This window comes from Acipenser ruthenus, chromosome 12 (genome assembly GCF_902713425.1).
Source record: "Acipenser ruthenus chromosome 12, fAciRut3.2 maternal haplotype, whole genome shotgun sequence".
In the NCBI taxonomy this organism is placed as follows: Eukaryota; Metazoa; Chordata; class Actinopteri; order Acipenseriformes; family Acipenseridae; genus Acipenser; species Acipenser ruthenus.
In genome coordinates, this window is record NC_081200.1 from 21,085,816 (window position 1) to 21,157,904 (window position 72,089).

At 48.1% G+C, this 72,089-nt stretch overlaps 1 protein-coding gene and 1 long non-coding RNA gene across 2 annotated transcripts; one reads left to right on the forward strand and one right to left on the reverse strand.

The window, feature by feature from the left end:
• Positions 1-12,191: 12,191 nt before the first annotated feature.
• Positions 12,192-14,343, reverse strand: LOC117416905 (immediate early response gene 5 protein-like). The gene has a single exon (XM_034028384.3). The coding sequence runs from the start codon at positions 13,965-13,967 to the stop codon at positions 12,990-12,992; it is 978 nt and encodes a 325-aa protein (XP_033884275.3). The 5' UTR covers positions 13,968-14,343; the 3' UTR covers positions 12,192-12,989.
• A 933-nt stretch (positions 14,344-15,276) lies between these two features.
• On the forward strand, positions 15,277-39,263 carry LOC131740074 (uncharacterized). The gene is made up of 4 exons (XR_009330721.1): positions 15,277-16,346; positions 35,823-35,955; positions 36,485-36,564; positions 37,997-39,263. It is a non-coding gene; the product is annotated as an uncharacterized LOC131740074 (long non-coding RNA).
• Positions 39,264-72,089: the final 32,826 nt, after the last annotated feature.

The window sequence follows — 72,089 nt, forward strand, 5'->3', positions numbered from 1 at the left end:
TTCCAATTGTAGCAAGCACTATACTCACCTGCCTCCGCCCCGAGCACAAAGTGTTCAGCGTGCTAGATATCGACAATGGATTTTGGAGTCTGCCTCTGGACCCAGAGTCACAAGATCGATTTGCATTTACATTTGGTGACAGGCAACTGACTTGGAAGCGACTCCCGCAAGGGTTCCACAACGCCCCCTCCCTGTTCCACCAAGTAATGGCAAAAGTAGTAGCACATGTAGACATGACAGACACTGACAGTAGTAACAGTAGTAAAAGTAGTAGCATCAGCCTCAGCGAGGCAGCATGCACTGGTGCTAACCCGAGTATTAAACGTGTGAGAACAAAGCGGGCTCAAAGCCAGCCCTAAGAAGGCTCAAATCGGGCAACCACAGGTCACATACTTGGGTCACCTGATATCGCAAGTAAAAAGAGACATGGCAAGTGACCGCAGAGAATGCATACGGAACATGCCACGACCGTGTAACGTGCGGGGCGTGAGGCAAGCCTTAGGGCTGTTTAATTACTGCAGACAGTACATCCCAGAATACACCACCATTGTAGAACCACTGCAGAAACGCATCGCTGGGAGCCCCGGACCTCTTGACCCAATCGTCTGGGGCCCCGAACAGGAACACGCTTACACACAGATGAAACAAGCCCTAACCTGTGCGCCCGCATTGGGCATACCCTCCCCGAACAAACCCTTTAACCTGTATCATAGTATCAAGTTTGGGTGCTACAAATGCTACATTAATGCAGGAGCACGGGGGCAGGATGAGACCTATAGCTTATTACTCTACTAAACAGAACATGGTATCCGCTGGTATGCCCGCCTGCATGGCAGCCATCGATTGCGCCGCATGGGCAGTAGCGCAGACTGAGCCCCTAACCATGGGAGGCAGTATAATTGTACATACACTACACACTATAATCAGTCTACTGAACTCTGGCCAACTCAAACACGTGACCGATGCGTGGCGGGCCAAGTGGGAAACGTATTTGCTGCCCCCTTCAGTACAGGTGGTGCATGACACTGGCGTAAACCCCTCAGAGGGGATTTTAACAGAAGGTGAACCGCATCAGTGCGACCTGGAGGGGAGATAGAATTGGCTAGTGATATAAACACTGAACCGCTAGAAGAAGGGATGACGCTGTATGTGGACGGTTCTAGGAGCATTGAGAACGGGGAGTCACGTACGGGGTGGGCTGTAGTGACGTCAGATGAAGTGGTAGCCTCAGGGCCCCTCCCCGGACACCTGTCCGCCCAGGCAGCGGAGCTAAACGCATTAACTCAGGCCTGCATGTATGGCGCTAACTCAAGCGTGACCATATACACCGATAGCCGATACGCTTTTGGGGTGGTGCACGATTATTCAAGTAGCTGGGAAAGGTGCGGGTATGTAACAACAGGAGGGGGAGTAATAAAGAATTACGAATATGTGCAGCGTCTGGTAGCCGCAACTAAACTCCCCACTCGACTAGCCGTTGTAAAAATCAAAGCTCACCAGACAGGTGTAGACCCACATGTACTTGGCAACAGGAGGGCGGATGAGGCAGCCAAGGCAGCGGCCCGGCAGCCGGTGCCAAAGCCCCGCACCCCTATCTTCGCAGTAAGCCCGGACATGGTGGATATCCGGCAATTACACGCTCAGAGCGAGACAGCTTAAATAACTAAATGGCAGCAGGTAGAAGCCCGGCAGGAGGACGGGATCTGGCGGATCCCCTCCACCAGGCAGGTAATGGCTCCTGAGAGCATACAACACTCACTACTAGAGCTGTACCATGGGCCCTCTCATGTGGGGAGGGATGGTTTGATTAACACACTGAAGAGAGATTGGTTTTGGCCTGGTATGGGCAGGGATACAGCTAAACACTGCCAGAGATGCTTGATATGCGCAAAGGCAGGGGATAAGCCCCTGAGAGTGAAACTGGGTCATCAGCCCAGACCGAGGGGTCCCTGGCAAAATCTGCAGATAGATTGCACGGGACCCCTCCCCAAGGACCAAAGTAAATGCTATATACCAGTTCACAAGATGGGTAGAAGCATTTCCCACACGCAACTGCACCGCCACCACTGCAGCGCAGATCCTGGCCACCGAAATACTACCCCGCTGGGGGGTACCCGCGTAACTAGACTCTGACCAGGGAACTCACTTCACTGGGAAGGTAATGAAGGAAGCCTGTCTGATGCTGGGCTTCAAGCAGCGATTCCACATTCATTTCATCCCCAGAGCTCCGGGTTTGTGGAGCGGACCAATCGCTCACTAAAAGAAGCAGTGCACAAAGCGCTGCAGCACCTGGCCTGTACCAATAGCCAATGGACTAGGGCAGTGCCCATAGCTCTATGCGACTCTGTGCCACTCCAAACAGGGGAACAGGAATCTCTCCCTTCGAGCTAATGACTGGGAGAGCCATGACTCTCCCAGGTTTAGTGGTCAGCACCTCAGAGAGTAGTGCCCCCTATAGAGATGCCCTGATGCAATATGTGCGGCAGTTGGTCAACCAAGCCCAGAAGCTGCAAAACCATGCCCAGACATGGCAGGACACCAAAGATCTAATGAGCCGGGAGGAAGTGGTGTACGCCCTTCCCCAACCCGGCGACCAGGTTATTGTCAGGGAGGTAGGGCTCCGATCTGGCCTGCGAGACAAATGGCATGGGCCTTACCAGGTGCTGCTTACCACCGACACGAGTGTGAAACTGGAAGGGGTCACTGGTAGTCTGTGGAAACACTGGTCGCAAGTAAAACCATATCTAACTGCAACTGCTTCTGTTTCTTGTGTTCACAGGAAGGCCCGAGGACGAGATATTAACTACTTCTGTTCTAGCCCCTTCTCCTTTCTCCACCAGGCCGTCAATGACACGTGAGCTGCATGGAGGAATGCATCTCGGGAGGATACTGTTGCTCCTGTAGGTGAGCGGGGCCTGCGGAGGCCTCCCGTGTGAGGAGACGGACTGGCATTGGCAAACTAACCCTCCACCTCCTGGAGTGCTCCGCTTTAACTGCATAACCCAGCAACCGCTCAGCTTCTGCCGTCCAAAGAACGTCTCAAGAGAAGTACAGCCAATCATTCACTTACAAATAACCTTAGGACAGAACAGGGCAGTACTACACCTTCAAACTAAATTGAACACATATACCGACCACCACATACACCGTGAGCCCAACAAGGTACACATGCAAATCACTAGCTTCTGTCCGGTGCAACACTGGTGCCAGGTACTCCAAGTCAAAAGGTTCTACGGTAGCATGTGGGAGGAGAATTGGTCTTGTATAAGTGAAATGGCAGACAACCCAACTCCAGGTAACAACCTGGGGACATGTTGTCAACCTGTCCGCGGTGATGTAGAACGAATTAATGATACAATGATAAGGGTAAGGTACAACTCAAGCAGCCTACGTACCATTACTGAGAGTGACACACATAGAGCTGACCACGTAGAACCAGGAAGTTAAAAATTTCTAGGGGCATATAATTTCCAACACAATTACTTTGCCATTTGTAATGACAACACTAATACTCAAACAACGATAGTGATCTTTACCTGGGAGTACAAAGGGCAGGGGCCACAAACAGGGGAACCTACCAAATGCCACAATTACACCGACCGAGTCCCGGTTGACCTTGGGCCGGTGGATAGTGGGTGGGGCATACCATTAATGACAACCCAATTGGAAGGGGCAGCATGGTCGAATTGGACACGGTGTAACCCCACCCTCGTGTGCTCCGGACCCGAGACGATTGCGCGAGTGGCAAGGGAGAGAGTCGAGCCCCCAGATTGCGCGGTCTGTCCTTAGCAGCACATGGTCTCAGACTCAGGGTTGCTGGGGGTGGGGCCGCTCTCTCGGTGGTCACATCTGTTCCACACATACAAAGTAGAATTACAAGCATTGCAGGGTCCAATAACTCAATAGAGATCAACGGGAAGGTTTGCCCCTCTGTCGCACCATCAGTGTGCATGGAAGTGCACCGTCGTGCCATATGCACCGTTGGGGGGCACCGCCTCTACCGCACGCCCCCCCTCCGAGGTAATCTGACCTGGGACCCTTCGTGGCACCACGGCAAAGATGAACTGATTCAGGGGCTGACAGCATTAGAGGAAGAAATAAAGAAAATGGTGGTGGAAGCCAAACAACACATACACCATGCCCAAATGCAATACATCACCGACACACTTCAGCAAGCAGACCAAGGGTATCGAACAGCAGAAGTCCAGGCGGTGGTCGTCAAGAGCTCGATTTACGGACGAGGAGTGACTGGGGCAGGGGTCAATTGGGGGTGGATTTGGGTGGTGTTTTGTCAGATAATGTGGGGGGTGTCAATACTTGGTGCTAGTGCTATATAAGAAAGTCCGCTCTAAGCTTAGAACATTACGAATTTTGTACTTGACCATTCGGGCTCGGGAACCACTTGCAGGGGAAGGTCGTTGTTAACTAACTTGTATATATGTGTGTGTGTTATCTTCTTGTCGATTCAGGCACGTCCCGGGACAACAAACCAACTTCAGGTGTCCTGACCTCGGCTGCCCACCTTGGGAGGAGCACCAATGTAACTTGTAGTTTCTACCCGCTTCTGTGCTCATGTTGCCTTGCTGCTAGAATCTGTCCAGGGCCCTGGGAACTCCCAGCCCGTCGCTTCACTCCTCCCATGGGATGGACCATCAACAGGAGGGACCTGAGTCGAAATTTAAGTTTGTACGCTTTGCATATGTAAAGGAACTAGTAAGTAAATGGCCTCATGTATTCACATGAAGAGCTTTAAGTAATTCTGCTGTATTTTTGACATAAGGTATTGAAGTGTTTGAGATGTTTTGTAGTTATCCCCCTCGGCACTCGCCCATTAGGGCTGTAACTCAGGTCCAGGGTTCGGGCCCGACCTTCGACCGTAAGAAGTTTTATTCCCCCAAATAGGGTTGACACCTTTTGGAGGAATAACAGGAGGGACTGAAGTAGGGATTATAAGCTTAACAAACTAACAACTAACCAGGGTGTGTATATGGACATTACACCAGCTGCAGCCACTAGATAACATGTGATGGGACAAACACTAGGAGTCGAAACCAACCGTGGGCTGTGTACCTGATAAGCTGCATACAAGGACAGAGGGAGAACACCCCGGAGCCAAGAACAGAACTTTTACAAAGTTTGTCTTAGACAGCCCCTGCGGCAGAAGCAGCACCAATCACCAGGTGACAAATGGACTTACACACCTATGCAGCAAACTTTAACCAATAAGTGGTACTAATCGTGTATAATGAGGTATAAATAACGTTGCAAACTGTTGTTCTGAGAGTTTACCCTGTGAAATTTCACTTGTGTAACCTCCCAGGCTCGTGATTAAAGCAATACAAGGACAACGGACTGGTGTGAATTTATTTCCCCTACATCACATCAGTCTGGACATTCTATATCATTGCACTGCACCATTCATCCTGTCACAGTGTAATATTCCATTTGGTCAACTCAAACATCAGAAAATACACCTGAAACAAACAAGCTGCCTCCTCCCATAGGAAGCAAAACACAAACATGGATAGCAGCTGACAGGAAACACCTATTGAGCTGGTATCTTCAACTTGAGCCTAATAAGGCGACCATGTTCATAAATATGTAAAAGTTAGGTTATTTATATTTAAATGAAGATCTCAGGTAACAGACAAAGACAGTTGTTGTTTCAATAATGGCACCTGTATGCAGGTCACACTTTGGAGTTTTAATATAACCCGAATGTGATGAAACTTGGTTTGAAAGTTATTGAGAATGTACGAATCTGGGGATGTATAGAGGAACATTAATGTTGTGATGTTACATGTGAGAGTTGTGTGCAACTATTCAGCCACAACGACGAGAAAGCAGAAGGATCTCTGTGACTTCAAAAGGGGAATGATAGTGGGTGCTATCACCCCACAATACAGAGGCTGCATTCAGTACATGCAGTGTACCTCAGGACCACACACTGTGACAAGCGACACTGCTGTAGACACCCAGATCACAGAACCCTGGAAGCACCTCCAACACTGGACCCTACTTCACTAACACTGTGCTGGAAGCACCTCCAACACGGAACCCTACTTCACTAACACTGTGCTGGAAGCACCTCCAACACGGAACCCTACTTCACTAACACTGTGCTGGAAGCACCTCCAACACGGAACCCTACTTCACTAACACTGTGCTGGAAGCACCTCCAACACTGGACCCTACTTTACTAACACTGTGTTGGAAGCTATAGCAGCTACGTTTTTACAGAGGGTCATGATCTACTTTCTTTTTCATGATACTGGTAGATCTAATATTGCATAGGCAGGTGGCATACCTGTATGTCACTCACAGAACTGGTGTATTTGTCTATTGCTGCTGGATCTAAATTAGGTCATTATGTTGAGGAGTTAAGCTCTAGTTGGCTCTTGTAAGCAAACAGAAGAAATGGCCATGACAATCCCCTTTCCACTTTGCAGCTTTACAGGGCAGGGAGGGGGAGCAGAGGGAGGTGTTATAGTTGCTTCAGCGGCTGGTGACAGGGTGTGGCCGAGCTGTTACAATGATGACGTCATGGGCCAGGAAGAAGCAACACAAAAACAATGAATGGGCGGGTGAAACTGAGCGCTACGGCGATCAGCTGTTTTATTAATGAATAAAACAAAAGATTTAAACGAAACAAAAAGGTGAGTTGGCCAAACAAATAAACAAATAAGTATTGTGCTGCTGTAAACCAGCACGCTTAGCAGTTGTTTTTACCAGTTGTTTTTAGCTCTCCTCGCTCGCTCTCCCGTACTCTCCACTGTACACCCTTCCCGAGGGTAGAGAGCTGCAGGTTTATATACAGTGACCATCTCCCGATTAGCAACAATTAATCAATGAATTAACTCAGGAGATGGTCACCGTCTGCACGAGTTTAGTAAGGATGCGTGACTGTCAGCTAGTTAAATAATCAGTAGCTGATCAGTCACGCATCCTCACAAGATTTTTTAAATCTAAAACAATAACAAATACGCAGCGCTTTTATCCACGCTGCAAACAATAATAACAAAACAGTGCACATATATATATAGGGGCGGGACACTCCGCCACACAGGGTCACTGTGCTTTAACCAGGGCAGGGAGGGAGAGCAGAGGGAGGTGTTACAGTTGCTTCAGCGGCTGGTGACAGGGTCACTGTGCTTTAACCAGGGCAGGGAGGGAGAGCAGAGGGAGGTGTTACAGTTGCTTCAGCAGCTGGTGACAGGGTCACTGTGCTTTAACCAGGGCAGGGAGGGAGAGCAGAGGGAGGTGTTACAGTTGCTTCAGCAGCTGGTGACAGGGTCACTGTGCTTTAACCAGGGCAGGGAGGGAGAGCAGAGGGAGGTGTTACAGTTGCTTCAGCAGCTGGTGACAGGGTCACTGTGCTTTAACCAGGGAAGAGAGGGAGAGCAGAGGGAGGTGTTACAGTTGCTTCAGCAGCTGGTGACAGGGTCACTGTGCTTTAACCAGGGCAGGGAGGGGGAGCAGAGGGAGGTGTTACAGTTGCTTCAGTGGCTGGAGACAGGGTCACTGTCTTGTAGGCATTCTGTAGCAAGACACCCCTCTCTAGACACACAGCTGTTTGAAGACAGTTCAGGATGTGTGAGCTCTGTTTCATTATATCAAACTCCAGGCCTGACAAGTGCTCCTCTTTTGTTCTCTTCTTCTGGTTATTTCACCTAAATAGCCTGGAATGTTGGTAGAATGTTTATTTTTTCAGGTAATTAACAATGTGTGCAACATGACTGGACAGTCATTTATTTTGTAACAGAAGAACATGACCACCAATCTAGCACTTGTCTTCTTTACTCATCATGTGTTAAGCAGGTAGCAGAATGAACAGATGATTTCCATTGAAACACATTCACTATTTACGCCTACATCTACATTGTGTCTGCCTAATGATTATGGTATTTGCGTAAAATACGTGTTTTTATGTTTGATTTATTTTATCCAGAATTCTTTTTCTTCATAAGAAATCAAATCAAATTGAAAAATACAAATGGAAACAATATTTCAGTTATTTCCCCCGTATTACATTTTAAAAATGCTGAGTGTTTTGGTTTCGAACCTGGCTTTGAGATGGTCTATGTCTACGTTTTACTGATTTGCCACAAAAACTGCAGTGCAGTATAACAAAATATGCCGTACTAATGCTTACTACATTAAAAAGTTACTGAGTCCAAAAACACTGCATTATCTAAAAGTAATTGCTTTCTTAATATGTAATGCCTGCAATGGTTTTAACCCATGTACTGTTGTTTTACAAGATATAACCTCACGTATGAAACTCCAAAAGAGGGTTAGAATCAACTGGAATTTTACAGAGACTTAAAAATCAACTGCTTTCTTGAACCAGCTTAGTGTCTTTGTAATAGTTAAATAAATTGAGAATGTTTACACAAACGTTAAGTGTGACTGGAAGAGTAAGGCAATTTAACTGACAGAGGGCACAACACTTCAGAATGTGGCAGGGGAGTGAAACCGTAGCCCAGTGTAGGACACCAAAAACACTACACAGTATAAAACAGAGTGTAATGAGCGTACGTTCAAAACACTCTGCTCTACTTTGAATTCACGTTCAACACTCCCTTTCAAGACCAAAACACTATAGCTACGTACGCCGAAAACACTCCCCTCAAGCACAATCAAATCAATAAACAGTTTAATACTAATACGTACATATACCATCGTTTCTAATTACTGCTTAAATAAATAAAACCAGCTACATTTAGCCTTAGTTTTATTTTGTCAATGTGTTTTGTTGTTAGTAGCCTATATACCGTATTACTTCAATTTAGAGCTGCTGCGTTTATTTTAAATTGATAAAAATGACTGCGGCGATTATACGAGGGCGGCCTTTATTAATAATACTATGCTTTAAAAATGCTGCAATATTTTATTACAAGGCATTTCAGAAGCGGCGCCGTGAGAGGCTCCGATCTGCAGCACTATACTCTTCTGTGTTATTGTGAGCGGCGTTTATTCGAGGGTGGTGTCTATTAAAAAGCCGATATCCGAGTGAGGCGTTAATTCGAAGTAATACGGTATATTTTCTTCTAAACATGCATAAAACGTGTGTGTAATAGTGCTAACCTAAATGTGTCTAAACGAGACTAAATATTAACGTAATTCTGTATTTGACTAAAAGTGTTGAGCAAATACTCAACACTTTTAGAAAGGGAGATCGTGTCTAGCTAACCTGCTTGATTTATTTGAGGATGCAACATCGACAATGGATAATTGCAAAGCATAGGACATGGTTTATTTAGATTTCCAGAAAGCTTTTGACAAAGTCCCACATAAAAGATTAATTCTCAAACTGAATGCAGTAGGGATTCAAGGAAATGCATGCATATGGATTAAGGAGTGGTTAACATGTCGAAAACAGAAAATACTGATTAGAGGAGAAACCTCAAAATGGAGCGAGGTAACCAGTGGTGTACCACAGGGATCAGTATTAGGTCCTCTGCTATTCCTAATCTACATGATTTACATTCTGGTGTAGTAAGCAAACTTGTTAAATGTGCAGACGACACAAAAATAGGAGTGGCAAACACTGTTGCAGCAGCAAAGGTCATTCAAAATGATCCAGACAGCATTCAGAACTGGGCAAACACATGGCAAATGACATTTAATAGAGAAAAGTGTAAGGTACTGCACGCAGGCAATATAAATATGATATGGGAGATACTGAAATTGAAATGTCTTCATCTAGACAATATGGGGAAGGTATAAAAAGGCCAACAAGATGCTCGGATATATTGTGAGAAGTGTTGAATTTAAATCAAGGGAAGTAATGTTAGAATTTTACAATGCATTCGTAAGACCTCACCTAGAATACTGTGTTCAGTTCTGGTCACCTAGTTAAAAAAGGATATTGCTGCTCTAGAATGAGTGCAAAGAAGAGCAACCAGAATTATCCTGGGTTTAAAAGGCATGTCGTATGCAGACAGGCTAAAATAAATGAATCTGTTCAGTCTTGAACAAAGAAGACTACGCGGCGATCTGATTCAAACATTCAAAATCCTAAAAGGTATAGACAATGTCAAACCAGGGGACTTTTTCGACCTGAAAAAAGAAACAAGGACCAGGGGTCACAAATGGAGATTAGATAAAGGGGCATTCAGAACAGAAAATAGGAGGCACTTTTTTTACACAGAATTGTGAGGGTCTGGAACCAACTCCCCAGTAATGTTGTTGAAGCTGACACCCTGGGATCCTTCAAGAAGCTGCTTGATGAGATTCTGGGATCAATAAGCTACTAACAACCAAACGAGCAAGATGGGCCGAATGGCCTCCTCTCATTTGTAAACTTTCTTATGTACTATTTAGCTAACTAAACTATACATAAAAGAATGCAATTCTGTCTCAGGTTTGTTCTTTATGTGCAACATCACAATCCAACCACGTGCAGAGTTTCAACAAGATGGGTAGACCCATTAGAAAAAGAGAGCCCAACTTTCAAGAAATATTCAGTTATTTATCAAACGAGAAATATCCAGATACACTTAAAGGGAACAGTGGAGGAAAGGTTAATTTCCGGAAACAATGCCGCTGTTTTTTCATTACAGATGGCCAACTAATATACAAACACAAAGTACACAGAAAAAACTAAAAAAGTGGAACAGACACGTTCTATCAGTATGTACAGGAATTACACTTTAGTATGTTAATAACAACTGGTATTTGTTCTAATATTAAACATTTTTTTCATTTAAAAAAGTTGTATTAAACAAGATAACATATTCAAAACATGTTGTATAGTAATATATTTTGTAATCGCTCGAGAATTATTGTTGTTTTTGAAGCAAAACAGCTTAAACCAGTATGCTTGAAATAGTCACCCGTTAACCATAGATTCCAATTTACTGTATTCATGTGTGTGTGTGTGTGTGTGTGTGTATGGATGTAGTACTGTGTTTTTTTCTTTAATGTGTATATAGTTAATTTTGTTCATATTTTTTTTCTTTGTATTTCACCTTTCTATTTTGATATACAGTACATTTGTACAGTTACAGTTTATATTAGTAAATTGTTCTGTTGGTTAATTCAGTTAGCTACAGCTGAAAAACGTTTGGGGAAATACAAAGCAACATAACCGTAGAAATCTACCTAAATACTTTGAACTTGATGTACTGCTGGAGAGTGTTTTGAGCGTGAGGGTGTTTTGAAAGTAGGTAGGGTGGTGTTTTGAACATAGAAGTAGAGTGTTATGAACGTGAACCGAGTGTTTTGAACGTACACTAAAAACACGTACTACACCGGGGAACACAGCACTAACAACTCTTCTGCCTGACTTTCCCAACAGCTATTAAATATTTCACACGCATCTATCTCCTAATCAAAACACACGTGCCCTTATCTCGCTACACTGTATGACATGCGAAAAGACACAAGAGGCTGGCAGCAATCGCATTAAACATTCACCAGCCATTCATCAGCCTGCAGAAAGAGCTACACTAACTGGTTTTAATTGCGAGGGACTTTCTTTTGAATTAAAATCGCCTCTTTGCTGTTATGCATTTACTAGAGGTGTTTTGAATAGTAAGTGCTGCAAATTTTAGTACTGGGTGTACTATGCTTTTTTTTTTTTTTTTTTTTTACCATTTTAAACAAATATTGTATTAGAAAAAAAAATAATTAACCGACAATTGCATTGCGTGAGAAACTGAAGGACATACATACACACGAATTATATATATATATATATATATATATATATATATATAGTGTTGTTCAGGAGACTGGACAAAGCGATAATGTATGCATTGAAGAAACCGCAATATTAAAATATAAACCGTAAAAAGCGGGCCTCGTCTAGTGACTTGTTTAAATAACCTGCAGGCAATGCAACATCTCGTTCAAATAATTTGCGTTCACTAAAAAGTATTCAATTTCTAAATACGTATGTATTACATTTACCACCACGCATGTTGGAAGTATATCCACGCTTTCTTGCCCTTTATGGAAAAATAATTGTGTATCTGGTTTAAGAGATTACATAGCTCCGAATTAATTTTGACCTTTGCTCTCCCAGTAAAGCAGAAACATTTGGCACTCAAAAGGACTGTCCCGAGACAGCATGACCCTCCCCCACACCCACAGTATGTTCATTTCAGCCTCGTTACCGCCTCTCATTGTGCGCTGTCACTTGTTTCACTCAGCTAGAAAATAAAAACGAGACCAGGAAGCAAGTCTTCACTTTCAAAAACGTTTTTATTACGTGTGTGACACACGTAGCAATGTCACCATTAATCGCAAAATACATAACTGTACAAAAAAAACAAAAGACAACAACATGTGTAAAAACTCAAACAAGTCTTTATAAAAGACACGTTTACATATAAACCGGTATATACAGTTCAACGCAGCCACGTCTCAGAACGCACGAGACGCTGACTTCAACCGAGTTCAACACTAGCAGCACCGACTCTGCTCAAGAGCACATAAGGTAAATATTTTGTATTGGTAAATGCTGCTCACCGCTTTAACGTGAGTAGATCTACAAAATTACCAAGGGCTAGCTTTCTCCCCACAACCCTCACCACACTTTGGACAGGTTTATATGATCTTATTTTCCAAAGACAATGGTTCCCATAGTTTTGTGCAACATGTTTTTCGATGAGAGGAAAATGCGACTTTTTAAAACATAATTCAAAAGCTAGAACAAAACCATTTAACAGTGACCCCCTAAATTGTATCTGGATACAAAATGGCTTCATTTTTAAAATCACGTTTACCTCATTCCCGCTGTGTACAACGCATACATATAGTCCCTCACAGAATCCCTTGCTAAACATGCCCCGACACACCACGGCACGTCCCAAGGCTTGAAACTCCCCTAATGCTTAACCATGTTACATTTCTCGTCTATACGGGAAACCCCGTTTTGGTCCTCTCTCCACATGGTTCATCAAGCATTCCTGGGGGAGGGGGTGCAGCCATACCCGATACCTCCAATGGTGCGTTTACACCAATTCACTATAACATGTCCATTAAAAAGCCACTATCGCTGTAGTCCAAGGGTTGAGGTTTTTTAGAATTTGATCGCAGCATATCTGTGCCGCACCGGAGTCTCTCTCACTATCCTCCGCCTCCGCTTCAGCCTGCGTACTGTCTTTGCTCAAGAGTCCAGAGAAACTGGAGCCGAAGATGGTAATTAGGCTGGAGACGTTCGCGGTGTCCATTTCCTCCTCACCTGTGGGCGTTGAGGATGGGGCCCGCTTTGTTTTTTTAACCGGAGACTCTGGCGGTGGTGCTTTCTCGCTGCTTCTCCTCTTCCTACTACAGGAAGCCCCCAGTTGATTATCTAATTGTGTTTCTGTCACGGAGTCACCGTCACCACCTCTGACTGCATCTGCTTCCCCGCAACCGCCCTCGTCTTGCGGGGGTTTCGCTTCCTCCCCCTCAGGCCCGATCTGGTTATCGGGCACTAGGTGTTCAGCCATAGGAATAGCAGTTGGACTAGAGGCCGGAGCCGCGTCGTCTCCTTTCAGTTCTGAGGGCCTCTGTCTGCTGCAGTCCGAGCCGGAGCTCTTGTCTTCTTTGCTGTCTGTGCAGTCTGCCTCAGCCGCCGCCTCTTCCTCCTCCTCTGTAGGTGCTGCGGCGTGGTTTTCGGTGAAACTTTCAACGTCGATGGTCAGCTCTGGCGGCGTGTTCTCCGCAGGTAGCCCGGGTTCGCTGACGGCAGTTGCTGCAGGAGCAGCAGGGGTTGTTGCCGTGTACCCCGCAGGTTCAGAGGCACTCTTTGGCTGGTCAGAGTCCATGACTTCCTCATGCGTGCCCCAGTGCTGCTGCGCGTTGAGACACACACTCTGGTAGTAATCGTTGAGGTATACCTGCCGGGCGCTCCGGAGAACGAGGGAGACGAGAAGGTTCTTGTGGAGCTTGATCCCCCCTCTCTGGACTCTCGAATTGTAGATTTTCCCCAGCGAGATACTCATAATCCGATGAGCCTCCACTTTAAACTCCATTTTCTTATTTTTGTCTTCAGTAAATTTCGTTGAAAACTTTAGTTACAACAGAACAAAGTACCCACTGTAACCACTGGATTTCAACACGTTTTCCGTACACACATCTACAATATTGTAAAATCCAAGCCTGTTTTAAAATCCCGAAGTTTTAAGCCTTCATTAGTCTTTAGGTCCTCTTAATACATTTCCGCATGCGGAATCACAGCCTGATTATTTAAAAAAAGAAACTGCTTAAACAACGCCAAATTCTATGCGTTGTTGAGTGATATAAAACTACAGCGATTAGAAGCGGAATTAACGTATTTTTTATAAACAAATAACATACAAGACACCTTAGTCACAGTTTGTCCTGAGAAAATGAGGCTGTATTTATATTTAGTATGTATATATACCCCGGCGTGACCAACACGACATCCAATAAACGATCAGACGTTGAATTACAAACTCTTCCAATCCCACCCGCCAAGTCGGGATAGACCAATGGGAGTCCGGGTAGGAAGCAAGCTATATTTAAATAGTAACGTGGAGCCTGGCTTTAAGCGGCGATACGTTTAGAACCGGGCGCTAATTATTATTATTATTATTATTATTATTATTATTATTATTATTATTATTATATAAGAACACAATTACAAGAATATACAAACAACGAACCATACTATTAAAATACATACAGATAGTGCCAGTAGCCTGTGTTCTTCGACCAATGTTTTTTCGCACTTATTTTGTGTGAATTTATTTTCCACATTGTGCATGTATTAATTGTAATACTAGTTTAAAAAACAGTGTACAAACAACGAACCATACTATTAAAATACATACAGATAGTGCCAGTAGCCTGTGTTCTTCCACCTTTTTTTTTTGCACTTATTTTGTGTGAATTTATTTTCCACATTGTGCATGCATTAAATGTAATACTATTTAAAAAAAGAGTACAAACAACGGACCATACTATTAAAATACATACAGATAGTGCCAGGATAGTGCCAGTAGCCTGTGTTCTTCGACCAATGTGTTTTCGCACTTATTTTGTGTGAATTTATTTTCCACATTGTGCATGCATTAATTGTAATACTATTTAAAAAATAGTGTATTGTTATATACAGTTTTGCACAAATTCTACATTTGGCGTTGTTTTAACCCTTTTCCGAAAAACCCACAACACAAAGTTCTACATTTTGACGTTGCCCTTTTAAGAGTAGTATTATTTTGGTGGCTGGCTATTGGGCTGATGTCATGGTTAGTCAGTGTCAGGCAGTCACATGATGCTTCTATGCAATTAGACCCACATCTCGAGGCACATCTCAGTGTCTGGTATGTTGGTGAATGTAGTCGTAAGGTGGGGGTAGGGAGTGTTTTTTTTTTTTACACTAAACTCGGGGGGTGGGAAACGACATTCAAAAACACTTAATACGTGAGAATATTAAGCACAACATAGAAATGACTAACCCAAAATAACCCAGAGGCAGGAGGCGCGGCCTGCGAAAGTGTTGGTACTCGGGAACAGGATAGAAACTAATGTTCGGATAACAAAATAACAATACGTTGTGAAGGGGAAGGGGCGTTATATCCTGTTTCCACTAGCCACGCTTGAGTGCATCTCGGCAAGTCCGTCTGAATCCGAGGCGTTTCCACCAGGCTCCGGTACACCTCCGCGTGGACCCAAACTGGTTTCAGGAGGTACAGTTTCGTATGTCGCACCCGCTGAGTCCCAAACTAGTTTGTGCGGAAGTACCCTTACGTTCCCTTACCTACCCGCAGCACACAGGAATATCCACTAGAAAGTGTCCTGACGGCATCAGCTGATTGTTAATGGTTAGGTATTGGGTTTGAGGTTAGGTTTTAGGGCAGTAGTTGGGTTCGGGACAGTGTGGCTTGATTTCGTAGAGTTGCCGAGCTCTGGAAGCGAAAGGTGGGACTAAATGGCAAATGCCCTAGACTCATCTGATGCCCTCAGCCAGGACACTTTCTCGAGGATATGTCTTTACGCTGCTACGTACCCAGACGCAACGTCACTGCTTTTTTAAATTTTCACTCCAACAATGGCTGACGCAATCGATGCGAGAGGTGATGAAATTAGAGCACTTATTAATGTATGGTCGGAAAGTGCCATACAGGAACAATTGAGCAATAAGAAATTTTAAAGTGTTTGAAAAGATCGCGAAAATACTGCTGGAGAAATGACTGCATCGGACTGCAATACAGTGCCGTGACAAAATAAAGAAACTAAAAATACAGTACAAACATTTTAAAGACCCCAACAACAAAAGTGGCGACTGTAGAAATACTTTCATGTACTTTGAGGCGATGGACAACATTACTGGGCTGCCGTCCGGTACTCTGGAAGGTATTGTTTGTTCCAGTCCGGCGTAGGACAAGGTATGTGGACTTTGCAGTTGCTATTATACAGATTTTTGTTGTGTAACCTTAAACAAAAGTACATTTTTAAATCTAAGCTGCTGCGTATGTCAGCTGTGTTTCAGTACACGGCATGGTTTACCCTTCTGAAAAAGACTACTAGATTACTAGTACATGTTTACTTCTGATTACCTTCTTAATTACCACACAATTACGTCTGCATACATCAGTAAATAAGTAGTAATTTTGGTAGTAAAATGTGTAGTAATAAGTAGAGTTTTGGGTCGTTTCACTGTAGTAAATACTACACATTTCCTACTGAAATTACAACTGAATACCTGCTTTTCTTACTAGTCTGACTGCTTACTTACACTACATAGTTACCACACAAATACTACTCGTTTCCTAAAGGCACTACATGGTTACTACATGATTACTACTGATTTACTTCTGTATGTAGTAGTAATTGTGTAAACATAGTAGTAATCTAGTAGTTTCTTTTCATATGGGAGATACTGAAATTGAAGAAGGGAACTATGAAAAAGACCTAGGAGTTTATGTTGACTCAGAAATGTCTTCATCTAGACAATGTGGGGAAGATATAAAAAAATGGCCAACAAGATGCTCGGATATGTTGTGAGAAGTGTTGAATTTAAATCAAGGGAAGTAATGTTAAAACTTTACAATGCATTAGTAAGACCTCACCTAGAATATTGTGTTCAGTTCTGGTCACCTCGTTACAAAAAGGATATTGCTGCTCTAGAAAGAGTGCAAAGAAGAGCAACCAGAATTATCCCAGGTTTAAAAGGCATGCAGACCTACATGCAGACAGGCTAAAATAATTGAATCTGTTCAGTCTTGAACAAAGAAGACTACGCGTTGATCTTATTCAAGCATTCAAAATCCTAAAAGGTATTGACAATGTCGACCCAGGGGACTTTTTTCACCTGAAAAAAGAAACAAGGACCAGGGGTCACAAATGGAGATTAGATAAAGGGGCATTCAGAACAGAAAATAGGAGGCACTTTTTAACACAGAGAATTGTGAGGGTCTGGAACCAACTCCTCAGTAATGTTGTTGAAGCTGACACCCTGGGATCCTTCAAGAAGCTGCTTGATGAGATTCTGGGATCAATAAGCTACTAACAGCCAAACGAGCAAAATGGGCTGAATGGCCTCCTCTCATTTGTAAACTTTCTTATGTTCTTATGTTCTTATAAAAACACTAGCATTAAAACCGAATAATTACAAAACAAAAAAAAAAGTACATCCACGCCAATGCTAAACTAATGCCCTGCTGCAAAGCATAATGCCAAAACATGTCCGCTGTCCATGTCCAACGTATCTAGGTTCCCTTTCAATTCGAAGATGACCACCAAGACATTATGTATGGGATATGCCTGTCCATTGGGTAGGTATCGCTGAGCTCTCTATATCAGAGCTGCCAATAGGCCCCTTCCTTGGATGATGCACTCGGTCCCGCCCACGAGGGTATAAAACTACAATACCAAGGAAGCCATTTCTCTTTTTTCTTCTCAAGACGGTAAGGTAAGACCTCTGTATTTAGCTGAGCGTATTTATAAGAAAAGAGCTTCTCGAGTCAAATGAAGTCGATTGTATTTCCCTTGCATTCATGCTGAAAGCTGGCTTGCCGCTTTCCCGGAATCAACGACTTTGAAAAGACCAAGCCCTTTTGTCTTTCTGTCTTTCAGCGGCCTTGCTTGCGTGGTAGGTCGCCTTTTGTATCTGTCTGTCGTGGTGTGAGTGACTGCCTGTGCAGTCATCCACAAATGGTTGTCTTCCGGAGAGTACACAGTTCCTCCTCGGGGCTAGGCCTTGCCGTATCCCCGCTGTTGAGTGACTATTCCAGCTGCGTCACCTCCACGGGGCTAGGCCTTGCTGAATCCCCGCAAGTAGACCCTCTTGGCTGTGTAGGCCCACCCACTGCGGTGTATCGGGCCCCCCAAAAAAAAGTGTGCTCTCCTTTTTACTATCTTTCCACGTGTTGCTGTCTGCTTCAACTTGCCCACCACGGCTTCAGCCTTGTGTCCCCCGGTACAAGCTATGCGCTGACCAGGTGTGTAGACCACGCGGTTAGGGTAGGCACTCTGCGTAGCGGCCTCTGGTGCTGCGGTACCGCGGCACATGGGGTGCCCTTGATACTCAGGTATCTCGGTGCACGGGTGCTTAGTGCATACGGCTCATGATGCCCAGGGTCTCAGCGTCAGTGCTTAGTCACTGCTCTGCATACGCAGTACTCTGTGCATGCGGCACTCGGGCTGCGTACAAGGTGCACGTGGTGTTGCGGTACTCAGTGCGTGCACAGGCTCAGCACACGCGGTGCACGGGTTGAGTGGTGCTTGATTCTACACTGCTGCATGGGCATAGTGTCCAGTGTTAGGTACTGTTAGCGCTAGTGCTTGAGCGCAGTGTGAGTGGTGCTTTCTGCACAGCATGCTGAACACCAGGCCCATGTCAAGTCGGGGTTCCACCCGTGCACGGCCTGCAACGCCAACATCCTGCAGGAGGACAAGCATTCCCTCTGCGTGCAATGCTTGGGCGTGCAACATGCCACCTCGGCCCTCGAGAAGGAGGTGGCTGTAACATCTGCGAGGCTTTCCAGCCCCCAGTGAAGGAAGCTCGTCTGGGGAGTGCCACGAGGACGAGCTCCACGGCCTCTATGGCCAGACCATCAGTGTTTCTTGGAGCCCCAGAGCCCCTCCTCCATGACCTGTCCCAGGACCCCCTGCTAGACATCCCCGATGCACAGGCTGCCCGCAGTCGCTCCCCATCTCCGCAAGCAAGAAGGGTGAAGCGCTCCAAGCAGGCAAGGGATATTATGTACCTGAAGGCCCAGGTGGCCCAGGTCTTAGAGCTTCTGGCTAAACAGGCGCCAGCGGCTCAGGCCCAGGCCCCGTTGCAGCCCCATTTGCCATACCCCCCCCTCCCTTAGGGGAGTTCAGGGGGGATGGGGAGAGGCGTCTCAGCCAGTGCTAGAGGACGCACTTTCCATAGCGGCCTCTGGGGACGAGGCCTCCTTCTCCTCTGACATGCAGGTGGGCGAGACCCCTGCTGAGGAAGAACCGGGCTTCGAGGTTGCCTCGGAAGCCAGTGCCCCCCCATGTCCAGCTCGGTAACGGCACTTATGGGACACACTGCAGCTTTCTTGCAGGTCCCCTGGACGCCAGCGGCGGAACCACGCTGGTCCGTGTTCTGGACGCAGGCGAAGGCTCCTCGCCCTCAGCAGTTCCCGGCCTTCCCAGACTTCATGGAGGTGGTACGCTCCTCCTGGGATCGTACGGCCTCGGGTCCTAGTGTGCTGAAACATGTTGCACCAACAGTCCCCATGGCACCACTGGGTGACCTAAGGCATCGCCTACAGGGCACATCAGCGGCAAGCAACCGGGCCCATCCGGCAGGGAACGCAGGTCGTGACCAGTCCACACACCAGCGTCACAGGAGGTGTTTTCAGGGCCAGCGCCCTAGACAGCCTCCCCAAACTGCCCAGCCTCAGCCTCGGCAGCCCCAGCAGGGCCCCTGAAGGCTGGTGGCCTTTTCGGCACAACAGCTGCAGCACTGGCGCGCTTGCACCTCAGACTCCTGGGTGCTTGCCGCCGTGCAAAATGGTTACGTGCTTCAGTTTCGCTTGGGACCTCCTCCCTTTCGAGGCATCACAAATACTTTCGTGGCAGACCCTCTCCAGACCTCGGTACATCAGAAGGAAGTGGCCGCCTTGCTGTGCAAGCGAACCATTTGTCTCGTAGACCCCCCACCCCCAGAGAGGGGGACTACTCAGCTCTTACAAAGAATTTAAATTGAATGAGCTTGTCTGCAAAGCTCTGATCCAAATCAGTTGGGTAAGCAGAGGAAAGTGTATTGGCCCGCTTACGAATATCACTGGTGTCATCAAACAGAACTCCAAAGCAATCATTCAGCGGCTTGTATGCATCCAGTCGTTGATTGAGACAGCTGAGTAATTGATCAATCATCACGTTGAAAATCTCAACTTGAAATTTGTTCCCCCCCTCAATTGTGACTTCATGTTCCCTGGTTTCATATGCAAATGCTTTCCGTTTCCTTATCCGATGAAGGTTGTGCTGATAGGTCTGGCACACACCTCTAACACCCATGGCACTCTTTTCAAAGTCTGAAAACTGATCCTGAAGCAATGCCACAAATGACAGCAAAGACTTCAGTATTCGCACAGCAGTCTTTAAGTCAATGTCGCTTTTCTGCAATAGCTCAGTTGTCATCCTGTGTAGGACGGCATCCCAGAAATGGGCCGTGAAGGCTGTCTGCAAGCGTTCCATTTTGCCACACAACGAAGTTGCCTCGCGTTATGTATGAAGAGTTTCATGCATGTCACCTGACAAACTCCCCAAAGCATCACTTATTGAGCTGTAGTTCTTCCAAAGTGCTGATGCTGAGTCAGCGCGACAGCTCCATCGCGTGCTTGATAGGGATTTCAGAGTCATATTTACTTTGATGTCAGCGTTGTGAAAAACTTTATTCCACCGGTGAGTTGACGCAGCGCAAAAACTGTACATGGACTGCAGTATCCCAACAAAAATTACTAGCCTCTTGGCAGCTCTTCTCAATGGTATTGACACCAACCAAATTCAAATAATGTGCAGCGCATGGTATGTAATGAATTAGTGGGTTTTGTTTGTTTAAATGGGCCTGAAGACCATTGCATCGGCTGGACATGTTACTGGCATTGTCATATGATTGGCCGCGACAATTGGACAGATTCAAGCCCAGGTCACTGATCATTGCAAGTACACTGTCAGCCAGGCTCGCTCCAGTATGACTTTCAGTAGGCTCGAATCCAATATATCGTTCAACAACTTTCCCCTCATTATTGACGAATCTGAAAATAAAAGTAAGCTGGTCCACATGAGAGAGGTCCAGTGTTGAATCCACAATCACAGAAAAATATTTGGCATGCTGTAGCTCGGCTGCAATGACCCGCTTAGTTTTCTCCCCCATTAGCGCAATGAATTCCTCGCATATTGTAGAAGACAAATAGGATGTACTGCCTCTACCCTTCTGACCATATTTCTGAATGTGATCAGCCAAAAAGGGATCAAACTGAGAAATCAGCTCTAAAATTCCCAAGTAGTTTCCATTATGCGCTGACCCTAGAATGCGCTGATCATCGTCGCCCCGGAATGGGAGGCCTCTCTCACCCAAAAACTTGATCACGGCAACAACATGCCTCAGCACCTCTATCCAATACTTGCTCTCCCCCTCCAGTTGCCGCACAAGGAAAGTATCAACAGTACCAATTGCATTTCATTGCTGTGATAACGCAAGCATATTAGTTCTATGCTGTGTTCAGTTATACGATCAGAGTGCTTCCAGTCTTCCAGTTGTTTTAGTGGACAAAACCTTGCAGGCAAAGCAGAACACATGTCCAGTAGTAGGTGAGTAACTGAGCCAATCTCTTGAAACTATTTCTCCATTCTGTAAGCAGCAAGAAAATAAATCATTTGTTAGGGAACTTGTCCTATGCCCAGCAACGTCCTGTGTTGACGCTGGATATTTGGCCGCTCGCTTTTGGAAGCAGACATCCCGCTTTCAATTAACGCTGTAGTGGATTTACTCTCCTCTATCCAAAGAGACTCAGGATTCAGGTTGATTATCAGCTCCAGATATTTCAATCAATGCTTGGGGGTTCAACTGTTAGGCTTCAGCTGATGTAATCACTGTCTGTTGTAGACTGAAAGGCACTTCATATTCAGTTAACCCTTTGCGGTCCATTTATTAATCGCGCGTCAGGCACGCCAGGTCTAATTAATTTTCACACGCGCAGTTAATTTTATACGCGCTGTTTAAAAGTATTTTTTTCACAGTCAAACGGGTTTAAATGCATATCAACAAAGCACTCACTAGGCATCTCCAGCCCCGCCCCACCCTTTTGTTTGCTATAGCGTTCAGCTATGTAAGAAATAAGTAATAATAATAATAATAGTCGTACATACCGATCGATCATCTCCAGATCACTCGTTTTATCACCAAACTCCTCAATAATGCGATCCAAGTCATTATTTTATTACTATAACATCTGAAAAAAGCTCTGCAAATGTCCATGATAGTCTCAGTGCGCTGACGCACTTAGCCAGCTTGTTTACTATGAACGCCCATTATCTGATACCTGATACCATGTATGACTATTCATGAAATACGCCTTTTTTTTTTTTTTTTTTTTTCCGACTTGTCTCGGCTCCTGTCGCTACCACTCGGCAATTGAATGGTTTTCTCGGCTTTTTCCGGAGAAAAAACGACTAAACACCCGTTTATTGCGTTGCTATAATGATGTCGGACCCAGTCCGACAAAGGACCTGTGAGGAATAATTGCAATGTCGGACCCAGTCCGACAATGGACCGCAAAGGGTTAAATATATTTTGTCAGAATTCCATAATTTTCCTCCACAACGCCGCCCGGAGTCGCTCGTCTATCGTTCCCCACAAAGACGGGTCGTTGATATTTCCACCGCTATCATGGGTTGTGCTTGAGCTGGTGGCACTAACCTCTGGGACCGTGTCGCATGTAGCACTGTTGGCTCCAGGTGGTGGTGAGAGACTGTCCGGCTGCTCGGACTCGCAAGCGGGACTGGTGGTTTCACAATCAACCTCATTGCTAACATTAGCGAGGAGCTAGCACTAGCAACAGATGCCTCCTCTGACGAGCAACTATCAACCCCCTTTTTTAAAAAAGCTTTGTAAAAGAGCTGCCACTCTAGCTTCTTTCTCCATTTTTTGCTTTTGCTTAATGTACCCGCTCGGAGTGCGTTGATCCATGCTTTCTTCTGGTTTTGCTCTTAGCTGGCTAGCTACATTTTTTTCTCAATTTTGTCAGTCTTTACATTAAACCCACCCTCCCTTACCATTGTACCAATCGTAAAGGGTATGTCTTCTGGTAGAAAATATTCACACAATTTAATTGGTCAATTTGGTGTGCTTAAACAGTGAGTGTGTAAACATTGGACAGTTGACTTGCTCATTCTAATTTATTTCGGTGGCATAAATGCACGTTGCATGACATGTCGTCGGGGGGGTCCCCTGGTGGCCAGAAGCCCCTGGGCAACTGCCCGGTAGCCCGTTCAGTAATCCGGCCATGATCAAGCATTACTGCAGCGGATTATGTAAAATAATTTGTAAACCAAATATATACCAAGTAGTAGTAGAAAAATGCATAAAAAAAGAGAGAAAGAACACTGCAGGACAATAAAATAAATATGCCAGTAATTTCAGATACTTCACGTTTATATTTTTGGATATATTGTCCAGCTACAGTCCTACCCCTAGCTCGGCACTGTCTGTCAATTCCAAAAAAACTACATGGATGCAGAGAGCTGTGTCTAAATACAGACAGGTAAATTTACACCGCAGAGACAGGGAATGAAGAAAAACAGCATTTCAGAATATTTTTTCAGTTACTGTTGCATACAATGAAACCAGAACAATTAAATAACTATAACAGAAATGCAACAATCAGAGCGATCCTCTGGATTTCAGTTTCGTTTTCTTTTAGCGTTTCTACTTTGTTAGTCACATGATTTTGTTAACTCCAGGGCTTTAAATGTTTATATTTTGCTGTTTTTAACAACATGTTCATACTTTGTTACACCACTGTGAAATTTAAGATGTAAATAGCTGAAACCGGCTAGTCTTCGCAGTGAAGTATAGAAATATTTCAGTTTTGAGGTGGCTTCATGATAGCATGGAATAGTAAAACAATATAACAAGACCTAGTAAGTTATTGCTTTTCTTATGTAAATATCTCTTAACATCTATATGTATCTGTGACAGAGATCGAATAGTGCTTGGTGTTAGATCTCCCTCTCGACCTGTGAGGGCACTGTGTAATGGGAACAGAGTACCCTTAACTAAATGGCACGACAATTTATTCTGTAGGGTAGGTGGAAGTTGGTCATTTAGGAAAGGGGCGCAGCTACGGTATCCAAACTCGATGACCCAGACGTTAAACGGTGTGGCATCTGAGGATTGGAGGAGCGGATGCGCTCGTTAAACTAGGGGTCATGAGCGAGGATATAAATAGGGGTTATAGCTGACGTGATCTGTTCCTTGGTAAATGGTTAGAAACAACCTACAAGGAACCTGTGTTACCGTACTGTAAACCGTGAGTTTGTTTTGTCTGTTAGTGTTTGTTAAAACTGTCTGTTTGTTTAAAACTAGACTTCCTATAACACGATCCGGAGCTGTAGCAGAAGCCAGCATAAACCCGGACATCACTTTTACCCCTGCATTTCACAGAGAACTGTAATACACCACTTGCACTTATTTCACTATCACTAAGAACTGTGTTTGTGTTTTGTGTTTAGTGTTGGTGTGTAAAACTGGACTTTTTGGTTGCGGGTCAAACCCAGGGATTTACAAATACCGAGTGATACACGCCGCTGTATCACTCCATCATTATTATTTACAGGCGTTTGCATTAAGGCTCTGGACATTGTAATTTATCAATAAACACCCTTGCACCTGTTAGTAATTGTCTATGTGATTTGTACCTGCACTGCACTCACCTGTATCCACTCACCACTTTGCCACACGTGGCTGTCAGAAAAGGGATGGATTACGCAGCACTGTCGGCGCAGCTGGAAAGCAGATGGGAGGCTGAGGAGAGACGGAGAGAGGAGAGGTACACCGCGCTGATCGAGAGGGTCGGGCTGGCGATACCGCCCACAGTATCAGCGGGACCTACTATGACGGCCCCAAAAGCGAGGACGCATAAAATGACGGTGGAGGATGACCCGGAGGCATACTTGGTGGCGTTTGAGCGGCTGGCTACCACTACGTCATGTTCTGGGCGAGCCAATTGGGACCCTGCCTGATTGGTGAAGCACAGGCAGCATACCAGGCGATGGCTGATGATGACGCCGCTCAATACGACCTGGTAAAGCTGGCCATTCTCCGCCGTCTCAACATCACGGAGGAAACTCACTAGGTGAGGTTCAGGGAGTACAAGAGGTTCCTGAATACACACCTGTGGCAATGTGCCCCGCCCCTGTGTGCATTTGTGTGTTATATATTGTATGTGGCCTGTGTTAATGTTGGTGTATAGAGATGGCTGCACGGGATATAAATGGGTGTGTGCAGCACAAGTTATTTAAGATGTAGAATTGTATTTAGGCACGAGGATGGCACATCACTTCACGTGCATTTAAAGTATTTAATATGTGAGCACGAGGTTGCACATAATTAATTCATGTGCTGGGATTCAAGTGAATAATTAATTGGTAATTGAATCCTGGCACAACAGTATATATAGATGCACGTTTTACTCACTCGGGGTTGTGTGTTCGGTGAGTGGAGAACGGGTGTGGAGAGGAGAAAGGAAAGTAAAATAACGTAAATAATAAGTGTTTAAACTCACCGTGATGGTGTGTCTGTCCGTGCACCGTTTGTTAAGTGTTAGTCAGTTTTGTTTGTCTATTTATTTTGGCCTCAAGTGCCGTATCCTGTGTTTTGTTTTTTTCAAACCTTTTATTTTACAATAAAACGGTGCAAGCAAGCGCAAGAGCTGGGTGTCTAGCTGTGGGAGTCCAGCAAGGGGAGGCCTGCGCTGAGACGCTGTTCGACTAGATTCGAACCTAACGGGCCTCTAGAAGAAGCTATCTACTAGTCAGGTCTGTACCCTCCACCCTACTGCTCCTACTGTGCCTTTTGTCTTGCTTGTCCTGCTATGACTGTCTCTCACATCCCTGTTCTGTCCTCCCGTCCTCGTCCTCTGCCCTCCCTCCGCTGCTGCTCCTCCAACCCCTCTAACCTCATTTCTCTGCGTCTCCCCCCCTCCCGCACACTCTCTGGTGCACTCTGGAACTGTCACTCTTCTGCTAACAAAGCTGATTTCATCTCTGCCTTTGCCTCCCACCTCTCGCTCGATTTCCTTGCTCTCACTGAAACCTGGCTGTCCCCTGATAACACTGTTACTCCTGCTGCCCTGTCCTCTCTCTACGTCTTGTCCCATACCCCGCGTCTCACTGGACGGGGAGGTGGGACGGGTCTTCTCCTCTCTCCCTCCTTATTCTTTTCTGTCCCCTCCGATCTCACCTCATTCTCTGTCAATACCTTTGAATTTCATGCTGTCCAACTAACCTCTCCCTGTCAACTCCTGCTCATTGTCCTGTACCGCCCCCCTGGGCCTCTCACTCACTTTCTGGATGAACTCGACTATCTACTCTCCTCCCTCCCCTCTCTGTCTACCCCGACTGTCCTGTTGGGTGACTTCAACATCCATCTCTCCAACCCCAGCCACTCTGCTGGATTCCTCCCTCTCCTTCACTCCTTCGACTTCTGTCTCTCTCCGTCCCCTCCTACCCACAAAGCTGTCCGTCAACTGGACCTCACCTTCTCCAGGGCCTGCTGCCCCTCCACCCTCTCTGTCACCCCCCTGGACCTCTCTGATCACTATTTCATCTCTTTTTCTCTGTCCCTCTCCCTGCTCCTCCTACCCCCACTATCACCTCTCGCCGTAACCTCCGCTCTCTCTCCCCCTCTGTCCTTGCCTCCACTGCTCTCTCTCACCTCCCTCCTATCGACTCCTTTTCACAACTCTCCGTAGACTCTGCTACCTCCACCCTCTTCTCCTCACTCACCTCCTCCCTCGACTCCCTCTGTCCCCTGACCTCCCGACCTGCTTGCCCCTCCCCTCCCCATCCCTGGCTCTCCTCTGCTCTCCGCTCAGCAATAATCACACTGCGATCTGCTGAAAAGAAATGGAAGAGAACCAAACTCCCTGCTGCCCTAGACCTTTACCGCACTCTCCTCTCCTCCTTCTCCTCTACGCTCTCCTCTGCTAAATGTGCTTATTTCCAATCTGTAATCCAAGCCTCCACTAACAACCCACGTAAACTATTCTCTACCTTCTCCTCCCTCCTAAACCCTCCCCCCCTCCTCCTCCCTCCTCTATCTCCCCTGATGACTTTGCCTCCTTCTTCTCTTCTAAAATCTCAGATATCCGCAAACTCTTTAACACCTCTCCCTCCCCCGCACCCCCCCCCCTGCTCCAACCCCTACACCCACTACATCCCCTACTAACTCACCCTCCTTCTCCACCTTCTCTCCCCTCTCAGACTCTGACCTCTCCTCCCTGCTCCAGGGTCACAAACCCACCACGTGTGCCTTGGACCCCCTCCCCACTCACCTCTTTCAAGCTGCTGCTCCTGCTCTACTCCCCTCATCTCCTCCCTCATCAACACCTCTCTACTTTCTGGTATCTTTCCCTCTGCCTTTAAAAAAGCCTCTATCACTCCCCTCCTCAAAAAACCTACCCTCGACCCCACCTCCCTCCAGAGCTACCGTCCTGTCTCCCTCCTACCCTTCCTCTCCAAAACCCTCGAGCGGACTGTACACCGCCAGCTCTCTGCTTTCCTGTCCAACCACTCTCTGCTTGACCCTCTCCAATCTGGCTTCCGCTCTGCCCACTCCACTGAAACCGCCCTCCTGTCTGTCACCAACTCACTAAACTCTGCCCGAGCTGCCTCTCTCTCCTCTGTCCTAATTCTCCTCGACCTCTCTGCTGCCTTTGACACTGTTGATCACTCTATTCTACTATCATCTCTTGCTGACCTGGGGATCTCTGGCACTGCTCTGGCCTGGTTCTCCTCCTACCTCTCCAACCGCACTTACCAGGTAACCTGGCGTGGAGCAACCTCCACACCTCACCCTCTCTTAACTGGAGTCCCCCAAGGGTCAGTCTTGTGTCCTCTCCTGTTCTCTCTCTACACCCGCTCCCTGGGCCCCCTCATCGTATCCTATGGTTTCTCATACCATTTCTATGCTGATGATGCTCAGATTTTCCTCTCCTTCCCCACCTCTGACTCCACCATCTCCTCCCGTATCTCTACCTGTCTGTCTGCTATTTCCTCCTGGATGCACTCGCATCACCTCAAACTCAACCTCTCTAAATCTGACCTCCTTTTCTTTCCCTCCTCCTCCCCCTCCTCTGATCTCTCTATCTCTGTTCCTCTGGAATCTACCACACTCTCTCCCTCTTCCTCAGCTAAGAACCTTGGAGTCACCCTGGACCCCTGCCTCTCTTATTCCCAGCACATCTCCACTCTGGCACGCACTTGCCGATTCTTCCTGAGCAACATCCGAAGAATCCGACCCTTCCTCACCAACTATGCTACCCAGCTCCTGGTCCAGGCCCTGGTACTCTCCCGCCTAGACTACTGCAACTCCCTCCTGGCTGGCCTCCCTGCGTCCGCCACCCGTCCGCTCCAGCTCATCCAGAACTCTGCTGCCCGCCTGGTGTTCTCTCTGCCTCGCTTCGCCTACGCTACTCCACTACTCCGTTCGCTCCACTGGCTCCCGATCACCGCTCGCATCCAGTTCAAGACTCTTGTACTAGCCTACAGATGCCTTGACCAGACTGCACCCAGCTACCTCCAGACCCTCATCTCTCCCTACACCCCCACTCGACCTCTCCGCTCCGCCTGCACTAGAAGACTAGCTCTACCTCCGCTACGCTCCCCTGCCTCCAGAGCCCGCGCCTTCTCCACCCTTGCTCCGCAGTGGTGGAATGACCTTCCTACAGATGTCAGGACTGCCCAGTCCCTGACCACATTCCGGCGCCTCCTTAAGACTCACCTCTTCAAAGAGCACCTGTAGAACTCCTCTGTTTGTATCCTGGGACACTATCACCCTTCATGTAAATGTGCTTTATTTTGCTCTTATCTGCCCCTATTTTACTGCATTTAATCCTGTACTTCAGAATACTGTAATCTGCCAAGTGTTTAACCTGTAGTACTTTGTATTTAATCATATCCTGATGTAACTATCACTATTTAATCATACCCTGATGTAACTATCACTATTATCTGCTGTATTATTGAATTGTGGTTTGTCACACTTATACTTTGCTTGAACAAAAGTTATTGTATTTCTTGCTCTTATTGTATTACTTGTATTGTAACACTTGAAATGTATTTGCTTACGATTGTAAGTCGCCCTGGATAAGGGCGTCTGCTAAGAAATAAATAATAATAATAATAATAATAATTTACCATTTCATCCACAGTCTGTCTGTGTACTCCTTTCTGGTCTGACGTAACCACTAGACCCTGCTTGTCACAACACCCCAGGGTGGTTGCGCAAAAACTCTGTGACCACATGGTACACTAGTTCAACCCTGCTCATAAGACAAGTGGCCAGATGGGTGAGGCCATAGTAATTGAGCAGTTTTGCCATGTGGTAGGCGCCGAGACCCAAGCGTGGATACGACGCCACAACCCCGACACCCTGGAGCAGGCAGTGAAACTCACTGAGGACTTCAAGGACTCCCTGACATCAGCCCAGATAGGGCTACTCACCGCTCCAGCCCAAATTTGAGTGTTCAGAGCAGGCTGACTCTCCCGAATACTTCAGCTAGGAATAATGGAATAGTACTCCGGTTCTGTTTTGTGGGTTTCCCGAACCCGGTACCAAGATTGAGAGCGACAGCCGGGGTAATTCGTATTGTGCCGCTAGAGGTGAAATTCTTGGACCGGTGCAAGACGAGCGAAAGCATTTGCCAAGAATGTTTTCATTAATCAAGAACGAAAGTCGGAGGTTCGAAGACAATCAGATACCGTCGTAGTTCCGACCATAAACGTTGCCGACTGGCGATCCGGCGGCGTTATTCCCATGACCCGCTGAGCAGCCTCCGGGAAACCAAAGTGTTTGGGTTCCGGGGGGAGTATTGTTGCAAAGCTGAAACTTAAAGGAATTGACGGAAGGGCACCACTAGGCGTGGAGCCTGCGGCTTCATTTGACTCAACATGGGGAACCTCACCCGGCCCGGACACGGGAAGGATTGACAGATCGATAGCTCTTTCTCTATTCTGTGGGTGGTGGTGCATGGCCGTTCTTAGTTGGTGGAGCAATTTGTCTGGTTAATTCCGATAACGAACGAGACTCCGGCATGCTAACTAGTTATGCGACCCTGTGCGGTCGGTGCCAACTTCTTAGAGGGACTGGTGGCTATTAGCCACATGAGATGGAGCAATAACAGGTCTGTGATGCCCTTAGATGTCCGGGACTGCACGCTCTGGAAGACTGTGTTTTGGAAGACTTCGATATGATCAATATTGATATTGAAATACGTGCACAATATCGATATACAATTTTCATATCGATGCCCACCCCTAAAATAATAGCGACAGGAACATTTTCTTTTTTCACTATGACATAATGTACAATTACGTGAAGAACCTATGTCATGTTGCAGAAGAACAATATGCAGCCAAATTATCGGCTGCAAACATCGATAGTTGCCCCTACAAGTTCCCAGCCGATGTGTGGATATAATTTTCATCCTCTAAAGATGTAAAGGCTTTATTATTATTATTATTATTATTATTATTATTATTATTATTATTATTATTATTATTGCAGACATTTGTCAGTAATAGTCAGTCCATCAGTTTATAGGAAATGTAATCTCAGCAACAGTACAGATAATATACCTAGTCTAGTTCGTACTAGCAAAAAAACGAGTCATCGTAAATCAGTAAATTATAGCGATAGTACCAATAGGTATGTATCCTAGGTCTATTTAAATTATTATTTTTATAATAAAAATCCTGGATTCTGCAAATGGCTGCCATTTGGACCCGTGTCTCCTGAGCTTCTTTATGGCATTTATCTGCTTTTTAGTTTGTCCTTTGGAAAACGGTGAAATGAAGGCTTGTTTCCCTTCATCAAATTGTGGTTAACCAACTGATTCACATTGTTTTGGCATTTTATTGCACAAAAACACTAAACACAGCACAGTTTCCCATTGTAAACATAGCAATAATGTGGCGTATTTTCACCCCAGCCTCAGTTTGGAGTGCAAAGTTCCCGGATGTCCGACCATGCGAATCGCAGATGTGGCCAACAGTGTATACTTGCAAGACGGACGAAACATGCCTGACACCCCAAGCCTTATAACTCCGCCTCTACAGTGACGCAATTTCTAAGTCCTCACATTGATGCACTGATCCCACCCATGTGAAGTCGTTTTTTTTTTGTTTTTGTTTACGGAATCTACTTTTCTCTGTATTGTCAATGTTGTATGTAAAATGCCCATTTTATTTATGTTTTTCAAATAAAAACCTTCTTGCCCCAGAGTTCTGCACCCCTGACAAAGTAAATGTAACACAGTCATTCATTCACAGTTGTCTGAAGGTTTTTTTTTATTCTATTAAAAGCACTTATTTATCTGTTTTGATTGAAGTCCTGCTTTCCTGTCAAAAGTACTATGAAAACAAACAAGGTGATCAAAATTGCAAACAAATAACTTTATTACAAATATATAATGCAGTTTGGATATTAAAAATTATGGATATTGGGTCAAATTATTTTTGACAGATATGTTTTTATGATATAGCAAGAAATAATGAATGTACACTTGCTTTTTGTTGATATTTTAAAACCAACTTTGGGGGGATTAAATCAACATTTAGACCCATCCACTAAAACCAAATTAGAAATATGTACTTAATAGCAGTTTGATTTATCATAAGGGGGCACTTTCTTCTACTAATAAATACAACCACCATTAACTTCTGACTTTGCGATTAGCTGGTGGGTCAAGTTTTAATTTAATTCCCCCATTTCATTTACACTGAATAAAGGTATCAATAATTATGGAGCCTCTATACTAGGTATCAATAATTATGGAGCCTCTATAGCAGGGGTGGGCAATCCTGGTCCTGGAGGGCCGGTGTCCCTCCTGGCTTTTGTTCCAACTGTGCTCTCAATTACTTAATTGTACTGATTATTACCAATTATTGGTCTAATTAAGTAATTGAGAGCACAGTTGGAACAAAAGCCAGGAGGGACACCGGCCCTCCAGGACCAGGATTGCCCACCCCTGCTCTATACTCAAAGCATTTTTTGCAAAGTTTGTATTAGCATCTTTTTTTTTTTTAGAGCTGTAAATGTTGACATAAAATGTAAGTTATGAAGTACGATTTCCTCATACACAACATCTATACATATTAAGCATATGTGCTGTGACTTCTTACATTTTATTCCTTTTAGAAAAAGTGTCAATAATAGCAAATTTGTGTAAAATGCCTTGAGAGAGACCAGTGTTTCTGTAATTGATGCAGTGTTAGGGTGTTTTACATATATATATATATATATATATATATATATATATATATATATATTGTGAGATAGCAGGTAGTGAGAGACAGCAGGGAGGGGGTTAAAACCTCCCTGCGAGAGAAACATGTGCGGAATGCACCTTTTTGTTTGATTGTGTTGCTTTATTGTTTCATTTAGTTTGCTAATTGTTTTATTGTTTAGTTTAATTGTTTTATTATTAATTATCATTCGCACCTGGGCGTTATTGGGGGAATTAGATCCAGGTGCGGGGTTTAAAAGGAGAGCAGTCAGAATGCTCAAGGCTGCTGAGTAGAAGGAGGCAGAAGAGGTGCGCTGTCTCCGGGTAGCCAGAGTTAAAAAAGTAAGTGCGGTGCCAAACCAGTGTTTTTGTGAGGACGGGAAAAACAGCTTAGCTGTCCCGTGTTAGGCAGAGGGTTCCTGAAAGTTGAGTTAGTGCTCCAAGAGGAGTTGTGTTTATTTAGATTTTGTAGTTTTATTTTGTGTTCATTAAAATATAGCGCGTTAGCGCTTGAAAAATCCACATCTGTTGTGCTGGGTCGTATTTTTAAAGGGGCAACGAACCCGAGTGAGTGCCGCTAGTTTACAATTATATATATATATATATATATATATATATATATATATATATATATATATATATATATATATATATATGAAAAGGTTTAGAAGATAAAACAAATCTCTCTCTCTCTACACACACACACACAGGGTATTTGGAATTTTTAAATAACTAATAGCAGAAATGTTAGTACCAAAAAACTGAATAACGTAGGAGTCTAAGAAATGACCAGGTAACCCTAAGATACTAAATACTCATTTGATTGAAAAAAAACTCAGTCCAATACGACTTCCAATTATTCTCATTATTTCATGATGTTTGTAACTAAACCTTATAACCGTAATTGTAATCGTAACTGAAATGGTGCTAAAATACAATAATGTGGATGGATATTGAATTGAGTCTACTAAAGGCTGCCATTCAGACCAGAATTAATTGTATGAGGGGCGTTCTAAATGTTTTTAAAACACATACACTAATGGGAACCACTAATTTTCAGATTAGCCACCGCCTTTTGAATGCACTTTTCATATCGTTTTTTTTTGTTTTTTTTTCTGTGAAGTTTTTGCTCCATTGTATAATTTTGCGCATGACTACTGGCCGCGATTGCCTCAGGTGGATACACTAAGAACTTAAGCCGTTATATACCTGAAATATGTCATTAGCATTTCTGATTTGATTACCTTAATTCATATAGGCTACCCGTTTCGTCCTATAAACAAATGCGTTTGTTTTGTGTGTGAATTAAATAATGAGGACTAACAGTTTTGTTTATCCAATAACGCAGCTTCATTCATTTTAGTGCCGTTTTAGGTAAATAGGTTATACGTGTAAATTTGGTTTAAGAAAACTGCAAAATATTTGTGTGCAATACACCCTTAGTATTTACTGTCCTGTGTAAATACATTTCCGTAAATATTTTGTAAATAATAATATTAATAATAAAAAACTTTAGGTTTCTGGAAAAAAATAAAATAAAATCTTGTTCCAAGGGACAGTAACTCTTTAGATATATAATGAGCTGAAAGCAATCGCTCACATGTTGCGCTCCCCCCTCAGCTCCTGCAATATAGAGCTTAATCCTGTGGTCAGTACTAAAGCTGGGGGTCAGCTGATCTTTTTTTGTTACAATTGGTACTAAATTAGTACGGAGCTGGGGTGATCTTGAGATAGTACCGTATTTGGGGTGCGATTTGTCAAATTTCCAGAGGGGGGTATAAAATAGAAAACAATAGAACATATTGGCACGCCTTGACTCATCAGTACTGTAGTACACAATTTAAACAGCGAATCACTAAGAACGTGAGATGTCTGTTTAACCATTTCTAAAAAATGTAACAAGGGCAGGGTAACTTTCCCATAAAGCAGTCACCGATGTGCAGGAAGATGACAGCCAACTGACATCAAAAACTCGACCAACCTTGTGTATATGTACACAGAGCTCAGCAGCCACAGCTTCAAGTTGCCTCTGGTTCTTGGGACTTTGTGAAAAAAAAATGAATACAGTGAATCGATTAAGAGCTGAAAATGATTTGCTTCCTTACTCTTCGAACAGCGTTGTGAACAGTGAGCTACAGTTTGTGGTTCATGCAGTGAATCACGATTAGATTGTTGATCTGTTCTATCAGAATTGATGCTGCCCCTCTGTATTTCCCCAGCATCGATGCTGCTCCATCAGTTGCAAAACCCAGCAGACGCTCTTGAAGTATGTCTGCAGTGATGCCATACTGATTGAGGCTGGAAAGCAACTCATCTGCAATGCCAGCACCTGTCCCCGACTTTAGCGGCACAACGTTAAAAAAATAGTTGCATGGTACATTTTTTAAGGGAATTTGCACGTATGAGACGAGAGATGTTGGAGGCAGATGTGCTTTCATTGATCAGGATACTGAATATGTCACTCGAACTGGCAGTGTGGAGTAGTGGTTAGGTCTCGGGACTCTTGACTAGATGGTCGTGGGTTCAATCCCAGGTGGGGGACACTGCTGCTGTACCCTTGAGCAAGGTACTTTACCTAGATTGCTCCAGTAAAAACCCAACTGTATAAATGGGTAATTGTATGTAAAAAATAATATAATTGTATGTAAAAATAATGTGATATCTTGTAATAATTGTAAGTCGCCCTGGATAAGGGCGTCTGCTAAGAAATAAATAATAATAATAATAATTGATCACTGATGAGCATTAAGCAAAAATAAACAAACATTGTAGCCTGGCAATTGGATGGTTCATGGTGACATAGTGATGTGGACATTAGAAACCATACGTTTTTACTGTTTATATTAATATAATATGCACTTGAAAGTTTTACAATATTTCACTTGTAATGGGGGTTCAGCGGGGACAGCCAGCACCATCGTTACTGCTGGGGAACCTTGGAAGCATCCAGAACATTGTGTTGGGACAGCACACCTGGCTGGGTGATGAGGTGATGGACCACAGCCAGGCTCTGCTACGTAGACAGTACCCACAGGTGGGAGGTTTGTATGCTGTCACCAGAGCTCATCAGCTCAGGGATTTGTACAGATTCTCAATGTGTCTGACAATCACTGGGTCACGGTAAGTAACATAGGCTGCGAGGAAAGTACTTTAAATGTGTTTGACTCTTTGGGAATTAATAATAACCATGATTTCCATTCCCAAGTCGTATCACTGCTGCAGTACAGTGGAAAGACAGTTCTGATTGTGTGGCCACATGTACAGCAGCAGGGATGTAGTGACTGTGGACTGTTTACCATCGCAAACAGCCTCACACTCTGCATGGGTGGAGATCCAGGTTATGTTATGATCAAAAGCACATTTCTTGTTTTGTAGATGGATCTCTTACTCCTTTCCTGAGCTGTGAGAGAACTCCCCTCCCAGAGGTAAATTTCTGTGATGTGGAGGTCTGCTGCACATGCAGGAGACCATACAGGATTGCACTGGAGCTGATGGTGGAATGCGGGAGGTATGGCGAATGGTTGCATGGCCAGAGCGAAGACCTTTTTATTTGGAGAAATGTTGTAGATGCTTTTGCACTTTAATTTTTAATTAGTATGGTAGTCTTAGTTTCTGAGCTACTGAATTATTGCCTGACTTGAGTATTTCCGGGGCAGAGATATCCAAAGTAAACTGGATGTCAGTTCTAATACCCACCTTGTTTAATGTAGTTATATTGACCCAGCTGGGGAGGGGCTGATTCACTGTATTGAAGTGAAATTGTGCCAAATAAGGTGGGTGTAACATGATATAAAAGTACAGTAGATGTAATTCTGAAGTAATAAACAACTTCACATTTTACATGTACATGTTTCAGACAGTACATGTAATGCTTCAATTTCAAATTTGCTTTCCTATTAACTGATATTAGACAATTACATACTATACAAGTTAAGATTATGAAATGTCCATATGATTTACTGATAACATATGTCACTATAAATTGGTAATGTCATTTTTAGACAGGCAGCCTCTTTAAAGTCCATCTTCTTTTGTAGGTTATGTGAGAAGAAGGCATTTTAAAGTTCTGTTAAACCTACTCCTAACATCCCACTCCATAGGTCAGGACCTTGACGTGGTGAGTGGGCTTTTTACCAAAGCTGACCTACAGTGTGTGTGTGTAATTAAATAATATTTAATATATTTTATATTTACTGCAAAAGCTCTTATGTAATCACGTGAAGAGCAATCAAATAAAATACAACCATTTATGAAACAAAAAACATTGATAAATATAAAAAATAAATATAATACGAATAAATGCCAATAAAAACGCAAATGTGACTTTTAGTAAGTAAAACAAGAGCAATAAAATAAAATACAACCATTTATGATTAAAAAAAACATTGATAAATATAAAAAATAAATATAATACGAATAAATGCCAATAAAAAAACAAAAGTAAATTTCAGTAAGTAAAATGGCGAGATGTTTTACCCTATCCTCTCTTAGCATCACGAAACCTAATTGTCCTGTGACTCGTACGCTGTTATGTCACATGACTCGGGCGGGGTGGGGTGGGGGAGGCGAAATTTGCCATGACAGCGGGTTTTTAGTTTTGAAGATAAGAACATAAGAAAGTTTACAAACGAGAGGAGGCCATTCAGCCCATCTTGCTCGTTTGGTTGTTAGTAGTTTATTGATCCCAGAATCTCATCAAGCAGCTTCTTGAAGGATCCCAGTGTGTCCGCTTCAACAACATTACTGGGGAGTTGGTTCCAGACCCTCACAATTCTCTGTGTAAAAAAGTGCCTCCCATTTTCTGTTCTGAATGCCCCTTTATCTAATCTCCATTTGTGACCCTTGGTCCTTGTTTCTTTTTTCAGGTCAAAAAGTCCCCTGGGTCGACATTGTCTATACCTTTTAGGATTTTGAATGCTTGAATCGGATCACCGCATAGTCTTCTTTGTTCAAGACTGAATAGATTTAATTCTTTTAGCCTGTCTGCATACGACATGCCTTTTAAACCCGGGATAATTCTGGTTGCTCTTCTTTGCACTCTTTCTAGAGCAGCAATATCCTTTTTGTAACTAGGTGACCAGAACTGAACACAATATTCTAGGAAGACACCTGTACAAAACTATAGCTGCCAAAAGTGAAACGTTTATAATTTGCAGTTAGCGTGTGAGTTAAACATTCACAGATGTATAAAAACAAACAATTCAAGTATTTCGTGCAGCTGTTGTTAAGTGTATTGTGATTTAATGAAGTGTTATGTTTATTTATTTTTTCATATATTGACTATACAATCCATATTGAAAAATGGTTTAAAATAGTTAATAGTTTTTGAGAGAAGTTAACTTATTGGCAATGTAACTTGTCCTAAATGTTGTATGTGTAATAATGTGTACATACAAGTCAATTTAATCACTAAACCTATAGTTTAAAAATATGTGATCCACTTTTGCTCTTACCACAAGTGAAACTAAAGCCATAGAAATAATATAGAAATATATTTTAATTTTGTAAAACATTATACATTTTTGTACATGACTTTTTTTTTTTTTTAGGTAACCCATCAAAAGACCCTGCTCATCCCAATTGCATTCCATCAATGTTCAAACACTGGAACCTCACTAATTCTGCAAAAAATTAGTAGATACAGCAGACTTCAAAAGACAAGAACATTAACTGAAGAAGCAATCCAAGAAACACAACCTTGCCAAAGCCACCAAGAAATCAGTAATGTCAGTGTCTCAGTTGGAACAGATCACTCTATGGAGTACATTGAAAGTCTCGAACAGGAGAATGACAACTTGAAACAGCATGTTAACGATTTAGAATTCAAGATAACATATTTGGAAAACAAAACAAAGGAATCAGTGTCTGTAAAGTCCACAATATTTTATTTCAGAAAGGATAATCAGCAAGTGAAATTTTATACTGACTTGCCTACAGCCAAGGTGTTTCTTGACTTGCTGACATTCTTACTGACAGTGTGGGTATGCTGCACCACTGCACTTCTGCCTCCAGCTGAGCACTTCCTGATGGCTCTGATGAAGCTGTGTTTGGGACTTACCCATCAGGACTTGGCTTTTAGATTTAATATACATATTTGTACTATTGCTAATATTTGTCATGGTTGGTTAGATGTTATGTCAAGGGAACTTCAATGTCTCATTCATTGGCCACCAAGAAAGGAAATTAAACAAAATGTGCCTCATTTATTTAAAAACAAGATGTTTGATAGTGTAAGATGCATAATTGATTGTAGTGAAATATTTATTCAAAGACTGACCAGTCTTCATGCCATATAAATCTCACAATACCATCAAATTTCTTTTAGGTGTAAACAGGAGCTGTTACTTTTTTGTCACAAATGTGGGGCGGGCGTGCAAGTGACAAAGTAATAACTAAGAATTCCAGATTAATTCATTTGCTTAAGGAAGGAGATGCAATTTTGGCTGATTGTGGATTTAATTTTCCTGATCATTTTGCTGCAAAGGGTTTTAAGCTTGTCGTAGCAGCATCCACAAAATGCAAAAAACTGTTATCTGGCGTAGAGGTGTCTGTTTCACATCAGATGTCCCGTGCTAGGATTCATGTGGAGCATGCAATTGGAAGATTAAAAAAAAAATACCACATTCTTCGCAATGTCCTTCCAGTTTCAATGATCAGTCGCCATGGTGATAATGATCTAGCCACCACTGATAAAATTCTTATAATATGTGCTGCCTTGAACAACCTGAGTAAACCTCTTGTGCCCAAATAAATATTACCGTGGTGAAAGTTTGTGCTAATTAAATTAATTTATGTGTAACACAGAGCAAATGAATCCTAGTCAACAATCTTCCTCCCGATCTGTGAGGGCTCTGTTTAACAGGAACTGGTTGGTTTTGGCAGTTAATTCCAGGGTCAGTCGGAAGCCAGCCAGCCAGGAAGGGGGCAGAGTAACAATGCCAGAAGTAATCGCCCTAAAGCGGTATCACTCATGGATTGGAGGAGACGTGACTGGACTAGCTATCGCAGGGGGCGTGACTGAGGGTATAATTGAGGATGTGACGATGTAATCTATTCCTTTGATGTGGTTACCGCTAGGACCGAGAAAGGAAACAACCTATTAGTACTCATGAGTGAAGTGTTTGGTTTGTTTTGTAACTGTCTGTATTTGTCTTTTGTCAGATGACTAATGCAAACCCGGGAGCTGCTGCTTCACACAGCGCAGCACAGCTCAGACAGGCCAGCACATTGCACAGCTCAGACATGCCAGCACACTGCATAGCTCAGACAGACCAGCACGCAGCACAGCTCAGACATGCCAGCACACTGCACAGCGCAGCACAGTTCAGACAGGCCAGCACATTGCACAGCTCAGACATGCCAGCACACTGCACAGCTCAGACAGACCAGCACACTGCACAGCTCAGACAGACCAGCACAAAACACAGCAGAGACAGACCAGCACACTGCACTGCTCAGACAGACCAGCACATTGCACAGCACAGCTCAGACATGCCAGCACACTGCACAGCGCAGCACAGTTCAGACAGGCCAGCACATTGCACAGCTCAGACATGCCAGCACACTGCATAGCTCAGACAGACCAGCACGCAGCACAGCTCAGACATGCCAGCACATTGCACAGCTCAGACAGACCAGCACACTGCACAGCACAGCTCAGACATGCCAGCACACTGCACAGCGCAGCACAGCTCAGACAGGACAGCACATTGCACAGCTCAGACAGACCAGCACACTGCACAGCTCAGACAGACCAGCACACTGCACAGCTCAGACAGACCAGCACAAAACACAGCAGAGACAGACCAGCACACTGCACTGCTCAGACAGACCAGCACACTGCACAGCACAGCTCAGACATGCCAGCACACTGCACAGCACAGCTCAGACATGCCAGCACACTGCATAGCTCAGACAGACCAGCACGCTGCACAGCTCAGAAAGGCCAGCACAGTGCATAGCTCAGACAGACCAGCACGCTGCACAGCTCAGACAGGCCAGCATGTTGCACAGCTCAGACAGAAGAGCATACTGCAGAGCTCAGACACACCAACACACTGCACAGCTCAGACAGACCAGCACACAGCGCAGCACAGCTCACTGGCCAGCACACAGCACAGCACAGCTCAGACAGGCCAGCACACTGCACACCTCAGACAAACCAGCACACCTCAGACAGACCAGCACACTACAGCACACCTCAGACAGGCCAGCACACAGCGCACCACATATCAGACACACCAGCACACAGCGCATCACAGCTCACACTGGCCAGCACAGCACAGCTCAGACAGGCCAGCACAATGCACACCTCAGACAGACCAGCACAGCTCAGACAGAACACCACACTGCACAGCACACCTCAGACAGACCAGCACACAGCGCAGCACAGCTCACACTGGCCAGCACACAGCACAGCACAGCTCAGACAGGCCAGCACACTGCACACCTCAGACAGACCAGCACACTGCACAGCACACCTCAGACAGGCCAGCACACAGCGCACCACATATCATAAGAACATAAAAACATAAGAAAGTTTACAAACGAGAGGAGGCCATTCAGCCAATCTTGCTTGTTTGGTTGTTAGTAGCTTATTGATCCCAGAATCTCATCAAGCAGCTTCTTGAAGGATCCCAGGGTGTCAGCTTCAACAACATTACTGGGGAGTTGGTTCCAGACCCTCACAATTCTCTGTGTAAAAAAGTGCCTCCTATTTTCTGTTTTATGATCAGACACACCAGCACACTGCACAGCTCAGACAGACCAGCACACAGGGCAGCACAGCTCACACTGGCAAGCACACTGCACACCTCAGACAGACCAGCACACCTCAGACAGACCAGCACACTGCAGAGCACACCTCAGACAGGCCAGCACACAGCACACCACATATCAGACAGACCAGCACACTGCACAGCTCAGACAGGCCACAACACTGCACAGCTCAGGCAGGTCAGCACACTGCACAGCTCAGATAGGCCAGCACACTGCACAGCGCAGCACAGCTCAGACATTGCACAGCTCAGACATACCAGCACACTGCACAGCTCAGACAGACCAGCATACTGCACAGTACAACTCAGACATGCCAGCACACAGCACAGCTCAGAAATGCCAGCACACTGCATAGCTCAGACAGACCAACACAGCTCAGAAAGACCAGCATACTGCACAATACAGCTCAGACATGCCAGCACGCAGCACAGCTCAGACAGGCCAGCACAGCTTAGACAGGCCAGCACACAGCGCAGCACAGCTCAGACAGGCCAAAACGCTGCACAGCTCAGACAGGCCAGCACACTGCATAGCTCAGAGAGGCCAGCACACTGCACAGCTTAGACAGGCCAGCACACAACTCAGCTAAGCTCAGACACACCAGCATACAGCACAGTGCAGTTCAGACAGGCCAGCACACTGCACAGCTCAGACAGGCCAGCGCACTGCACAGCTCAGATAGGCCAGCACACTGCACAGCTCAAACGGGCCAACACACAGTGTAGCACAGCTCAGACTTACCAGCACACAGCACAGCACAGCTCAGAAATGCCAGCACACTGCATAGCTCAGACAGACCAGCACAGCACAGACAGACAACAACACTGCACAGCACACCTCAGACAGGCCAACACACAGCGCACCACATATCAGACAGGCCAGCACACTGCACAGCTCAGACAGACCAGCACACTGCACAGCTCAGACAGTCCCACACACTGCACAGATCAGAGAGACCAGCACACTGCACACCTCAGACAGACCAACACATTCCACAGCTCTGACAGGCCAGCACAAAGCAAAGCTCAGACAGACCAGCTCACAGCACAGCTCAGACAGGCCAGCACACAATGCAGCACAGCTCAGACAGGCCAGCACACTGCACAGCACAGCTCAGACAGGCGAGCACACTGCACAGCTCAGACACTCCAGCACACTGCACAGCTCAGACAGGCCAGCACACTGCACAGCTCACACAAGCCAGCACACTGCACAGGTCAGACAGGCCAGCACACTGCACAGCTCAGACAGGCCAGCACACTGCACAGCTCAGACAGACCAGCACACGGCACAGCTCAGACATATTAGCATGCTGCACAGCTCTGACAGGCCAGTACACTACACAGCGCAGCACAGCTCAGACAGGCCAGCACATTGCACAGCTCAGACATACCAGCACACTGCACAGCTCAGACAGACCAGCATACTGCACAGTACAGTTCAGACATGCCAGCACACAGCACAGCTCAGAAATGCCAGCACACTGCATAGCTCAGACAGACCAGCATGCAGCACAGCTCAGATAGGCCAGTACATCGCACAGCACAGCTCAGACAGTCCAGCACACTGCACACCTCAGAGAGAGAAGCAAAGCTCAGACAGACCAGCACACTGCACAGCACACCTCAGACAGGCCAGCACACAGCGCACCACATATCAGACAGGCCATCACACTGCACAGCTAAAACAGACCAGCACACTGCAATGCTCAGACAGTCGAGCACACAGCACAGCTCAGCTCAGACACACCAGCACACTGCACAGTTCAGACAGGCCAACATACTGTACAGCTCAGACAGGCCAGCGCACTGCACAGCTCAGACAGGCCAGCACACTGCACAGCTCAAACAGGCCAACTCAGAGCACAGCACAGCTCAGACATGCCAGCACACAGCACAGCTCAGAAATGCCAGCACACTGCATAGCTCAGACAGACCAGCACAGCTCAGACAGACAAGCACACTGCACAGCACACCTCAGACAGGCCAGCACACAGCGCACCACATATCAGAGAGGCCAGCACACTGTAAAGCAAAGACACTCAAGCACACAGCACAGCTCAGCTCAGACACACTAACACACAGCTCAGCTCAGACAGACCAGCACACCTCAGACAGACCAACACACTGCACAGCACAGCTCAGACAGGCCAGCACACAGTGCAGCACAGCTCAGAAAGGCCAGCACACTGCACAGCACAGCTCAGACAGGCCAGCACACTGCACAGCTCCAACAGGCCAGCATTTTGCACAGCTCAGACAGAAGAGCATACTGCAGAGCTCAGACACACCAGCACACTGCACAGCTCAGATAGACCAGCACACAGCGCAGCACAGCTCAGACAGGCCAGCACACAGCACAGCACAGCTCAGACAGGCCAGCACACTGCACATCTCAGACAGACCAGCACACCTCAGACAGACCAGCACACTGCACAGCACTGCTCAGACAGGCCAGCACACAGTGCAGCACAGCTCAGACAGGCCAGCACACTGCACAGCACAGCTCAGACAGGCGAGCACACTGCACAGCTCCGACAGGCCAGCACACTGCACACCTCACACAAGCCTGCACACTGCACAGCTCAGACAGGCCAGCACACTGCACAGCTCAGAGAGGCCAGCACACTGCACAGCTCAGACAGACCAGCACACGGCATAGCTTAGACATATTAGCATGCTGCACAGCTCTGACAGGCCAGTACACTGCACAGCGCAGCACAGCTCAGACAGGCCAGAGCATTGCACAGCTCAGACATACCAGCACACTGCACAGCTCAGACAGACCAGCATACTGCACAGTACAGTTCAGACATGCCAGCACACAGCACAGCTTAGAAATGCCTGCACACTGCATAGGTCAGACAGACCAGCACACAGCACAGCTCAGACAGGCGAGTACATTGCACAGCACAGCTCAGACAGATCAGCACACTGCACACCTCAGAGAGACAAGCACAGCTCAGACAGACCAGTACACTGCACAGCACACCTCAGACAGGCCAGCACACAGCGCACCACTTATCAGACAGGCCAGCACACTGCAAAGCTCAGACACTCAAACACACAGCACAGCACAGCTCAGACAGGCCAGCACACTGCACAGCTCAGACAAGCCAGCATGATGCACAGCACAGATAGGCCAGCACACAGCTCAGCTAAGCTCAGACTGGCCAGCACACTGCACAGTTCAGACAGACCAGCAGACAGCTCAGATCAGACAGGCCAGCGCACTGCACAGCTCAGACAGGCCAGCACACTGCACAGCTCAAACAGGCCAGCACACAGTGCAGCACAGCTCAGACAGGCCAGCACATGGCGCAGCACAGCTCAGACAGGCCAGCACACTACACAGCTCAGACAGGCCAGCACACTGCACAGCGCAGCACAGCTCAGACATTGCACAGCTCAGACATACCACCACACAGCACAACTCAGACAGACCAGCATACTGCACAGTACAACTCAGACATGCCAGCACACAGCACAGCGCAGAAATGCCAGCACACTGCATAGCTCAGAGAGACCAGCACAGCTCAGACAGACCAGCATACTGCACTATACAGCTCAGACATGCCAGCACGCAGCACAGCTCAGACAGGCCAGCAAATTGCACATCTCAGACAGACCAGCACACCTCAGACAGGCAAGCACACAGTGCAACACAGCTCAGACAGGCCACAACACTACACGGCTCAGGCTGGTCAGCACACTGCACAGTTTAGAAAGATCAGCACACAGCACAGCTCTGACAGACCAGCACACTGTAAGCTCAGACAGACCAGTTCACAGCACAGCTCAGACAGACCAGCATGTTGCACAGCTCAGACAGAACAGCATACTGCACAGCTCAGACACACCACCACACAGTGCAGCACAGCTCAGACTGACCAGTGCACAGCACAGCTCAGACAGGCCAGCAGACTACACACCTCAGACAGACCAGCACAGCAGAGACAGACCAGCACACTGCACAGCTCAAACAGACCAGCTCACTGCACAGCACAGCTGAGACATGCCAACACACTGCATAGCTCAGACAGACCAGCACGCTGCACAGCTCAGAATGGCCAGCACAGTGCATAGCTCAGACAGATCAGCACGCTGCACATATCAGACAGGCCAGCATGTTGCACAGCTCAGACAGAAGAGCATACTGCAGAGCTCAGACACACCAGCACAATGCACAGCTCAGACAGACTAGCACACAGCGCAGCACAGCTCACACTGGCCAGCACACAGCACAGCACAGCTCAGACAGGACAGCACACTGCACAACTCAGACAGACCAGCACATCTCAGACAGACCAGCACACTGCACAGCATAGCTCAGACAGGCCAGCACACTGCACAGCACAGCTCAGACAGGAGAGCACACTGCACAGCTCAGACAGGCCAGCACACTGCACAGCTCAGACAGGCCAGCACACTGCACACCTCACACAAGCCAGCACACTGCACAGCTCAGACAGGCCAGCACACTGCACAGCTCAGACAGGCCAGCACACTGCACAGCTCAGACATATTAGCATGCTGCACAGCTCTGACAGGCCAGTACACTGCACAGCGCAGCACAGCTCAGAGAGGCCAGCACACTGCACAGCTCAGACAGACCAGCACATGGCATAGCTCAGACATATTAGCACACTGCACAGCTCAGACAGGCCAGCACACTGCACAGCTCAGACAGGCCAGCACACTGCACACCTCACACAAGCCAGCACACTGCACTGCACAGCTCAGACAGACCAGCACACGGCATAGCTCAGACATATTAGCATGCTGCACAGCTCTGACAGGCCAGTACACTGCACAGATCAGACAGGCCAGCACACTGCACACCTCACACAAGCCAGCACACTGCACAGCACACCTCACACAAGCCAGCACACTGCACTGCACAGCTCAGACAGACCAGCACACGGCATAGCTCAGACATATTAGCATGCTGCATAGCTCTGACAGGCCAGTACACTGCACAGCGCAGCTCAGCTCAGACAGGCCTGCACATTGCACAGCTCAGACATACCAGCACACTGCACAGCTCAGACAGACCAGCATACTGCACAGTACAGTTCAGACATGCCAGCACACAGCACAGCTCAGAAATGCCAGCACACTGCATAGCTCAGACAGACCAGCACGCAGCACAGCTCAGACAGGCGAGTACATTGCACAGCACAGCTCAGACAGTCCAGCACAGTGCACACCTCAGACAGACAAGCACAGCTCAGACAGACCAGCACACTGCACAGCACACCTCAGACAGGCCAGCACACAGCGCACCACATATCAGACAGGCAAGCACACTGGACAGCTCAGACAGACAAACAAACAGCACAGCACAGCTCAGATAGACCAGCATACTGCACAGCTCAGACAGGCCAGCACACTGCACAGCTCAGGCAGGCGAGCAAGCTGCACAGCTCAGAAAGGCCAGCACACAGCTCAGCTCAGCTCAGACACACCAGCACACTGCAAAGTTCAGACAGGCCAACATACTGTACAGCTCAGACAGGCCAGCGCACTGCACAGCTCAGACAGGCCAGCACACTGCACAGCTCAAACAGGCCAGCACACAGCGCAGCACAGCTCAGACAGGCCAGCACACTGCACAGCTCAGACAGACCAGCACACTGCAAAGCTCAGACACTCAAACACACAGCACAGCACAGCTCAGACAGACCAGCATACTGCACAGCTCAGACAGGCCAGCACACGGCGCAGCACAGCTCAGACAGGCCAGCACACTGCACAGCTCAGACAGGCCAGCACACTGCACAGCGCAGCACAGCTCAGACATTGCACAGCTCAGACATACCAGCACACAGCACAGCTCAGACAGGCCAGCACACGGCGCAGCACAGCTCAGACAGGCCAGCACACTGCACAGCTCAGACAGGCCAGCACACTGCACAGCACAGCACAGCTCAGACATTGCACAGCTCAGACATACCAGCACACAGCACAACTCAGACAGACCATCATACTGCACAGTACAACTCAGACATGCCAGCACACAGCACAGCTCAGAAATTCCAGCACACTGCATAGCTCAGAGAGACCAGCACAGCTCAGACAGACCAGCATACTGCACAATACAGCTCAGACATGCCAGCACGCAGCACAGCTCAGACAGGCTAGCAAATTGCACATCTCAGACAGACCAGCACAGCTCAGACAGGCCAGCACATTGCACAGCTCAGACATACCAGCACACTGCACAGCTCAGACAGACTAGCTTACTGCACAGTACAGTTCAGACATGCCAGCACACAGCACATCTCAGAAATGCCAGCACACTGCATAGCTCAGACAGACCAGCATGCAGCACAGCTCAGATAGGCCAGTACATTGCACAGCACAGCTCAGACAGTCCAGCACACTGCACACCTCAGAGAGACATGCACAGCACAGACAGACCAGCACACTGCACAGCACACCTCAGACAGGCCAGCACACATCGCACCACATATCAGACAGGTAAGCACACTGCACAGCTCAGACAGACCAGCACACTGCAAAGCTAAGACACTCAAGCACACAGGACAGCTCAGCTCAGACACAACAACACACAGTTCAGCTCAGACTGGCCAGCACACTGCACAGCTCAGACAGGCCAGAACACAGTGCAGCACAGCTCAGACAGACCAGCACAGCTCAGACAGACCACCACACTGCACAGCACGGCTCAGACAGGCGAGCACACTGCACAGCTCAGACAGGCCAGCACACTGCACAGCTCAGACAGGCCAGCACACTGCACACCTCACACAAGCCAGCACACTGCACAGCTCAGACAGGCCAGCACACTGCACAGCTCAGACAGGCCAGCACACTGCACAGCTCAGACATATTAGCATGCTGCACAGCTCTGACAGGCCAGTACACTGCACAGCGCAGCACAGCTCAGAGAGGCCAGCACACTGCACAGCTCAGACAGACCAGCACATGGCATAGCTCAGACATATTAGCACACTGCACAGCTCAGACAGGCCAGCACACTGCACAGCTCAGACAGGCCAGCACACTGCACACCTCACACAAGCCAGCACACTGCACTGCACAGCTCAGACAGGCCAGCACACTGCACTGCACAGCTCAGACAGACCAGCACACGGCATAGCTCAGACATATTAGCATGCTGCACAGCTCTGACAGGCCAGTACACTGCACAGCTCAGACAGGCCAGCACACTGCACACCTCACACAAGCCAGCACACTGCACTGCACACCTCACACAAGCCAGCACACTGCACTGCACAGCTCAGACAGACCAGCACACGGCATAGCTCAGACATATTAGCATGCTGCATAGCTCTGACAGGCCAGTACACTGCACAGCGCAGCTCAGCTCAGACAGGCCTGCACATTGCACAGCTCAGACATACCAGCACACTGCACAGCTCAGACAGACCAGCATACTGCACAGTACAGTTCAGACATGCCAGCACACAGCACAGCTCAGAAATGCCAGCACACTGCATAGCTCAGACAGACCAGCACGCAGCACAGCTCAGACAGGCGAGTACATTGCACAGCACAGCTCAGACAGTCCAGCACAGTGCACACCTCAGACAGACAAGCACAGCTCAGACAGACCAGCACACTGCACAGCACACCTCAGACAGGCCAGCACACAGCGCACCACATATCAGACAGGCAAGCACACTGGACAGCTCAGACAGACAAACAAACAGCACAGCACAGCTCAGATAGACCAGCATACTGCACAGCTCAGACAGGCCAGCACACTGCACAGCTCAGGCAGGCGAGCAAGCTGCACAGCTCAGAAAGGCCAGCACACAGCTCAGCTCAGCTCAGACACACCAGCACACTGCAAAGTTCAGACAGGCCAACATACTGTACAGCTCAGACAGGCCAGCGCACTGCACAGCTCAGACAGGCCAGCACACTGCACAGCTCAAACAGGCCAGCACACAGCGCAGCACAGCTCAGACAGGCCAGCACACTGCACAGCTCAGACAGACCAGCACACTGCAAAGCTCAGACACTCAAACACACAGCACAGCACAGCTCAGACAGACCAGCATACTGCACAGCTCAGACAGGCCAGCACACGGCGCAGCACAGCTCAGACAGGCCAGCACACTGCACAGCTCAGACAGGCCAGCACACTGCACAGCGCAGCACAGCTCAGACATTGCACAGCTCAGACATACCAGCACACAGCACAGCTCAGACAGGCCAGCACACGGCGCAGCACAGCTCAGACAGGCCAGCACACTGCACAGCTCAGACAGGCCAGCACACTGCACAGCACAGCACAGCTCAGACATTGCACAGCTCAGACATACCAGCACACAGCACAACTCAGACAGACCATCATACTGCACAGTACAACTCAGACATGCCAGCACACAGCACAGCTCAGAAATTCCAGCACACTGCATAGCTCAGAGAGACCAGCACAGCTCAGACAGACCAGCATACTGCACAATACAGCTCAGACATGCCAGCACGCAGCACAGCTCAGACAGGCTAGCAAATTGCACATCTCAGACAGCGCAGCACAGCTCAGACAGGCCAGCACATTGCACAGCTCAGACATACCAGCACACTGCACAGCTCAGACAGACTAGCTTACTGCACAGTACAGTTCAGACATGCCAGCACACAGCACATCTCAGAAATGCCAGCACACTGCATAGCTCAGACAGACCAGCATGCAGCACAGCTCAGATAGGCCAGTACATTGCACAGCACAGCTCAGACAGTCCAGCACACTGCACACCTCAGAGAGACATGCACAGCACAGACAGACCAGCACACTGCACAGCACACCTCAGACAGGCCAGCACACATCGCACCACATATCAGACAGGTAAGCACACTGCACAGCTCAGACAGACCAGCACACTCAAAGCTCAGACACTCAAGCACACAGGACAGCTCAGCTCAGACACAACAACACACAGTTCAGCTCAGACTGGCCAGCACACTGCACAGCTCAGACAGGACAGAACACAGTGCAGCACAGCTCAGACAGACCAGCACAGCTCAGACAGACCACCACACTGCACAGCACGGCTCAGACAGGCGAGCACACTGCACACCTCAGACAGACCAGCACACTGCACAGCTCAGACAGGCCAGCACACTGCACAGCTCAAACAAGCCAGCACACTGCACAGCTCAGAGAGACCAGCAAACTGCACACCTCAGACAGACCAGCACACTGCACAGCTCAGACAGGCCAGCACACAGCGTAGTACAGCTCAGACAGGCCAGCACAATTCACAGATCAGACAAACCAGCATACAGCACAGCTCAGACAGGCCAGCACACTGCACAGCTCAGACAGACCAGCACACTGCACAGCGCAGCACAGCTCAGACATTGCACAGCTCAGACAGACCAGCACACTGCACAGCACAGATCAGACATGCCAACACACTGCAAAGCTCAGACAGACCAACACACTGCAAAGCTCAGACAGACCAGCACACTGCACAGCAGAGACAGACCAGCACACTGCACAGCTCAAACAGACCAGCTCACTGCACAGCACAGCTGAGACATGCCAACACACTGCATAGCTCAGACAGACCAGCACGTTGCACAGCTCAGAAAGGCCAGCACAGTGCATAGCTCAGACAGACCAGCACGCTGCACAGATCAGACAGGCCAGCATGGTGCACAGCTCAGACAGAAGAGCATACTGCAGAGCTTAGACACACCAGCACAATGCACAGCTCAGACAGACCAGCACACAGCGCAGCACAGCTCACACTGGCCAGCACACAGCACAGCACAGCTCAGACAGGCCAGCACACTGCACAACTCAGACAGACCAGCACATCTCAGACAGACAAGCAGACTGCACAGCATAGCTCAGACAGGCCAGCACACTGCACAGCACAGCTCAGACAGGCGAGCACACTGCACAGCTCAGACAGGCCAGCACACTGCACAGCTGAGACAGGCCAGCACACTGCACACCTCACACAAGCCAGCACACTGCACAGCTCAGACAGGCCAGCACACTGCACAGCTGAGACAGGCCAGCACACTGCACACCTCACACAAGCCAGCACACTGCACAGCTCAGACAGGCCAGCACACTGCACAGCTCAGACAGGCCAGCACACTGCACAGCTCAGACAGCCAGCACGCTGCACAGCTCAGAAAGGCCAGCACACAGCTCAGCTCAGACACACCAGCACACTGCAAAGTTCAGACAGGCCAACATACTGTACAGCTCAGACAGGCCAGCGCACTGCACAGCTCAGACAGACCAGCACACTGCACAGCTCAGACAGGCCAGCACGCTGCAGAGCTCAGAAAGGCCAGCACACAGCTCAGCTCCACTCAGACACACCAGCACACTGCAAAGTTCAGACAGGCCAACTAACTGTACAGCTCAGACAGGCCAGCGCACTGCACAGCTCAGACAGGCCAGCACACTGCACAGCTCAAACAGGCCAGCACACAGCGCAGCAAAGCTCAGACAGGCCAGCACACTGCACAGCTCAGACAAACCAGCATACAGCACAGCTCAGACAGGCCAGCACACGGCGCAGCACAGCTCAGACAGGTCAGCACACTGCACAGCTCAGACAGGCCAGCACACTGCACAGCTCAGACAGGCCAGCACTCTGCACAGCGCAGCACAGCTCAGACATTGCACAGCTCAGACATACCAGCACACAGCACAACTTAGACAGACCAGCATACTGCACAGTACAACTCAGACATGCCAGCACACAGCACAGCTCAGAAATGCCAGCACACTGCATTGCTCAGAGAGACCAGCACAGCTCAGACAGACCAGCATACTGCAAAATACAGCTCAGACATGCCACTACGCAGCACAGCTCAGACAGGCCAGCAAATTGCACATCTCAGACAGACCAGCACAGCTCAGGCAGGTCAGCACAGTGCACAGTTCAGACATACCAGCACACTGCACAGCTCAGACATGCCAGCACACAGCACAGCTCAGAAATACCAGCACACTGCATAGCTCAGACAGACCAGCATGCAGCACAGCTCAGATAGGCCAGTACATTCCACAGCACAGCTCAGACAGTCCAGCACACTGCACACCTCAGAGAGACAAGCACAGCTCAGACAGACCAGCACACTGCACAGCACACCTCAGACAGGCCAGCACACAGCGCACCACATATCAGACAGGCCAGCACACTGCACAGCTCAGACAGATCAGCACACTGCAAAGCTCAGACACTCAAGCACACAGGACAGCTCAGCTCAGACACACCAACACACAGTTCAGCTCAGACTGGCCAGCACACTGCACAGCTCAGACAGGCCAGCACACAGTGCAGCACAGCTCAGACAGACCACCACACTGCACAGCACGGCTCAGACAGGCGAGCACACTGCACAGCTCAGATAGGCCAGCACACTGCACAGCTCAAACAAGCCCGCACACTGCACAGCTCAGATAGACCAGCAAACTGCACACCTCAGACAGACCAGCACACTGCACAGCTCAGACAGGACAGCACACAGCGCAGCACAGCTCAGACAGGCCAGCACACTGCACAGATCAGACAAACCAGCATACAGCACAGCTCAGACAGGCCAGCACACTGCACAGCTCAGACAGACAAGCACACGGTGCAGCACAGCTCAGACAGGCCAGCACACTGCACAGCTCAGACAGGCCAGCACACTGCACAGCGCAGCACAGCTCAGACATTGCACAGCTCAGACAGACCAGCACACTGCACAGCACAACTCAGACATGCCAGCACACTGCACAGCGCAGCACAGATCAGACAGACCGACACACTGCAAAGCTCAGACAGACCAACACACTGCAAAGCTCAGACAGACCAGCACACTGCACAGCAGAGACAGACCAGCACACTGCACAGCTCAAACAGACCAGCTCACTACACAGCAGAGCTGAGACATGCCAACACACTGCATAGCTCAGACAGACCAGCTCGCTGCACAACTCAGAAAGGCCAGCACAGTGCATAGCTCAGACAGAAGAGCATACTGCAGAACTCAGTCACACCAGCACACAGCGCAGCACAGCTCACACTGGCCAGCACACATCACAGCACAGCTCAGACAGGCCAGCACACTGCACACCTCAGACAGACCAGCACACATCAGACAGAACAGCACACTGCACAGCATAGCTCAGACAGGCCAGCACACTGCACAGCACAGCTCAGACAGGCGAGCACACAGCACAGCTCAGACAGGCCAGCACACTGCACAGCTCAGACAGGCCAGCACACTACACAGCTGAGACAGACCAGCACACGGCATAGCTCAGACATATTAGCATGCTTCACAGCTCTGACAGGCCAGTACACTGCACAGCGCAGCACAGCTCAGGCAGGCCAGCACATTGCACAGCTCAGACATACCAGCACACTGCACAGCTCAGAAAGACCAGCATACTGCACAGTACAGTTCAGACATGCCAGCACACAGCACAGCTCAGAAATGCCAGCACACTGCATAGCTCAGACAGACCAGCACGCAGCACAGCTCAGACAGGCGAGTACATTGCACAGCACAGCTCAGACAGTGCAGCACACTGCACACCTCAGACAGACAAGCACAGCTCAGACAAACCAGCACACTGCACAGCACACCTCAGACAGGCCAGCACACAGCGCACCACATATCAGACATGCCAGCACACTGCACAGCTCAAACAGACAAGCACACTGCAAAGCTCAGACACTCAAACACACAGCACAGCACAGCTCAGACAGACCAGCATACTGCACAGCTCAGACAGGCTAGCACACTGCACAGCTCAGACAGGCCAGCACGCTGCACAGCTCAGACAGGCCAGCACACAGCTCAGCTCAGCTCAGACACACCAGCACACTGCACAGTTCAGACATGCCAACATACTGTACAGCTCAGACTGGCCAGCGCACTGCACAGCTCAGACAGGCCAGCACACTGCACAGCTCAAACAGGACAGCACACAGCACAGCACAGCTCAGACAGGCCAGCACACTGCACAGCTCAGACAAACCAGCATACAGCACAGCTCAGACAGGCCAGCACACTGCAAAGCTCAGACAGGCCACCACACTGCACAGCTCAGACAGGCCAGCACACAGCACAGCGCAGCACAGCTCAGACATTGCACAGCTCAGACATACCAGCACACAGCACAACTCAGACAGGCCAGCAAATTGCACATCTCAGACAGACCAGCACATCTCAGACAGGCCAGCACATTGCACAGCTCAGACATACCAGCACACTGCACAGCTCAGACAGACCAGCATACTGCACAGTACAGTTCAGACATGCCAGCACACAGCACAGCTCAGAAATGCCAGCACACTGCATAGCTGAGACAGACCAGCACGCAGCACAGCTCAGACAGGCGAGTACATTGCACAGCACAGCTCAGACAGTGCAGCACACTGCACATCTCAGACAGACAAGCACAGCTCAGACAAACCAGCACACTGCACAGCACACCTCAGACAGGCCAGCAAACAGCGTACCACATATCAGACAGGCCAGCACACTGCACAGCTCAGACAGACAAGCACACTGCAAAGCTCAGACACTCAAACACACAGCACAGCACAGCTCAGACAGACCAGCATACTGCACAGCTCAGACAGGCTAGCACACTGCACAGCTCAGACAGACAGGCCAGCGCGCTGCACAGCTCAGACAGGCCAGCACACAGCTCAGCTCAGCTCAGACACACCAGCACACTGCAAAGCTCAGACAGGCCAGCACACTGCACAGCTCAGACAGGCCAGCACACAGCACAGCGCAGCACAGCTCAGACATTGCACAGCTCAGACATACCAGCACACAGCACAACTCAGACAGGCCAGCAAATTGCACATCTCAGACAGACCAGCACAGCTCAGACAGACCAGCACACTGCACAGCTCAGACAGGCCAGCACACTGCACAGTGCAGCACAGCTCAGACATTGCACAGCTCAGACATACCAGCACACAGCACAACTCAGACAGACCAGCATACTGCACAGTACAACTCAGACATGCCAGCACACAGCGCACCACATATCAGACAGGCCAGCACACTGCACAGCTCAGACAGACAAGCACACTGCAAAGCTGAGACACTCAAACACACAGCACAGCACAGCTCAGACAGACCAGCATACTGCACAGCTCAGACAGGCTAGCACACTGCACAGCTCAGACAGGCCAGCATGCTGCACAGCTCAGACAGGCCAGCACACAGCTCAGCTCAGCTCAGACACACCAGCACACTGCACAGCTCAGACAAACCAGCATACAGCACAGCTCAGACAGGCCAGCACACTGCAAATCTCAGACAGGCCAGCACACTGCACAGCTCAGACAGGCCAGCACACAGCACAGCGCAGCACAGCTCAGACATTGCACAGCTCAGACATACCAGCACACAGCATAACTCAGACAGGCCAGCAAATTGCACATCTCAGACAGACCAGCACAGCTCAGACAGGCCAGCACATTGCACAGCTCAGACATACCAGCACACTGCACAGCTCAGACAGACCAGCATACTGCACAGTACAGTTCAGACATGCCAGCACACAGCACAGCTCAGAAATGCCAGCACACTGCATAGCTCAGACAGACCAGCACGCAGCACAGCTCAGACAGGCGAGTACATTGCACAGCACAGCTCAGACAGTGCAGCACACTGCACACCTCAGACAGACAAGCACAGCTCAGACAAACCAGCACACTGCACAGCACACCTCAGACAGGCCAGAAAACAGCGCACCACATATCAGACAGGCCAGCACACTGCACAGCTCAGACAGACCAGCACACTGCAAAGCTCAGACACTCAAACACACAGCACAGCACAGCTCAGACAGACCAGCATACTGCACAGCTCAGACAGGCTAGCACACTGCACAGCTCAGACAGGCCAGCACGCTGCACAGCTCAGACAGGCCAGCACACAGCTCAGCTCAGCTCAGACACACCAGCACACTGCACAGCTCAGACAGGCCAGCACACTGCAAAGCTCAGACAGGCCAGCACACTGCACAGCTCAGACAGGCCAGCACACAGCACAGCACAACACATCTCAGACATTGCACAGCTCAGACATACCAGCACACAGCACAACTCAGACAGGCCAGCAAATTGCACATCTCAGACAGATCAGCACAGCTCAGACAGACCAGCACACTGCACAGCTCAGACAGGCCAGCACACTGCACGGCGCTGCACAGCTCAGACATTTCACAGCTCAGATATACCAGCACACAGCACAACTCAGACAGACCAGCATACTGCACAGTACAACTCAGACATGCCAGCACACAGCACAGCTCAGAAATGCCAGCACACTGCATAGCTCAGAGAGAACAGCACAGCTTAGACAGACCAGCATACTGCACAATACAGCTCAGACATGCCAGCACGCAGCACAGCTCAGACAGGCCAGCAAATTGCACATCTCAGACAGACCAGCACAGCTCAGACAGACCAGCACACTGCACAGCACACCTCAGACAGGCAAGCACACAGTGCAACACAGCTCAGACAGGCCACAACATTGCATGGCTCAGGCAGGTCAGCACACTGCACAGTTCAGAAAGAGCAGCACACAGCACAGCTATGACAGACCAGCACACTGTCAGCTCAGAAAGACCAGTTCACAGCACAGCTCAGACAGAACAGCACACTGTACAGAACAGCTCAGACAGACCAGCACCCTGCACAGCTCAGAAAGGCCAGCATGTTGCACAGCTCAGACAGAACAGCATACTGCACAGCTCAGACACACCACCACACAGTGCAGCACAGCTCAGACTGACCAGCGCACAGCACAGCTCAGACAGGCCAGCACACAACGCAGCACATCTCAGACAGGCCAGCAGACTACACACCTCAGACAGACCAGCACAGCTCAGACAGACCAGCACACAGCGCATCACATATCAGACAGACCAGCACAGCTCACACAGACCAGCACACAGCACAGCTCAAACAGACCAGCAAACAGCAAAGCTCAGACAGGCCAGCACAGCTCAGACAGGCCAGCACACAGCGCAGCACAGCTGAGACAGACCCGACACTGCACAGCTCAGACAGACCAGCACACAGCGGAGCACAGCTCAGACAGGCCAAAACGCTGCACAGCTCAGACAGGCCAGCACACTGCACAGCTCAAACAAGCCAGCACACAGCTCAGCTCAGACACACCACCACACAGCACAGCACAGTTCAGACAGGCCAACACACTGCGCAGCTCAGACAGGCCAGTGCACTGCACAGCTCAGACAGGCCAGCACACTGCACAGCTCAAACGGGCCAACACACAGCGCAGCACAGCTCAGACTGGCCAGCACAGAGCACAGCACAGCTCAGAAATGCCAGCACAATGCATAGCTCAGACAGACCAGCACAGCTCAGACAGACAAGCACACTGCACAGCACACCTCAGACAGGCCAGCACACAGCGCACCTGTGATGGGGTGCTAGTTCTCCCCTATAAATATGTGTTTGGTATTGTTGTTAGTTTTACTGTTTTCATTATGTTTTTGTGATTCTTGTTTTGGTTTGGATCAGCAGGGAGGGGGTTAAATTCCTCCCTGTGAAAATACATGTGAGAATGTGGCTGGAGCCTTAAGTGCTTAATTGTCAATTATTAGTTAATTGGGCTCCAGCCACAGAGTATAAAGGGCAGGTGAAACCCTTTGTGTGGAGGTTTTTTTTGGGGGGTGAGTTTGTTTGTTGGTGTGCTGTGCTGTTTAGTTTTGAGAAAGAAACTGTAGTGAAGGCGAATGCCCAGCCTACATTTCTGTATTTTGTTTAAACCTTTTGTTTGGGCCCTTGTGCCTATTTATTTGACTATTTTTTGTTTAATAAAGATCATTATTTTGCCCCTTTCACTGTCTCTGAGCCTCAAACCTCTGTCATCCTGCCACACTTGGTGTCAGAAGTGGGATAGCGCCACCTAGAGGCTCAGAGCAGTATTTTTTTTTGAATTTTGAATTATTTTTGAATTTTTGGATTTTTGGAGGGTTTTTATTGGGGGTGCGCAGAATGGGAAAAAAACAAAGGCAGTGAAGAAAGCAGCAGCAACGGCAGCAGCCACCACCACCAACCCAAACCCTGTGGGAGGACCCAGCGAGCTTGTTCCTGTGGTGCTCCTGGTGCGGGAAGGAGGACCACCGGTGGAGGTCCTGTCCGGATGGGCCACCAGCTGACTGGTGTGGGCGCTGTGAGCTGGATGGCCACAGCTGGGCAGGATGAACCCACAACCCGGACCAGGAGCAGCTACTAACCCCGTCCTCGGCAGCCACCCCACCAACACCGCCTTCACCACCATCACGGGAGATCTGGGAGTGGTTGGTGCACCCCGAAGCGGACCTCTTCCACGACCTCCAGGAGATAGCCGTCATGGTCCTGGCATACCTGGCGATAGACATGGGGGAGATCCCCCTCCTTGAAGAAAAGGGGGTGGAGCCGCTGCCGTCGCCCGAGAGGGAGGACCCCGAATGTCCGCAGCCCGAGAGGGAGGAGCCCGAACGTCCACAGCCTGAGAGGGAGGAGCCTGAACGACCACAGCCCGAGGGGGAGGAGCCCGAGCGGGAGGAGTCGGTGCGTCCACGGCCCGAGCGGGATGAGTCGGTGCGTCCACGGCCCGAGCGGGAGGAGCCGGAGCTGTCTCTCCCTCCACCGCCAGCAGAGGGGGAACAGCCGGAGCTGTCTCTCCCTCCACCGCCAGCAGAGGGGGAACAGCCGGAGCTGTCTAGAACATAAGAACATAAGAACATAAGAAAGTTTACAAACGAGAGGAGGCCATTCAGCCCATCTTGCTCGTTTGGTTGTTAGTAGCTTATTGATCCCAGAATCTCATCAAGCAGCTTCTTGAAGGATCCCAGGGTGTCAGCTTCAACAACATTACTGGGGATTTGGTTCCAGACCCTCACAATTCTCTGTGTAAAAAAGTGCCTCCTATTTTCTGTTCTGAATGCCCCTTTATCTAATCTCCATTTATGACCCCTGGTCCTTTTTTCTTTTTTGAAGTCCCCCTGGGTTGACATTGTCTATACCTTTTAGGATTTTGAATGTTTGAATCAGATCACCGCGTAGTATTCTTTGTTCAAGACTGAATAGATTCAATTCTTTTAGCCTGTCTGCATATGACATGCCTTTTAAACCGGGATAATTCTGGTCGCTCTTCTTTGCACTCTTTCTAGAGCAGCAATATCCTTTTTGTAACGAGGTGACCAGAACTGAACACAATATTCTAGGTGAGGTCTTACTAATGCATTGTAGAGTTTTAACATTACTTACCTTGATTTAAATTCAACACTTTTCACAATATATCTGAGCATCGTGTTAGCCTTTTTTATAGCTTCCCCACATTGTCTAGATGAAGACATTTCTGAGTCAACATAAACTCCAAGGTCTTTTTCATAGTTCCCTTCTTCAATTTCACTATCTCCCATATGATATTTATAATGCACATTTGTATTGCCCGCATGCAATACTTTACACTTTTCTCTATTAAATGTCATTTGCCATGTGTCTGCCCAATTTTGAATGCTGTTTAGATCATTTTGAATGACCTTTGCTGCTTCAACAGTGTCTGCCACTCCTCCTATTTTTGTGTCGTCTGCAAATTTAACGAGTTTGCTTACTATATCAGAGTCTAAATCATTAATGTAGATTAGGAATAGCAGAGGACCTAATACTGATCCCTGTGGTACACCACTGGTTACCTCACTCCATTTCGAGGTTTCTCCTCTAATCAGTACTTTCTGTTTTCTACCTGTTAACCACTCCCTAATCCATGTGCATGCATTTCCTTGAATCCCTACTGCGTTCAGTTTGAGAATTAATCTTTTATGCGGGACTTTGTCAAAAGCCTTCTGGAAATCTAAATAAACCATGTCGTAAGCTTTGCAGTTATCCATTTTCAATGTTGCATCCTCAAAAAAGTCAAGTAGGTTAGATAGACATGATCTCCCTTTCCTAAAACCATGCTGGCTGTCTCCCAGGATATTGTTACCATATAGGTAATTTTCCATTTTGGATCTTATTATAGTTTCCATAAGTTTACATATAATAGAAGTCAGGCTTATTGGTCTGTAGTTACCTGGTTCGGTTTTGTCTCCCTTTTTGTGGATTGGTATTACGTTTGCTATTTTCCAGTCTGTTGGTACAACCCCTGTGTCAAGAGACTGTTACATGATCTTGGTTAGCAGTTTGTAAATCACTTCTTTTATTTCTTTGAGTACTATTGGGAGGATCTCATCTGGCCCAGGGGATTTGTTTATTTTAAGAGCTCCTAGTCCCTTTAACACTTCTGCCTCTGTTATGCTAAAGTTATTTAAAATTGGATAGGAACAGGTCGACATGTGGGGCATGTTGTCCGTGTCCTCCTTTGTAAAAACCTTTGAAAAGTAATCATTTAATATATTTGCTATTTTTTTTCTTCATCTATGATTTTGCCATTTGTGTCTCGTAGACATTTAACCTCCTCTTTGAATGTTCTCTCTTGCTGTTATAATATTGGAAAAACATTTTGGAATTGGTTTTAGCCCCCTTAGCAATATTGATTTTTATCTCTCTCTTGGCCTTTCTAACTTCATTTTTGACTTGTGTTTGCAGTTCCAAGTACTCTTTTTGTGTGCTTTGTTTTTGGTCCCTTTTAAACGCTCTGTAAAGTGCCTTTTTTCGCTGAATATTTTTTTTTAATTGATCTATTGAACCATTTTGGCCATTTTGTTTTAGATTTAGATTTGTCTACTTTTGGGATGTAATTGTTTTGTGCCTCTAGTACTATATTTTTAAAAAACAGCCACCCTTTTTCTGTGGATGTTTTCTCTATTTTACTCCAATCTACTTCTATTAGTCTCTGTTTCATACCTTCGTAGTTTGCTTTTCTAAAATTGTAAACCTTAGCTTTAGTCATTACTTTTGGGGTTTTAAAAAATATTTCAAATGAGACCATGTTGTGGTCTGAGTTTGCCAATGGCTCTCTGACCTCTGTTTTAGTTATTCTGTCATTCTGTTATTCTGTGTTCCCCTGCCAGCAGAGGGGGAACAGCCGGAGCTGTCTCTCCCTCCACCGCCAGCAGAGGGGGAAGAGCCGGAGCTGTCTCTCCCTCCACCGCCAGCAGAAGATGCTGGAGGTCCCTCCCAGCCTCTGTACCGGCTGCTGAAGGGAGCACGGGGACAAACTGCCCGGCGGCTAAGAGGCACAGCACCGCCCAAGGATGCCTGCCTGTCCGCATCGCCTGGGGTTGCCTGCCTGTCCGCATCGCCTGGAGTTGCCTGCCTGTTCGCATCGCCTGGGGTTGCCTGCCTGCCCGCATCGTCTAGAGAAACTCTGTGTGCTTTCTCCTAGGGATGCTGGTCCGTCGTCGCCTGGGGTCGCTGCTGGTCCGCCGTCGCCTGGGGTGGAGCTACTGTCCCGAGTGCCAGAGGGGCCAGAGGGTCCCGCGCTGCCAGGGGGTCCAGAGGGTCCCGCGCCGCCAGGGGGTCCAGAGGGTCCAGCGTCGCCAGAGGGGCCAGGGGGTCCCGCGTCGCCAGAGGGTCCAGCGTTGCCGGAAGGACCAGCGTCGACGTTCCCGCCTCCGCCACCAGAGGGAGACGAGCTGCTGTTCTCGCCTCCGCCACCAGAGGGAGACGATCTGCTGTTCTCACCTCCGCCACCAGAGGGAGACGAGCTGCTGTTCTCACCTCCACCATAAGGGGGAGACGAGCTGCTGTTTCTGCCTCCGCCATCAGAGGGAGACGAGCTGCTGTTCCCGCGTCCGCCACCAGAGGATCTGGAGCGGGCTCTACCTCCTGCTGCCAACAGGGAAGAGGAACTCTAGCTACTGCCACCCTGGCCGGAGGTTCCTGCAATGTTGGCCACGCCCAAGGATGCCTGCCTCCCGCTGCGCTCCCGCTGCCGTCTTCATGGCCAGGGGCTCCCCTCCCGAGCTTACCTCCCGAGGGTCCGCTGCCGCCGTCGCCTCCCGAGGGTCCGCTGCCGTCGTCGCCTCCCGAGGATCCTGCTTCTCCTGGGGTCACTGCCAGTCCTGAATGGCAGCAGGAAGTACTGTGGCCGGAGCCTCACAAAGGGGAGCTACCAGCCACGAAGAAGGGGGCGGAGGTGAGGAGACCACATCCACCACAGCCCCGACCACCACCCCTGTGCCACAGCCCGGCGCCTGGGGGTTGGATCCCTCGGCCTGGGCTCCCGGACACCCAGGCTCCATGTCTGGACTTTTGGTCGCTGGGCCAGACTCCCAGGTTGCAGCACCACCAGGCACAGGAGGTCGCCTGGTCTCCTGCTCCGCTCCCCCTGGTTGCCCAGACGTCGCTGCACTGTCGCCTGGGCTCGCACCTCTGCCTGGGGCTGCAGCCGACTGGTCGCCTGCCTGCGCTCCCAACGCCCCACACAATGCACCTTGGTTCCCTTTCGCCAGGTCTCGGTCCCGCCAAGAGGGCGCCGGGTTGTGGACTGAACCTCCCTCAGCATAGGGAGAAGGAGGACCTCCCACCATGGCTGCCCCCTTGGGCCACTTGCTTCCCCTCGTCCGGGACTTTGGGACTAAGGGGGGAGGTGGCCGTTTGGGCCAAGTGTGCTGCGCACAAGGGGGGGGGGGGGGAATGTGATGGGGTGCTAGCTCGCCCCTATAAATATGTGTTTGGTATTGTTGTTAGTTTTACTGTTTTCATTATGTTTTGGTGATTCTTGTTTTGGTTTGGATCAGCAGGGAGGGGGTTAAGTTCCTCCCTGTGAAAATACATGTGAGAATGTGGCTGGAGCCTTAAGTGCTTAATTGTTAATTATTAGTTAATTGGGCTCCAGCCACAGAGTATAAAGGGCAGGTGAAACCCTTTGTGTGGAGGTTTTTTCTTTTGGGGTGAGTTTGTTTGTTGGTGTGCTGTGCTGTTTAGTTTTGAGAAAGAAACTGTAGTGAAGGCGAATGCCCAGCCTACATTTCTGTATTTTGTTTAAACCTTTTGTTTGGGCCTGTGACAGGAATGGACGAGTGGTGACGTCAGACCAGAAGGCGGCACAACAAAAACAAAAGGTACGGTGCAGTGGCACATGCGCCGTTTTATTTAAAGAATCCAAAAATAAAATATTTAAACAAAAAGCACTGTGCTCACCGAGCAAAATAAAAGGGTAAACAAAAACAAATCACGAACACAAAATAAACAATAAATAATACGATCCCAGGTCAGGCTGGGCAGTTGCTGTCACTGTTCCTGGAATCTTTACGTTTTGTTTTGTTTTGTTTTGTTTCGTTTTGTTTCTCTCCTCTCATTCTCGCTCTCTCCTTCCAACACCCCACCACGAGCTAGAGAGCTGCAGGCTTTTTATAACAGGTGACCATCTCCCGATTAGCAACAAATTAAATCACCTAATTAATTCGGGAGATGGCCACCTTCTGCACGAGTTTTAATTATTACTCCTGGCAGAGGACGAGCACTGATCTCGCCTCTGCCAAGACACGTTTTAAAAATAAACAAAACAATAACACGGCGGTACGCCGTCATCTTTACATAAATAATTATTCCTGCGGCGCTCACCGTCATACATTTAAATATAATAAAACAAAACATAAAACAAAACAAATACAAAATACACTGCACAGGGGCGGAGGGGGAGACCCCGATCTAAAAATAAATAAACAAACAATATACAGGGCTGCTAGCCCTGTTACAGGGCCCTTGTGCCTATTTATTTGACTATTTTTTGTTTACTAAAGATCATTATTTTGCCCCTTTCACTGTCTCTGAGCCTCAAACCTCTGTCATCCTGCCACAGCACCACATATCAGACGGACCAGCACACTGCACAGCTCAGACAGACCAGCACACAGCGCAGCACAGCTCAGACAGACCGACACACTGCAAATCTCAGACAGACGAACACACTGCAAAGCTCAGACAGACCAGCACACTGCACAGCAGAGACAGACCAGCACACTGCACAGCTCAAACAGACCAGCTCACTGCACAGCACAGCTGAGACATGCCAACACACTGCATAGCTCAGACAGACCAGCACGCTGCACAGCTCAGACAGGCCAGCACAGTGCATAGCTCAGACAGAACAGCATACTGCAGAGCTCAGACACACCAGCACACTGCACACCTCAGACAGACCAGCACACATCAGACAGACCAGCACACTGCACAGCATAGCTCAGACAGGCCAGCACACTGCACAGCACAGCTCAGACAGGCGAGCACACGCACAGCTCAGACAGGCCAGCACACAGAACAGCTCAGACAGGCCAGCACACTGCACACCTCACACAAGCCAGCACACTGCACAGCTCAGACAGGCCAGCACACTGCACAGCTCAGACAGGCCAGCACACTGCACAGCTCAGACAGACCAGCACACGGCATAGCTCAGACATATTAGCACACTGCACAGCTCAGACAGGCCAGTACACTGCACAGCGCAGCACAGCTCAGAAAGGCCAGCATGTTGCACAGCTCAGACAGAACAGCATACTGCACAGCTCAGACACACCACCACACAGTGCAGCACAGCTCAGACTGACCAGCGCACAGCACAGCTCAGACAGGCCAGCACACAACGCAGCACATCTCAGACAGGCCAGCAGACTACACACCTCAGACAGACCAGCACAGCTCAGACAGACCAGTACACAGCACAGCTCAAACAGACCAGCAAACAGCAAAGCTCAGACAGGCCAGCACAGCTCAGACATGCCAGCACACTGCACAGCTCAAACAGGCCAGCACACAGCGGAGCACAGCTCAGACAGGCCAAAACGCTGCACAGCTCAGACAGGCCAGCACACTGCACAGCTCAAACAGGCCAGCACACAGCTCAGCTCAGACACACCACCACACAGCACAGCACAGTTCAGACAGGCCAGCACACTGCACAGCTCAGACAGGCCAGCGCACTGCACAGCTCAGACAGGCCAGCACACTGCACAGCTCAAACGGGCCAACACACAGCGCAGCACAGCTCACACTGGCCAGCACAGAGCACAGCACAGCTCAGAAATGCCAGCACACTGCATAGCTCAGACAGACCAGCACAGCTCAGACAGACAAGCACACTGCACAGCACACCTCAGACAGGCCAGCACACAGCGCACCTGTGATGGGGTGCTAGCTCGCCCCTATAAATATGTGTTTGGTATTGTTGTTAGTTTTACTGTTTTCATTATGTTTTTGTTAAATTCCTCCCTGTGAAAATACATGTGAGAATGTGGCTGGAGCCTTAAGTGCTTAATTGTTAATTATTAGTTAATTGGGCTCCAGCCACAGAGTATAAAGGGCAGGTGAAACCCTTTGTGTGGAGGTTTTTTCTTTTGGGGTGAGTTTATTTGTTGGTGTGCTGTGCTGTTTAGTTTTGAGAAAGAAACTATAGTGAAGGCGAATGCCCAGCCTACATTTCTGTATTTTGTTTAAACCTTTTGTTTGGGCCTGTGACAGGAATGGACGAGTGGTGACATCAGACCAGAAGGCGGCACAACAAAAACAAAAGGTACGGTGCAGTGGCACATGCGCCGTTTTATTTAAAGAATCCAAAAATAAAATATTTAAACAAAAAGCACTGTGCTCACCGAGCAAAATAAAAGGGTAAACAAAAACAAATCACGAACACAAAATAAACAATAAATAATACGATCCCAGGTCAGGCTGGGCAGTTGCTGTCACTGTTCCTGGAATCTTTACGTTTTGTTTTGTTTTGTTTTGTTTCGTTTTGTTTCTCTCCTCTCATTCTCGCTCTCTCCTTCCAACACCCCACCACGAGCTAGAGAGCTGCAGGCTTTTTATAACAGGTGACCATCTCCCGATTAGCAACAAATTAAATCACCTAATTAATTCGGGAGATGGCCACCTTCTGCACGAGTTTTAATTATTACTCCTGGCAGAGGACGAGCACTGATCTCGCCTCTGCCAAGACACGTTTTAAAAATAAACAAAACAATAACACGGCGGTACGCCGTCATCTTTACATAAATAATTATTCCTGCGGCGCTCACCGTCATACATTTAAATATAATAAAACAAAACATAAAACAAAACAAATACAAAATACACTGCACAGGGGCGGAGGGGGAGACCCCGATCTAAAAATAAATAAACAAACAATATACAGGGCTGCTAGCCCTGTTACAGGGCCCTTGTGCCTATTTATTTGACTATTTTTTGTTTACTAAAGATCATTATTTTGCCCCTTTCACTGTCTCTGAGCCTCAAACCTCTGTCATCCTGCCACAGCACCACATATCAGACGGACCAGCACACTGCACAGCTCAGACAGACCAGCACACAGCGCAGCACAGCTCAGACAGACCGACACACTGCAAATCTCAGACAGACGAACACACTGCAAAGCTCAGACAGACCAGCACACTGCACAGCAGAGACAGACCAGCACACTGCACAGCTCAAACAGACCAGCTCACTGCACAGCACAGCTGAGACATGCCAACACACTGCATAGCTCAGACAGACCAGCACGCTGCACAGCTCAGACAGGCCAGCACAGTGCATAGCTCAGACAGAACAGCATACTGCAGAGCTCAGACACACCAGCACACTGCACACCTCAGACAGACCAGCACACATCAGACAGACCAGCACACTGCACAGCATAGCTCAGACAGGCCAGCACACTGCACAGCACAGCTCAGACAGGCGAGCACACGCACAGCTCAGACAGGCCAGCACACAGAACAGCTCAGACAGGCCAGCACACTGCACACCTCACACAAGCCAGCACACTGCACAGCTCAGACAGGCCAGCACACTGCACAGCTCAGACAGGCCAGCACACTGCACAGCTCAGACAGACCAGCACACGGCATAGCTCAGACATATTAGCACACTGCACAGCTCAGACAGGCCAGTACACTGCACAGCGCAGCACAGCTCAGAAAGGCCAGCATGTTGCACAGCTCAGACAGAACAGCATACTGCACAGCTCAGACACACCACCACACAGTGCAGCACAGCTCAGACTGACCAGCGCACAGCACAGCTCAGACAGGCCAGCACACAACGCAGCACATCTCAGACAGGCCAGCAGACTACACACCTCAGACAGACCAGCACAGCTCAGACAGACCAGTACACAGCACAGCTCAAACAGACCAGCAAACAGCAAAGCTCAGACAGGCCAGCACAGCTCAGACATGCCAGCACACTGCACAGCTCAAACAGGCCAGCACACAGCGGAGCACAGCTCAGACAGGCCAAAACGCTGCACAGCTCAGACAGGCCAGCACACTGCACAGCTCAAACAGGCCAGCACACAGCTCAGCTCAGACACACCACCACACAGCACAGCACAGTTCAGACAGGCCAGCACACTGCACAGCTCAGACAGGCCAGCGCACTGCACAGCTCAGACAGGCCAGCACACTGCACAGCTCAAACGGGCCAACACACAGCGCAGCACAGCTCACACTGGCCAGCACAGAGCACAGCACAGCTCAGAAATGCCAGCACACTGCATAGCTCAGACAGACCAGCACAGCTCAGACAGACAAGCACACTGCACAGCACACCTCAGACAGGCCAGCACACAGCGCACCTGTGATGGGGTGCTAGCTCGCCCCTATAAATATGTGTTTGGTATTGTTGTTAGTTTTACTGTTTTCATTATGTTTTTGTTAAGTTCCTCCCTGTGAAAATACATGTGAGAATGTGGCTGGAGCCTTAAGTGCTTAATTGTTAATTATTAGTTAATTGGGCTCCAGCCACAGAGTATAAAGGGCAGGTGAAACCCTTTGTGTGGAGGTTTTTTCTTTTGGGGTGAGTTTGTTTGTTGGTGTGCTGTGCTGTTTAGTTTTGAGAAAGAAACTGTAGTGAAGGCGAATGCCCAGCCTACATTTCTGTATTTTGTTTAAACCTTTTGTTTGGGCCTGTGACAGGAATGGACGAGTGGTGACGTCAGACCAGAAGGCGGCACAACAAAAACAAAAGGTACGGTGCAGTGGCACATGCGCCGTTTTATTTAAAGAATCCAAAAATAAAATATTTAAACAAAAAGCACTGTGCTCACCGAGCAAAATAAAAGGGTAAACAAAAACAAATCACGAACACAAAATAAACAATAAATAATACGATCCCAGGTCAGGCTGGGCAGTTGCTGTCACTGTTCCTGGAATCTTTACGTTTTGTTTTGTTTTGTTTTGTTTCGTTTTGTTTCTCTCCTCTCATTCTCGCTCTCTCCTTCCAACACCCCACCACGAGCTAGAGAGCTGCAGGCTTTTTATAACAGGTGACCATCTCCCGATTAGCAACAAATTAAATCACCTAATTAATTCGGGAGATGGCCACCTTCTGCACGAGTTTTAATTATTACTCCTGGCAGAGGACGAGCACTGATCTCGCCTCTGCCAAGACACGTTTTAAAAATAAACAAAACAATAACACGGCGGTACGCCGTCATCTTTACATAAATAATTATTCCTGCGGCGCTCACCGTCATACATTTAAATATAATAAAACAAAACATAAAACAAAACAAATACAAAATACACTGCACAGGGGCGGAGGGGGAGACCCCGATCTAAAAATAAATAAACAAACAATATACAGGGCTGCTAGCCCTGTTACAGGGCCCTTGTGCCTATTTATTTGACTATTTTTTGTTTACTAAAGATCATTATTTTGCCCCTTTCACTGTCTCTGAGCCTCAAACCTCTGTCATCCTGCCACAGCACCACATATCAGACGGACCAGCACACTGCACAGCTCAGACAGACCAGCACACAGCGCAGCACAGCTCAGACAGACCGACACACTGCAAATCTCAGACAGACGAACACACTGCAAAGCTCAGACAGACCAGCACACTGCACAGCAGAGACAGACCAGCACACTGCACAGCTCAAACAGACCAGCTCACTGCACAGCACAGCTGAGACATGCCAACACACTGCATAGCTCAGACAGACCAGCACGCTGCACAGCTCAGACAGGCCAGCACAGTGCATAGCTCAGACAGAACAGCATACTGCAGAGCTCAGACACACCAGCACACTGCACACCTCAGACAGACCAGCACACATCAGACAGACCAGCACACTGCACAGCATAGCTCAGACAGGCCAGCACACTGCACAGCACAGCTCAGACAGGCGAGCACACGCACAGCTCAGACAGGCCAGCACACAGAACAGCTCAGACAGGCCAGCACACTGCACACCTCACACAAGCCAGCACACTGCACAGCTCAGACAGGCCAGCACACTGCACAGCTCAGACAGGCCAGCACACTGCACAGCTCAGACAGACCAGCACACGGCATAGCTCAGACATATTAGCACACTGCACAGCTCAGACAGGCCAGTACACTGCACAGCGCAGCACAGCTCAGAAAGGCCAGCATGTTGCACAGCTCAGACAGAACAGCATACTGCACAGCTCAGACACACCACCACACAGTGCAGCACAGCTCAGACTGACCAGCGCACAGCACAGCTCAGACAGGCCAGCACACAACGCAGCACATCTCAGACAGGCCAGCAGACTACACACCTCAGACAGACCAGCACAGCTCAGACAGACCAGTACACAGCACAGCTCAAACAGACCAGCAAACAGCAAAGCTCAGACAGGCCAGCACAGCTCAGACATGCCAGCACACTGCACAGCTCAAACAGGCCAGCACACAGCGGAGCACAGCTCAGACAGGCCAAAACGCTGCACAGCTCAGACAGGCCAGCACACTGCACAGCTCAAACAGGCCAGCACACAGCTCAGCTCAGACACACCACCACACAGCACAGCACAGTTCAGACAGGCCAGCACACTGCACAGCTCAGACAGGCCAGCGCACTGCACAGCTCAGACAGGCCAGCACACTGCACAGCTCAAACGGGCCAACACACAGCGCAGCACAGCTCACACTGGCCAGCACAGAGCACAGCACAGCTCAGAAATGCCAGCACACTGCATAGCTCAGACAGACCAGCACAGCTCAGACAGACAAGCACACTGCACAGCACACCTCAGACAGGCCAGCACACAGCGCACCTGTGATGGGGTGCTAGCTCGCCCCTATAAATATGTGTTTGGTATTGTTGTTAGTTTTACTGTTTTCATTATGTTTTTGTTAAATTCCTCCCTGTGAAAATACATGTGAGAATGTGGCTGGAGCCTTAAGTGCTTAATTGTTAATTATTAGTTAATTGGGCTCCAGCCACAGAGTATAAAGGGCAGGTGAAACCCTTTGTGTGGAGGTTTTTTCTTTTGGGGTGAGTTTATTTGTTGATGTGCTGTGCTGTTTAGTTTTGAGAAAGAAACTATAGTGAAGGCGAATGCCCAGCCTACATTTCTGTATTTTGTTTAAACCTTTTGTTTGGGCCTGTGACAGGAATGGACGAGTGGTGACATCAGACCAGAAGGCGGCACAACAAAAACAAAAGGTACGGTGCAGTGGCACATGCGCCGTTTTATTTAAAGAATCCAAAAATAAAATATTTAAACAAAAAGCACTGTGCTCACCGAGCAAAATAAAAGGGTAAACAAAAACAAATCACGAACACAAAATAAACAATAAATAATACGATCCCAGGTCAGGCTGGGCAGTTGCTGTAACTGTTCCTGGAATCTTTACGTTTTGTTTTGTTTTGTTTTGTTTCGTTTTGTTTCTCTCCTCTCGTTCTCGCTCTCTCCTTCCAACACCCCACCACGAGCTAGAGAGCTGCAGGCTTTTTATAACAGGTGACCATCTCCCGATTAGCAACAAATTAAATCACCTAATTAATTCGGGAGATGGCCACCTTCTGCACGAGTTTTAATTATTACTCCTGGCAGAGGACGAGCACCGATCTCGCCTCTGCCAAGACACGTTTTAAAAATAAACAAAACAATAACACGGCGGTACGCCGTCATCTTTACATAAATAATTATTCCTGCGGCGCTCACCGTCATACATTTAAATATAATAAAACAAAACATAAAACAAAACAAATACAAAATACACTGCACAGGGGCGGAGGGGGAGACCCCGATCTAAAAATAAATAAACAAACAATATACAGGGCTGCTAGCCCTGTTACAGGGCCCTTGTGCCTATTTATTTGACTATTTTTTGTTTACTAAAGATTATTATTTTTCCCCTTTCACTGTCTCTGAGCCTCAAACCTCTGTCATCCTGCCACAGCACCACATATCAGACGGACCAGCACACTGCACAGCTCAGACAGACCAGCACACAGCGCAGCACAGCTCAGACAGGCCAGCACACTGCACAGCTCAGACAGACCAGCACATTCCACAGCTCAGACAGGTCAGCACACTGCACAGCTCAAACGGGCCAACACACAGCGCAGCACAGCTCACACTGGCCAGCACAGAGCACAGCACAGCTCAGAAATGCCAGCACACTGCATAGCTCAGACAGACCAGCACAGCTCAGACAGACAAGCACACTGCACAGCACACCTCAGACAGGCCAGCACACAGCGCACCTGTGATGGGGTGCTAGCTTGCCCCTATAAATATGTGTTTGGTATTGTTGTTAGTTTTACTGTTTTCATTATGTTTATGTGATTCTTGTTTTGGTTTGGATCAGCAGGGAGGGGGTTAAGTTCCTCCCTGTGAAAATACATGTGAGAATGTGGCTGGAGCCTTAAGTGCTTAATTGTTAATTATTAGTTAATTGGGCTCCAGCCACAGAGTATAAAGGGCAGGTGAAACCCTTTGTGTGGAGGTTTTTTCTTTTGGGGTGAGTTTGTTTGTTGGTGTGCTGTGCTGTTTAGTTTTGAGAAAGAAACTGTAGTGAAGGCGAATGCCCAGCCTACATTTCTGTATTTTGTTTAAACCTTTTGTTTGGGCCCTTGTGCCTATTTATTTGACTATTTTTTTAATAAAGATCATTATTTTGCCCCTTTCACTGTCTCTGAGCCTCAAACCTCTGTCAT

Excerpts from the sequence above, each read along its gene's own strand:
- LOC117416905 (XM_034028384.3), bottom strand. The coding sequence starts at position 13,967 with ATGGAGTTTAAAGTGGAGGCTCATCGGATTATGAGTATCTCGCTGGGG.